At 48.3% G+C, this 70,223-nt stretch overlaps 4 protein-coding genes across 7 annotated transcripts; 1 reads left to right on the top strand and 3 right to left on the bottom strand.

Moving 5' to 3' along the window:
* Positions 1-6,169: 6,169 nt before the first annotated feature.
* TAS2R60 (taste 2 receptor member 60) lies at positions 6,170-7,123 on the bottom strand. Its single transcript, XM_061198284.1, is given in 1 exon segment — positions 6,170-7,123. A coding segment is annotated over 1 exon segment (954 nt).
* Positions 7,124-12,047: 4,924 nt separating this feature from the next.
* LOC133096679 (taste receptor type 2 member 62-like) lies at positions 12,048-12,984 on the bottom strand. Its single transcript, XM_061198283.1, is given in 2 exon segments — positions 12,048-12,332; positions 12,334-12,984. Coding segments are annotated over 2 exon segments (936 nt in total).
* A 27,371-nt stretch (positions 12,985-40,355) lies between these two features.
* On the top strand, positions 40,356-54,915 carry EPHA1 (EPH receptor A1). 2 transcript variants are annotated; one of them, XM_061198848.1, is made up of 18 exons: positions 40,356-40,500; positions 41,530-41,597; positions 45,614-45,895; positions 46,889-47,297; positions 47,534-47,689; positions 48,011-48,355; positions 48,480-48,607; positions 48,853-49,003; positions 49,431-49,527; positions 49,752-49,819; positions 50,627-50,752; positions 51,613-51,798; positions 51,958-52,019; positions 52,139-52,345; positions 52,515-52,664; positions 52,926-53,119; positions 54,450-54,605; positions 54,689-54,915. In XM_061198848.1, exons 1-18 carry the CDS (start codon positions 40,419-40,421, stop codon positions 54,765-54,767), a joined length of 2,946 nt encoding a protein of 981 aa, XP_061054831.1. In that variant the 5' UTR covers positions 40,356-40,418; the 3' UTR covers positions 54,768-54,915. The 2 variants fall into 2 exon arrangements, with proteins under 2 accessions (XP_061054831.1, XP_061054832.1); XM_061198849.1 differs by lacking the exon at positions 41,530-41,597 and having other exon boundaries at positions 40,425-40,500.
* A 193-nt stretch (positions 54,916-55,108) lies between these two features.
* Positions 55,109-64,956, bottom strand: ZYX (zyxin). Of its 3 annotated transcripts, none has more exons than XM_061198846.1 (10): positions 64,870-64,956; positions 63,788-64,001; positions 63,105-63,304; positions 62,864-62,956; positions 62,220-62,750; positions 57,915-58,035; positions 57,598-57,767; positions 57,288-57,466; positions 56,265-56,385; positions 55,109-55,682 (listed from the first exon to the last, which is right to left on the bottom strand). In XM_061198846.1, the coding sequence occupies exons 2-10, from the start codon at positions 63,987-63,989 to the stop codon at positions 55,578-55,580; spliced, it is 1,722 nt and encodes a 573-aa protein (XP_061054829.1). In that variant the 5' UTR covers positions 63,990-64,001; positions 64,870-64,956; the 3' UTR covers positions 55,109-55,577. The 3 variants fall into 3 exon arrangements, with proteins under 3 accessions (XP_061054829.1, XP_061054828.1, XP_061054830.1); XM_061198845.1 differs by lacking the exon at positions 64,870-64,956 and adding an exon at positions 64,132-64,397; XM_061198847.1 differs by lacking the exons at positions 62,864-62,956; positions 64,870-64,956 and adding an exon at positions 64,132-64,402.
* Between the last annotated feature and the right edge of the window lie 5,267 nt (positions 64,957-70,223).

The following is a 70,223-nucleotide window of genomic DNA, read 5'->3' as shown; positions in this document are numbered from 1 at the left end:
TGGGAGGTGATTTTATGAATTTTCATTTAGATTTATTTATAAGATAATTTATATTAATGGATTTGCTAACAATGAATCATCCTTAAATTCCTAGATTAAACTCTATTTGATAATGATTTAACGTACTGCTGGACTTTGCTTTCTAATTTTTTTTGTTTGTTAGGCTCGTTTTCATGACTATTCCATTGGTATTTGCAAAGAAGTTGTGTTTTCTGAGTGTGTACAGTTTGACATCTATCAATAAAAGCTAATTTATTTGATTATATTTATTTTTTTCTCTATTTGACAAAGGTAAAATCTTTTAGTGATTCTATTTATATTTCTTGTAATTTGTACTTTATAAATAAGGCCGCTATGTTATTTATCATATATTCATACCAATTCTATCTTAATTTTGCATTTTACCTCTTAACATTAAAAACTTATCTTGTTATCTCATTGATCATTTAGGTTTAAATTTCTTTTGTTTGCATTTACTTGACACGTTATTTTTCATTCTTTTATTTTCAATTCTCTTTTTTATGGATCTTAGAAATATCATAAAGTTGTTTTTGCTTTTTAGACAATCTGAAGACCATTGTCTTTTAGGTGTAAAGCCCATTTTTATTTAATTATATATCCAATATGCTTAGTCTTAGTTCTAGCACATTATTTTATGTTTTGTGTTTTGTTTTTAAAGGGTTTCTTTAGGATTTTTATATTTGTTGCATGTTTCTTCATTTTTGTTTGTGGTTCTATTAATTCTAAGGAAAGTATGTTTTTTTGTTCTAGTGCTTACCTTTATAAATATAGTTTTATATAATTTTCTTAGTCCTCTGCTTCTTTTGATCAAATCTGTTGGTTACTACCTATGAGCAATAATGAAAAAAATAATTAACTATGTTACAATAGTCTGTGACTTCCATCTTGCTGGCACTCTCTCTTGCTGACACTTTCTGTGTCACCTTCCCATTTATTCACTCTGATCTATGGAACAGGCTATGTGGCCAGGAACTTAAGGAGGCCTCCAGCCAACAGCTCATGAGGAGCTGATGCCTCAGTCCAACAACCCAGGAGCAACTGAATCCTGCCAACAGCTATGTGAGTGATTTGGGAAGTGGCTCCTTCACAGTTGAGCCTGGAGATGACTGCAGCCTGTTAGACCCAGAGCCAGAGAATACAGCTGAAATTCTCAACTGTATTATGATGTGCCTGGATTCCTGACCTACAGGAGCTATGAGTTTGTAGTAAAGGTTGTTTTAAGCCACTAAGTGTCAGGGCAATTTGTTAGATAGATCATCAGTAGGTAACTAACACATGCATACTAAGGGGCTTTTGCATTTCAAGGTGTCTCTTTTCTGCAGAAAGTGTATTTGTGCTGGAATATTATCTCTGCCCCCACTGGGCCCTCTCACTTCTCTTCATACTTATTTTTACCTTCTTTCTTGACTTTAACTGATCTCATCTGTGATTGGTAGTGGTATCACATAATTTGAAATTTCTGGATTATCTGTCTCTTAGCTTTACTGAAAATGCAGTTTTCAAAGTCTTTTTCAACTTTCTGTTGCTTTTATGTGTTTTCCAGGGAAAGAAGAGGGAAAAACACTGACTTATGCAGCTGTGTTTATAGCAGAAGCCTTATTGTTGTTTTAGTTTGCATTTCCTTGATCAACAGTGATGATAAGCTTATTTTCACACATTTACTTGGCAATCTTTATTATATATTTTCATCATTAATCAACATTCTATTAGTTTGTCTGTCTTTTTCTTATTGATTTGTAGAAGTTCTTTGTATATTAGAGATATTAGATTTACCTTTCTGTTACTTGTCCTTTAAAATTGAAAAGGACTTCAGTGATCCCTACATTTATAGAATTTGTTATTAAAATAGTTTAAAATTTTTCTGTAGTCAAATTTACCAATTATTTCCATTATGACAATATTTTGAGTCTGACTTAAGAAGACCTAAGAAAACAGGGGTTTAGAATTGTAGGAGCTGAAGGGTAATACATACTCTATGATGACACCCAAAAGGGTGGGGAGAAAAGAGTCAATATTTCTGTAAAATATAAAGGCAGTATTTTATGGAATAAAATATTAGAAAATTAAATTATCAAGAAAGGGGAGCTTTTAAAAAATTAAATAACATTTACATTAAAGATCATCTATGTAGGATCTAGGATAAAATGTTGGCTCTATATTTGCTGCAACACTATTTAATGACTATCTTTTCCCCCACTGATTTGAAATGCTTTACTTATCAAATATAATTTTCCATGTAACTATTATCTGGATTGTCTGCTGATGTACTTACCTATTCCTACACCAATAACACACTGTTTTACATATTATAGCACTAAAGTATCACAGTTCTATCATACACTGACCATGAGACCTCAGTAAACTCCTCTAAACCTCAGTTTCTACTTTGCAGTGTTTGTTTGAGAATTAAGTATATAAAGGATATAAGTAAATAAATTTTCTGGCCCCACGCCTCACACAAGATAAGCATTCACAAATGATTGTTATTAATACCATCATAAAGCATGATGAAATTAGACTATAGGCAAAAATTAATGATAATAATATTACTAGATATTTTTTTAACATCTTTATTGGAGTATAATTGCTTTACAATGGTGTGTTAGTTTCTGCTTTATAATTACTAGGTATTTTAAAAATACAACAAACCCTACTTCTCTTTTATATTTCCCTGTGTGTTCAAGTTCCAAGGGAATTTCTCCCTGTGGGGAGATCATTCAGATTCTGGTAGATGTTCCATCTCCTAGCCTAATAATATAGAGTGGAAGGAACAAAGAGTAGTTGATAGTTTGCTTAGGAAAGGTCCACTGGGTCAGTAACCAAGGGGAGAAATGGCACTTCCCTTATATTTCCAAAGGAAGGAGCTTCACAGTTGCTTAGCAACATGTAAATGCATAAGAAAGAAGGAAGGTAAAGGTATCACAAAATCAGGCAAATTTTACTCTCTCATCCATTTATTATTCCTACATTGTGCATAACTCAAGAGAAACAGAATATATGTTTGACCTCCAAAAATAAGCTGGCCAGACAGTGAATGGCATACAGCTCAAATATAGCCATAAAAATATAATTGGTAGTAGTGGGTAGCCCAGATTATGTATATACAGACAAAAGTACATGTGCTTACAGCTGGATTCCAGATGCAAGAGAACCATTCTGTTCAATGTAGCAAGTATTTATAAGTGCTTCAGGAGACACATGGAAGACTATGAGGCAGCCCACACTTTCCAGAACTTTAAAATCTACTAAGGAGAATAAAATGAGTATACAGATCACACCACCACAAGGCAGAATTCATGTCACAACTGAGCAACACCCCACTTGTATGTCCTCTGAAGTGAGAGATCAAAGCTTGAGGTGTGGGGGCGTCCAGAAAAGCTTCCCTGAAGAGAAGCCATTTGAATTAACCTTTAAAATTAAACAGGAAAAAAAATTAAATAGGATTTTGACAGGTAGATGTGGGATAAGAGAACACATTTCAGCACGTCATGGAGGAAGTTCCAGGCATGTCCAGAACAATGATAACCCAAATTTTGCTGCAAAATAGGGTTGGTTCTACTAGAATGGAAGCAGTGAAAGATAAAACTATTTCCACATTGTGGAGGTCCATGAATGCCAATTTAGGGACATGTGCTTTAATTGATAGGCACTGAACAGTGATAAGGGTGTGGGTGAAATTGTCAAGAGATCAATCTGGTAATGGTACTTTTGATTGGGGGTCGGGGGAGTGTGGGAGAGAAGGCACTGCAATGAAGCAAGTGGTGAAAAAGAAATATAAGCAGTCTAGGTGGGAGAAGAGGACAGTCTAATCTAAGGTAGGATCTACAGGAACAAGAAGAAAGGAACAGATAATAGAGATACTACAAGGGTACCAATTGAAGACAAGTTGCTGATTAGATAGAAGGGTTCAGTGGAGAGTGAGGAGTGAAAACTAACTCAGAGTTGGTAAGTCTGATTTATTAGATATCAATAATAGAAAAAAATAGATTCAACTGGGCAGTGGAGGGAAAGAAAGAGAAGGAAGAAAAAAAGGACAGCTGTTACAAACTTGCTAAGTTTGAAGTGCTCATGGTACTATCAGATAGAAATGCTCAGCAAGCAGAAAAAAATATAGGCTTAGAGTTTTGAGGAAGGTCAAGGCTTTGGTGATTATTCACATGAAGGTCATAATTGAAACTATGTGAGTAGATGTAAACATGAAGGAAAAAGGAGAAGATTCATGTCAAGGAAGGAAGAGGGCTGGTGAAGGAAAAAACCGAGTCAAGATGATGAACAGATGGTGAGGAAGACACGAAAGGAGCCGCAGAGCAAGGAACAGAACTTAGTGCAGCATCTGAGAGGCCAAGAGAAGGACTTTTAGGAAGACAAGTGGGTAAGCAATTACTGGTGACGTTTATTTTCCTGCTTTAAAATCTTCTACCAAAATCAGGTATTACTTTTTGTAAAATATTTTAATCCGTTTTTTTAAGAAATCATTTTTTATTAAGAGAGGCAAATACTACAGAAACACATGAAAATGGGGGCTGAGGATAATACCACGTTTAGGGATCAGGAACTCATGTTCATCCTTTAGAAACACATTTCAACAGAAAGGGCAGCAGGAGATTGTAAGTGCCCATGGGGAGACTCTCAGCAAGTGACTAATTAGCAGGATGATAACTTGAGGGAGTGAAAGAGTGGAGGGGATTTTTTTGGGGGGGGGGGAAGGTAAGAGGCACATTGAAGAAGGGAAGGACAGTAAAGAGGAAAAGGTTGAAGACTGGTGTAGAAGTGGGAATTCTTGACTCAGCAAGGGATAGAAAAGAGGCAGGAGAGCATGGCGCTAGGATAGCGTGAATGTTAGCCTTGAAAAGCCAAAAGCAGGGACCTGTCTTCTAATACACAGGGAAGGGGGAGGAAAAACAGGAAATGAGGCTGAGAGATTTTAAAGCAAATACAGGGACATTGAGGGATCTCAGTTTGAATGGTTCAAGAGGTCACTGAGCTTAAGGAAAGTTTGAGAAAATCTGTGAAAGGCAGAAAAGCAGTCTACATGCTTCATCAAACCAAGACGGGAGTCTTCTTCTGCATCAGAAAGAGATGAACCTCTCCATGTCAAAAATTTTAGTAGGTTCCAATAGCAACATAAAAGAAGTCACATCTGGGTTCATGGACCTTAACATTTATAGAACAGACTAACTGACTGGGCTATTGTAGAGGATATAAACCATATATAAATCATAAACCCCTAGAATTCAGGGGGATCTCAAAAGGTAATCTGCGAATATACAAATCCCAGGTAACACACACAGCTGCACACATGCACAAATCACACCATGCTCTGTAAAGAGAGTTCAGACACCAGGAACTCTTGCATGAAAGGAAAGAGCGCTTCACTGCACTAGATGGCTAGAAACCAGTTAAGGATGAAAAAGGAAATATGGTTTTACAGGATGAAGCCACAGGAAAACTGAGTTTCCAAAAATCTTCTCCAGTCTGATTCAACAGATAAAAAGTGAATCGTGGGCTTCCCTGTGGTGCAGTGGTTAAGAATCCACCTGCCAGTGCAGGGGACACGGGTTCGAGCCCTGGTCCGGGAAGATCCCACAGGCCGCGGAGTAACTAAGCCCATGTGCCACAACTACTGAGCCTGCGCTCTAGAGCCCGTGCTCCAAAACAAGAGAAACCACCGCAATGAGAAGCCCGTGTGCTGCAATGAAGAGTAGCCCCCGCTCGCCGCAACTAGAGAAAGCCTGTGTGCAGCAACAAAGACCCAACACAGGCAAAAATAAATAAAAATAAAATAAAGTAATTTAAAAAAAAAAGTGAATCATGTGTCAGGATCCTTGCATCCAGTTTCCAGAAGGATAATTTTAAACACCAAGAGTTTAGTCACAGGGAAATAAAAGTTTCCTGCTTCTTTGGCCACATCAAGTCCCACAGGGAACATTTACTGTATCAGCTACACCCTTGCTGAGTGCAAATCAGTGACACTAGACTACTAGTTCAGTACATTCCATCTCCCCTTGAAATCCTATTTCACTGAAATCATGAAATGCATCAAAGAGGGAAAGAGCATTAAATGTGGCAAAGAGATTTAAAGAAGCAACGTCCCGTTCTACCCAGGCCTTCTGCAGTAGAGTCTCTGAGGCTTTTCATCAATTCCAACTCAAGATGCCCCATGCCCTGAGGAGCAGCCCCTCTCTAGCACAGCTCCCAGCCTGCGGTTACTCAAGAAAAGAACGATGGGGTGGACTACTGTGCACAGATAAATCACAGCCTGCCACACCCAGTACCTGAATTCCCGGGATGGAAACACACCTGAGGCACTGAGCACCAGCGACAGAAAATAGGAAACGAAGAGGACAGCAAAGGAGATGAGAGCCAGGAGAGCCTTGATGTGTGCCTGGGTGCTGGGATCATGAGAGCCTGAGATGGACAGGGAGACCTTCTTGGTGTGTCTTCCCAGAGATGTAATGAGCAAAGCCATGCCAGCAATGAAGACAACAGTAGGGACTGTCCAGGTAACAGTTTTCAAAGGGAAGAAGTAGAGTCTCTCATATGTTCTCATAGCATTCCCAGTGACATTCCAAGATTGCAGAGCCCTCTTTAAATAGTTCTGATATACTCTCTGGTTGCCTATGAAAAATAGAATGGTGCTAAAGCTGGAGAACCCCACAGAGCTGAGCAGCATCCATGGAACCAATGCAGACACCATCTGCTTTAGCCAGAGGAAGACGGGGGGGGTGAAGGTTGCGATTTTCACACGGTAGAAGACACTGAGCCAGGTGGAGAACCATAACGTGACAGCATTCAAGAAGTCCCACTGAAAGGCTAGGAACTGGAATACAGGGTTGTATGGGAAGGCTATTGGATTCAGGAAAATATAAATGTTCTTACTCATCACCACCCATCACAAACAGAAGCTAGAGGCTCCCAGGCTGACCAATAACTTATTGCAGGGTGACAAAGTTCTCTGCAGCAACCACTCCATGCCCAGTGCCACGGTGATTAAGCCATTACCCACCACTGCCACCAAGCACAAAAGGAATAAAATGATAGCAAAGATAAAGGCTCTCGTATCAGCCAACTGAGGTCCTGGAACCATGTCCTCTCCACTCATCTCTCCTGCAGACAAGATGGGTCCAAAGACTTCAAAGGCTATTCCTGTAGGGTGGCTCTGGAAGGTCCTGTATGATGCTGGTCTCTCCAGCTTCCCTACGTACAGAGGATAAAGTAAAGGATGTGGGCTATCTGAGGAGGGTGAAGAGGTTTCTTCTCAGAATAGATGCAAATATCATTAAGGCTCAGTTTCAAAAGTCCCCCTGCCTGCCCATGAATTTGCCTGTCCTTCCTCTGCCTACTGTCTGCCCATATCAACACTGGTGTGGATACTATATCAAGCCCTTGCATTTAGCATCCCTTACATGGGAGCTTATACCTCTCTAAGCTGACACCTAAGATATGACCACACACCTACTGGCTGCTCTGTGAGGAAATCCAGTGAGCACATCTGCTACTAACAGTCAGAGCTCACATCCTTGGTTGATTGGTATGTTCTGGGCATTGTTCTAAGTGATCTTCATTGTCTTTAGTTCTCACAATGACCCTATGAAGCAAGTGCCTTTAGAAAACCCCTTTGACAGACAGAAAACTGAACAAAACCTCTACTGAGAGAGGTTAATGCAAATACTATTACTTGTGGTGACTGTTATCATCAAATAGAACATAGCAGACAATTATACATAATCAAGCAAGTGAATTTTTTAACCATATTTTATTAGTGACCTTTAAAGGGCATTTCATATAGGAAACCCTACTATGATAGCTATAGCACTAATGGGCTATGGCAGGAAGAACTCTGGGCTAGGAATCAAGGCAAGTGTTAGTCCTAGTTCCACCATCACTGTGAGTTACTGGGTATGTCAGTAGGCCCCTCTGTGCCTCAGTTTCTCCATCTGTAAGATATGAAAAGTATCATCTGTTCTAATTCACAGGATAAGACTAGATTCTAGGACTAGAATCTCAGTTTTCAGAGTGAAAGAAGACATTAAATGGATTGACATATATACACTAGTATGTATAAAATAGATAACCAATAAGAACCTGCTGTATAGCACATGGAAGTCCACTTCGCTGTACAGTACAAACTAATACAACATTGTAAAACAACTATACCCCAATAAAAAAAATTTTTTTTAAACATTAGAAACATCAAAAAAAGGCATTAAATAATTTTATAGATGAATAAATGAAGCCTCAAGTTATAGATTAAGACTCCCACCTAAAGTCACAGTTATATGGAGAAAAGACCAAGACCCAAACTGATTCCAAGACCAGAAATCTTTGCATAGTTAGCAGCACATCTTGTACTCCTATCTTCTTCATCCCCAGCTGAAGTCAGAAGACCAGGCTTTGAGTTTTGTCACAGTCACTATCTATGGATCTTTGGACTAGTCGTTTAACCTCTCTGAACCCCACTTTCTTCATCTATAAAATATGGATCACAAATATATGTGAATATATACATACACACATATATGGATGTATATGTGGAAACTAGAAATCTCTACACGTGTATAAGAAATAAGTAAGGTGGTGATGACAATTGTTATTATAATGATATCCACCCTGTGGAGGGACAAGTAGTCCAAGGAAAATTCAGGAGAGCATCAGGGATGCAACAGAGGTCCAAGGCACCAAATATTGGATATCTACTTTAATTAGAGGAAGGTGGCGTAAGCAAAGCTCACATTTTCAACAGGAATGAGGCTCAAAGAATCAAAAAAAAAAAAAAAAGCAATCAGGTGAGTGCTTACTTACTCAGGTGCGTGTAAGCAGGTTAATGTGTCACAGAGAGTAGGGCAAGCAGAAATGGTTCTGGGTCAGCTAGGGCAATAGTGAAGGCTCAGGATCAAGTAACATGAGAGTGAGGGAGTATTTTATAGAACACTCATCTTCTGACCAGCACCATAGCCTACTATTTCCATGCATAGAACCCCACAAAGACAGAATAGAATCCAGAACTCTCAGCATCTCTTTCTAGTACCCAGTTCACCTGAGACAAAGGTCCAGGTAGAACTGTCCTTCCAACACAGAAGCCTTGCTGTAGTGAACATGGTGATCTTGGGGAAAGGAGAGGTGAACTAAGGAAACTAATTCACTCTGCCTTTCTCAGAAGATGCAAATCTCCAGGGGATAGCGTTCCCAGCTGCTCTCTACCCTGCCCTTGTTCCTCTGGCTGACATTTGGCTGTTTGCTCCTGGAACATGGAGCAATAAAGCAAACTTTGAGCTCGTAGCTCTGGCGTCTGGCCAGCCACAAAGTTCTCAATATGGAAAATTCATATCTTTTCCCATCTACTTCCTACATATTTGATGGCTCATATAATGGGAAAAATATGCTGTTAACCCTCAATTTGACCAACAACAATTAATAAGCATCTCCTGTATATCATAATGACCCTGTGAAAGGCGCTGGGGCTGTAACAATGAACTAGGTGTCTGCCCTCAAAGTGCTTTCATGCACTAATCATAAACCACAAACATTTACTGGACATACACTATGTGCAGATTAAGTTAATCCAAAAGTGTGAACAATCATTTGTATTTTAATATGAAATATGTTTTATGGTGATTCTTTTGTTGTTTGTGCTTTTTGTTTGTTATGTTTTGCTTTCTCAGAGTTTCTTATTTGGTGGAAGCCAAGTCTGAGAATTTTGAAATTTTCACAGGTAGTCTTTGTATGTATGATCATGAGGGTGGTAGAGGTAGGAATCCTGAGTACATTATCTGTGTGGGAAACACTTAGCTCAGTTCTCTCTCTCAGAGGATAAAACAGGAGCACTCCCAGGCTGTGGTTCTAAATGTATGTGTCATCCTATTTCCATCCCAAGAATTCTGAGAAGCATTCAGTAACATCAGCAGCCCCTTCACTGGGGGACAGCAAAGGTGCTGTCTTGTATGTTGAAAGGACAGAGAGATGACACCAGTAAAGGAGATGGAAGTGTGATTATGTCCAGGAAATAGATAAGTTTGACTACAGCAGAGGATTTCCATAAGGGAACGGTGGCATATCAGGCTGAAAAGGCAGGCTGGGGAGAGATTCCAGAAGGCTTTGAAAGTCAGGATGAGATATTAGGCTGTGTCTTTGGTCAAGATGGAGCCACCAAATGTTTATGGGCTCTTATGAGCTAGAGCCTAGGAAAGGGAGGTTGAGAACATCAACCAATTAAAAACTCCTGAGATAAGCCCACTAGACCTGGCATAAATCAAAAGGCTGTGAAAATGTTGCAGGACATGAGAGTCGCACCACCATTCCCCTCCCACCCAAGACATTCAGTAAAGTTCTGGAGCTCTGTCCAAGGGAAAGCCAGTCTTCCAGGTGACATCCCTGATGCTCCTGCATTTGCTGCCTCCACCCATCCCTCTTGTGGCTTAAGCCCCAAAATTCAGTCCCCACAATTTATTATTGCCCTCCCAGCTCACTCATATTGCTGCCAAAAAAAAAAGAAAGGAAAAAAGAAAAAATTTCTTTATGATAGTCCCAGCTTTCCACAGTTTCCTCTATCCAGCTTCACCCTCTCTCTACTCTTTGGGAAATCCCGTGTGCTCCTCTCCTACAATTTGGGAATCTCCTCTTTTAAAGCCCTAATCTTCTTCTTCCAAGTGAAAACTCCTCACCCTGTTACCTCATCTCTGTTCCTCTTTCTTGCTCTTCTTGCCGTAGCTCAGCCTCCAGCTAGCATTATGACATAATGTTTTAGGGTCTCAGCTCCCAAGACTGTTGGACAACTTATCATAAATGCAGTTATTTATTTGAAAATCCTTTGTAAACTCGATTCTGTTCTGTTGTTTATTTCTCCTATCTTGATTAGCTCAGACATATAAATCTGTTAACCATGTATGGTGTTTTTCCCAATCTCTTCTGGTCTCTTGGTCTCCACACTTTTTTATAGTAAACTCCATCAGTTAAAAAAAAAAAAATTATGAACATGAATTCCCCCATATGCATGTTTATTTATTTTAATTATATGCTTGTAATACTCTACTAACACATTATGTACATCATAAAACACATATCAGAAATAGGGATTAAAAGGATGAGATAAAAATAAATGGCAATGGAAATTGTCACGCTCTCCTTTCTACATCCAATGGATCATTTTGCACACACTCCAGGATGCAAACACCCTAATTTAGAGACTACCATCCTAGACATCAGCATCCAGGGTCCACCTCCTGGATGAGCGGAAAGGAAGAGTAAGATTCTCAAAATTAAAAACTATAGCAAATTTCCTTTGCTTTCCTTTTCTATCCTCTGTTGGCCAAAGCATTTCCACATGAGAAAATTCCTTTTAATTCAACATATACCAAACACACAAAACAATGGGCAGGTCCTATAGTGGCACAAAACTCATACATGCCCTCAGACATCAATTGTTCAAAAGAAAAAGCTCCATGGGTGGAACTGGTCTTAAGCAGGGCACAAAAGAAGGGAATGGCAAAAAACAGCAGAGAAAGGAAAGAAGGAAGTTCCAGATGGGCCAAAAGACCACAGGCTGCAGGGAAGAGCATGCGGGGAGACAGAAAGCAGCTTTCCTGAGCTGAAGTAGAGAGACTGAGCTCTGAGAGCACAGCAAGGTTGAGGAGGGCAATTGATGTGTGTGGGATGGTGTGGGATGGTATGAGACAACCTATGTCACCATTCAAAAAAAACTTTAGGTTGACCACAGAACAACTGACAACCATTACAGGTCTGTGTAAAGGGAATACAGACCAAAATGATGCTTGGAGAATATACTATTAGGGCTGCTTGTGTAGAGTGAAAGAGGCCTGTGAGGAAATGAGGCCACCATTCTAGTCCAAGGTGGTTTGGGACCCAGACGAGGGACGAGGAGCAGTGGAAGGGAGGGTAGAAACAGGGATGGAAAAAGAATTAATGGGGTGCAGAAAGAGTGGGGAAGAAAGGAGGAAATGAAAAGAGAGATGGACAGCACCCAATCCTTGTGCGTCCTTGCCACTCATGGGCTTGTCCGGTGACGGCAGTTACTGACACTGGTGAGAAAAACTGCTCCTTGTCCCTCTTGCCCCTCTCCAAAGCCTCTTCTTCAGGGCCTTTCTCAGATCGGGGCTGCTTTGCACCAAGATACTGGAGTGCAGACAGGTGCCTGCATAAGTCACCACTTCCCAGGCCCAGCGCCAGTGATTCCGGAGGGTTAGGATGTTTATAACAACAATAATCAGGCACAGGTAATACGATGTGTAGAAGATGAGGGAGAAGGCAAGTGACTTCAGGGCCATGGTGTGAGCCCGGGTGCTGGGATCACTCGGGGCCAGGTCTATGGTCCCTCATCTGCCCCAAGTGCCGGCACAGCGAGAACACGAGTGAGAGGGTGGACACCAGGAACGGGAGAAATGGAATTGACCACATAATAATTACATGAGGTAGAAAAAAGTGCAAAGAGACAGTCTGTATTCTACCAGCCAGGGTGTTGTTTCCATGGGAACTCTGGGCAGCAACCATCTGCACAAGAATTGTATTCCCAGTGTCTAATGGGATGACTACCAGACCAGATAAGATCAGGGAGCCCAGCAGCAGCCTGGGCACTGACCGAGAAATCCTCCACTTCAGCCCAAAGAAGATGGGGTGAGAGAAGAATGAGATCTTCACACGGTAGAATGTAGCAAGCCAAGCAGTAAGCCAGAAAGTGAGAGAGTTGATGAAGTCCTAGGGGATGCTGAAATAGTAAATTTTGGAACCCAAACCAAAGAAGGCCACGAGGTTGTTCAGGAGGGCCATCCCATGCAGACAGAACCAGGAGGCGGCCAAGGAGGACGCTGCAATCATGTCGCCTGCAAGCAGTGTCTGGCATTGTACCCACTCCCCGATCAACACAGTAACTATGAAGCCATTCTGCAGCATGGCAGCCAACAACTCCAGGAAAAAGATGACCATGGAGATCAACATGGGTGAGGAGGGCATCTTCTCCAGGGAGGCTCTGCTCAGACTCGGCTTCTCCTCCGGGGCGCTGGGGCACATCCACAGCCTCTCTGGACAAGCCACACTCTGTTGAGACTATAGATTCAGAGGCTCTCCTTGGATTCAGGCAAAAGCGTAGCAACCAGCAAACACCACCACCTCCCCACCCCCACCCCCACCCCTGCCGGTCCTCCAGGATTTGAAAAGAGGATCCCCGTGATTTCCCCGGGCATGCAAATCCCTCCCAGCTCAATGACACCCTGCCTCTGTTTGCCGAACCTGTATCTGCCTGTTCTTCATTAGGGCCAGATGTAGGAAAATGGTAACAGAATAGAGGTTCCAAGGGTGATTGAAAATACTCATATTTTGCACTACATTTCTCACTATACTATTTCTTTTCTAACTTTTCCTTAAAAGTTAGAAAAAGTCCTTATCCCTGTTTGCCTCCCATAACCACAAACCTTCCCTGACCCTTCATGTCCTAAGTTAATATTTTATTCCACATCCTGCATGCATTACATATGGGTGGAATAAGAAGTCATACATATGCACAAGTCTTGGAAGCACTAAGAAAAGGCTCCCTTTCCCTTCCAGTGACTGCTCATGCTGCCTAAAATTTCACTGGCAGGCTCCATATTGGAGCTCAAGGAGTCTCTACTTAAAGAGTGAGTTTCCCTAATGTGTTAACATCAAATCTGTTAGCCATTAACACTTTAGCTTCAATGTGCTTAGAAAACCAAAATTAATCATTTCCAAAGAAGCCTCTGAGGAAATGAGAGAGAGTAGATACGTCATAATGAGAAGAAGGGAAAGACAGAGAATGGAAATAGGGAGATCAGATCCAGAGTGGACATCACAATAAGAGCCAGGGGAAGCAAGAGTTGGTGGGACGATAAGAGGAGCTAAGAATAAAGCTCAGAACAAGCCCCCAGGGAGGGACTATTGTCTGTGGGATGAACTACTTCCTATAATAATGCTTAAGATAATAACAACCCACCTGTTAGAACATCACCTTGCCATTTATAAAGTGATTTCACACGTTACATTTTGCCTCCACTGCCGACCATGCAAAGGGACACTGGTTCAGATCAGCCAACCCAGGCTCAGGTAGCCATTAAGAAAGATCCAACTAAAGTGGGCTGCAAAAGGCAGGAATGCCTGTGAACGTGAAAACAGACCAAAAAGGGGAAAAACGAAAAGAGAGAGGAGGGTATAAGAAAACAGAGGTAAAGGTGGTGAAGCAAGGAAGATCCCGGAGTCAGGGTCCTCCCCCATGACCACTCACAGATAATAGCCTTGCTTCCCACTTCACATGGTCTCACTCAAGATTCCAAAGGTGAGAAGTCTATGTGTAAAAGATTTAAAATAAATAAAACCAAGGTTAACTATTTACAGTGGAGACCTCAGGAGAAAGAGGTTATGTCACTTGCTTGAAGAGCTGCTTTATTTTTCTCAAAAGGTTATCAAAGAGCAGATAATCCAATCTGACCAATGGTTCTGCAACACAGCTTCAGTGACATGATTTAGTTCTTTGCCCGTTTTCTCTGGCTTCTCAAAGACAGCAGCAATGCGTGGTTTCTGCAGGTTTCACAACATTTTGGCTCTTCTCAGAATCCTTTGGTGAAAGGCCAGCTTCATGATGTCATCAAGAAGCAAGCTGAGGCCATGGTACACACGCCCTGTTGTAGTCACATGTAACCAAGTGTTCCCTGTGTGTTCACAGGCAACTTTCATGTGACTTGCACAGTCATCAAAACATACGCTTTGCCAGAAACAGTCCTTCCCAAGACTTTTCCTTTTCTACAGTTAACGGCTCTACAAAGTGAATGTTTTCTCCCATTTTGATACTCTTCTATAAGAAGGTTGAAAGAGTACCGTTCCTCAGGCACCTGTTCATCCATCTCTCAGTGCTCCACTAGACATGTCTTAGAGAGGTCCCATGTCCCTGATAAATGGAATATTGCCTGCCATAACAGTAAACAAAGGATGTCACTGTCAACAGCGATTGCAGCCACAAGCCGACTAAGGAAACTCAGGAAGGAAAAGCATACCTGCCATCCAGCAGCCATCAGACTGCAGCCATTCCCCATGGTGAGCCCTGAGGAAACTCAGGATATGAAAACACAGGATACTGGCCCCAGACAGCTGAAGTGCATCTCAAAGGAATGATTTCAGTGAGCCCAGACTCCTGCATCTTCCCATACATAGAAAAGCGCTAAATTCCTTAACTTGGGATATCTGGTTTTCTTTCATTAACAATAATTTTTGACGTTCAGACTACCTGCCCTTTGTTGCAAAGCTCCTATATATCCTAGCTCCCCCCTTGCCTCCTTGGAGCAGTTTTCTCAGAGTTCCTTGAGATGCTGCCTCCTGGGCTTGAAGACCTAAAAATTCCCTCCAAATAAAACATAACCCTCAACCTTTAGGTTGTGAATAGCTTTTAGTCAACATCCCATTCATCATCTGCCCCCAAAAGAGGCCACAGGCAGAGCAACTCTTTGAGTTGTTGTTAAGAGCCCTTTCAATACACAAAAGCAATCAAAAATACCAGGTGATTCTCACAAGAGTTTGGGTCGTGTTTCTCCTTTCTAAAGGTGTCTCATGCTTGCAAATGAAACATATAAATCCTTTTCTGTAGCACAATTGGCAATATTTTTTTAAGATGATGCCTGAGTCTTCTATGAAATGATGCTAGTGTCAAACACATAACAGCAGAAAGCCAGACTCCAAGTGTATGATTCCAAAAAGATCTATTTGTACTCCCTTCATTTTGGTGCTCGACACTTGTAAAGGAGTTTTTTGGTTTCTGTTCATAAGTTTGCTTCTTCGTTTTGTTTTATTTTTTCTTATTATGTTCAAAAATTCACTGAGTCATCTTAAAGACATGTGAAAATACACATTTTATTTGTCAAGGTTTGTAAATCTTGGTGTCCATTCCCCACTGGACCTTTGAGTGACCTGTAGTGTGCAAATACTTCCATATTCTTCCATGGTTTCATCAGGTAACTGATGGTCTGTGCCATAGAAAGGTGGAGAAGGAAGGAAATAACAATGTTTTTAATGGAGAGACTGCACATAAATATGAAGCTAAATCATGCACAGTTTCAATGATGCTCATACAGAATGAGTTCTAAATAATATTTTGGCCCTACAGACTTCCTCTCTCTTCTATTTAAGTAAATAATTTTGGATAAAACATTGGATCTGACAGCAATCCAATATAAAACAGCATTTTAGCTCTCTAAAATTAAATTGGGAATTTCCAACATCCTCAATTATCAAAATGTATAAGCAAGTTAAACATTTTTTAATATTCAGGTAAATTTATACAGTTTCCTTTCAAATAAAAATAGCATTTTTATGATGATAAGGTTAGCCTGCAAGGAGGTCCAGAGTCCAATTTTATTTCAAATCAAAAATTTTTTGAATAGTTCTTTCTCTGTCTTGCACCATTTAAACAAATTGGAAGCAATACAATTAATCTCTTAAAGAAGAAATCAATGTTCCTTCCATACTGCCATAAAGTTCACTCTAATGTCTACTGGAGAGAGAAATCATGTTCAACAACTTCTAAATCTGTGGTTTAGAAGCCATGCCTTCCATGGGCTCCTGCTAGTAGTGAAGGGGCAAAGGAAAACTGAGAAAGTAGAACCACAGCTTCTCATCTTCTCTTCACACAAAGCAGCTCTGTTTATATCTACTTTCTAGACTGAGCTTCTGCATAAGATCTAAGTTAAAGACAGAACTCCACTGAAAAAACAAATTTGAAACTACTGTCCTAGATCAAAAGTTATCAAGAGGGAAAAAGACAGATTGAGTCAATGCATCTTCTTTCACTCCCTTCCAAACCTCTTCTAAATTGACTGTAAAGGAATTTTTTAAAAATTATTTTCAAGGCACCAATTCACAATGACAGCACAAACATTTGGGAGGCTGGAAAGTATGCAGATGGAAGAGTGGTAAAAACAGAGCAGAGGTGAGGAAACTGAACTCTGTGCAGGCAGAAGGAAAAATCAAAAAATAACCTGACTTTTACTCAGGATTTGTGGTACCAGGTACTATCAAAGAAAAAATGGTAAAAATTAGCAAAAAGTCAGTTTAAGGTTCAGATTCCCAGATCACTTCTCCCCTTTTGCATAACTGAGCAACCACTCCTGCCTACCCCAGGAAAAGACTGGAGGTGTATCCTCTGGAGAGGGTTAAACAGGATCTTTGAGCTGGGTGCATATTAAATACATTTGAGGCAAAGGTATATTGAAAACTGTGAAATTAGGTGGACAAATGCTTTCCCCTCACTTCGAGTCCAGAACATTGGCACCCAGGCCTTCACCCTCCAGGCAGGAGGTAAGAATAGCCTTTTCCCAAGAATTTGAACTTTCCCAGAGGAATATATCAGAGAGTCCTCTAAAGACACTGATATCAGAGTCCTCAAATAATTGGACCAGTCAATCACTCTACAGTGAAGCCTATGGTCAACAAGTCCCATTCATGAGCTTGGTTTCCAACCAGCCTTTCCATCCCTCACTCAGCAGACAACAAGGAGTTTGGGACATCTGAGAAAAGATGGAAGATAAGACCAAAACAAAGAAATAAAATAGCTACTTGGAGGAAAAAACAAAGCAAGATAAAGAAATCTTCCCCCCACCCCCAACATCAATATTCCCAGAGAATTAAGAGAAAATGACAAAACTATATAAAATAAGAGAATGTTGTTTAAAAGCAACACTCAAAATTTTCAAAAGGGGAGCTCTTTGTAAATAAAAGCACATCTGAAATTTAAAACTCAGTAGAAAAGTTGGAAGATAAAATTTATGAAGTATCTCAGAAAATACAGCCAAAAAAAAAAAAATGTAGTGAAAAAACAGAGAACACCAGTCCACAATATCCAATACCCAAGTAATAGAAATTCTAAAAAGAGAAATATAATAAATAGAGGGCAGAAAAGCATCAACAAAATAAATGAAGAAAAATTCCCAGAACTAAAGGATATGGATTTTCATATTAAAAGGATCCACCAAGTATCTGGCACATCATCATAAAATTTCACAATACTGAGCATAAAGAGAAGATCCTACAAGCTTCTGCAGAGGGAAAAGAGGGAGGATACCAAAGGCAAAATATTAGAAATTGAGTGGTTTTAGTCTTCTTGAAAGTAATTTTGGAAGCTAAAAGGCAATGTTAACAATTATCTCTAACCTAGGTCCTCTATCTGGATACTCAAGTGCAAGGTGGAAATAAAGAATATTCAGACAAGCCAAGCCAAGTCTCAATAAAAGACTTTCTATATACTTTACTTTCTATATACTTCTATAAACTTTACTTTCTATATACTTTCTCTGGGAACTACTCCTCCAAAGCTAGAGAGTACACCATGATAAAGGAAGACATGGGGTACAGACAATACAAGATCCAAGATAAGAGAGATGCAAACAAATCACTAGGATGATTGAAAAGGCAGATCTCTAAATGAAGGGAGTTGCACCAAGCATGGGGACACGTCCATTTAGAAGCAGGACAAGAGGCTCCAGGAGAGACTTTTTCAGACAAACAAAATCTTTGAATACCTGATGAGACCAAAATTGTTGAGAAAGATTTAAACCACTGATAAAGAGCTTGAGGGACCTCCCTGGTGGTCCAATGGTTAAGAATCTGCCTTCCAATGCAGGGGATGCAGGTTGCGGGTTCGATCCCTGGTCAATGCGGATCCCACATGTGGCACTGAGCCTGCACACCCTAGAGCCCGCACGTCACAACTAGAGATAAGCCTGCACACCACAATGAAAGATCCTGCATGCCGCAACAAAGATCCTGTGTGCCACAAGTAACACCCGACAGAGCCAAATAAAGAAATAAAATAAATATTTTTTAAAAGTTATAAAAAAAAAGAAATGAAGTGTTTTATTTAAAAAAAAAAAAAAGTTTGAAAGCAAAAGCAAACAAAACAAGACAATTACTAACTGAACAGAAAGCAAAAATCCGTACAGGAAAGGAAAAAATATTGTTTAATAAATGGTTCCATCATGAATAACATTTACATTTTCAATAAAAGAAAACTTGTTTGTCCACTCACAACACTTCTGACACCAAATGGGGAGAGGGTCTCACACCAACAAATTCTCCAATCTCCAGTCATCAACCGGATGGCCTACAGTTGAATTCTGGCACTGACTACTTGAAGCTAGTGCAGACTCACAGGTTAAGGGCTCAGTCCCACAACACTGCTTTCCACTTGTCACCTGTACTTCTGACCAATCAGCTATAAATTGGGGGTTCCCACACCACAACCTTAGGTTTAATAATTTGCTATAACAACTCACAGAACTCAGGGGAGCAATTAACTTACGTTTTTGGGTTTATTATAAAGGATTCAGATGAACAGCTAGATGGAAAACTACATAGGGCTGTTAAAAAACAAAATTCATCGTAGTAAAATTTAACATCTAATTGGCTTTATTGAACAATAAAGGAATCAGGCAGCATGCCATCTATCCCAGCAATAGAAAGGAGCTCCACTCAGCTATAGAAATGGAAAGGTTTTTAAAGGTGGAGAGGAGGAAGAAAAAGGAAATTACTGTATTAGCAAAAAAAATGCATTCTTTTAGGCAAAGTTGCCGTCCTAAGGGGAACAGAAGGGGCCCATCCAGTGGACTATCTCATTATTGCTGATCAGGTAATTCCAGGTTGACTGGTAAAAGTTTACATTTCTGGGAGAGGTTATAACTGCAATTAGGTTAGGTATTTAAGTCTTGGTTTGCTGATATGGGGCCTTAACACAAGTGACTCCACTTGGGGCCTGTTTCTTCTTAACAAGACGAGGTGCAGAAGGCTTCTGAGTGCAGTTCCCCACCCTTACAGCATGTGGATGTGTTCACCAATGGCCTCTGAATCCCCTTGTCTAGGGTTTTTATGGAGGCTCTATTATGTAGGTATGATTGATTAAATCATCGACCACTGGTGATTAACTCAATCTTCAGACCCCTCATCTCCCCAAGGTTGGTGGTGGAGGTGAAAGTTCCAGCCTTCTAATCAAGCCTGGGTCTTTCTGGTGACCTGCCCCCATCCTGAAGCTGGGGCCCCCCCAATCATCTCATTAGCATACAAAAAGGCACTCTTACCACTCCAGAGAAGCCAAGAGTCTTAGGAGCTCTTTTGTCAGGAATTGGGATCAAAGACCATATAGTAGAACAAAAGATGCTCCTGTTACCCCTAACACTCAGGAAATTACAAGGGTTTAGGAGTTCCGTGTCAGGAACTGAAGGCAGGGACCAAATGTATATTTCTTATCATGTCACAGTCCTAATATTTCAAATACTGAATATTGATCTAGCCAACATCACAATTAAACTATATTGAAAAGTGGGATGAAAGTGTCTGCCATGGAAATGAAGTGAGAAAGAACTAAGTTTTCACATTCCATAGTGGAATGAATGCCTGAGACTGAAAAATCAAAAGTAGCAATACAAGCATATAATTTAGAGACAAAGACAGAAACACACACACACACACACACACGTGCACACATCAAAGGAAGTGAAAGTAGTTGCCTTAGGAAAGGGGGAATGGAAGAAGATGGGAACAAGAACCACTGTTTTTCAAAACAAACTGGTAGAAATATCTGGCTCTTTAAACTAGATGCATATATAACTTTGATTAAATTTTAAGGAAAAATGAGAAAAGGCAACAAGTAGAGGGCTATAAACTAAGATAGCCAAGCTATTCTTCCTTGGTTTTTGTAAGTGGCAGTGTCTCCTAGAAGCACGGATTCATTTTCCTCTTGCAATTAAGTATTGGACTGCTGTCCTCCATAAACAGGAATTATAATGATTTAATATTATTCATAATTTTATTAAAATCTTCCAAGTATGTGTTTTTCATAATCATTTGGAGGAAGAAAGGGCAGAACTCAATATGAGTCATGTTTCTAAAATGGCTTAATCATTTTGCTTCAAAAAATCATAATCTAAGATTTCCATTTTTCAAATGGTGATTTTTCTCCTGATTTTCTCCTTCCAACCCCTCCATCTTGTGCCTCCTCAGACCCTTGAACACCGTCACCCCCGCCACTCAGCATCATACAGCTTCCTGGAGGCATAAGGGGTGAAGGGAGTGTTGGTGGTAGCCGATTATGAAGCACTTCTTGGGATGAGGCCAAAATGTGCTGACCTATATACCACTATTAGTGGGAACTGGGGGATAAAATAAAGAGGCAAACGAAGAACATAGCATCCAATGTGCTCCCACAATGATGTGGAAGTTCACAGATTTCCTCTTAAACTCAGTGGAGAAGAGAAGGAGTTAAAAAAGAACATAGCCAAGATATGGGAGCAACCAAGGTGCCCATCAAAGGATGAATAGATAAAGAAGACGTGATATATATAATGGGATATTACTCCGCCATTAAAAAGAATGTTGCCGTTTGCAACAACATGGATGGGCCTAAAGGGCATTATGCTAAGTGAAATAACTCAGTCAGAGAAAGATAAATATTGTATGATTTCATTTGTATATAAAATCTAAAAAATAAAACAAATGAACAAACATAACAAAACAGAAACAAAGTCACAGATACAGAGAACAAACAGGTGGTTGCCAGGGGAAGCGGGGCAGGGTGGGGAGGACAGGTGAGGGAGATTAAGAGGTACAAACTTCCGATTACAAAATAAATGAGTCACAGGTATGAAATGTACAGTGTGGGGAATATAGTCAATAATTATATAGTATCTTTGTGTGGTGACACATGGTAACTAGACTTATCATGGTGATCATTGCGAAATGTATAGAAATACTGAATCACTATGTTGTGTACCAGGAACTAACACAGTGTTATAAGTCAATTATACTTCAAAAACAAACTCATAGAAAAAGAGATAGGATTTGTAGTTACCAGAAGCAGTCAAAAGGTACAAAGTTCTGCTTATAAGATAAACAAGTGCTAGGGATATAAAGTACAACATAATAAATACAATTAACACTGTGGTATGTTACATAGGAAAGTTGAGAGCAAATCCTAAGAGTTCTCATCACAAGGAAAAAAATTTTTTCTATTTCTTTAATTTTGTATCTATATGAAATGATGGATGTTTACTAAACTTACTGTGATAACCATTTCATGACATAAGTATGTCTAATCATTATGCTATATACCCTAAACTTATATAGTGCTGTGCATCAATTGTATCTCAATAAACCTGGAAGAAAAAAAAAAAAGCATTCCCAACTTTCCAGCTCCTCCTGACAATCCCCATAGAAAATTCCCATCATTTTGTCTCCATCTCCAGAAATGAAGGAAATAGAGGGATTTCAGTGGGCTGCAGTGGTAGTTTCCAACTGGGTAAACATAGGGAAGGATGGCAGAATGGTGGCAGGAACACTGGGTGAGTGTGGAACCAGTAGGGAATGAGCACTGGCCTCCCAGGCAGGTAGGCTGGCGGAGTAGTTAGTTTTTGCCCATCAGACCATGGCAATATAAGTAAGAGGAAAAGGAATCCCCTGGCAGTCCAGTGGTTAGGACTCTGCGCTTTCATTGCCGAGGGCATGGGTTCAATCCCTGGTCTGGGAACTAAGATCCTGCAAGCCACGCGGGCAAAAAATAAAAATAAAAAATAAGAGGCGAGAAATAATTTTTAAAATCACAAGTTATTAAGTAGAAAGTTCTAGGAAATAAATATAATCTCAAATTGAACCATCATTCATTGAAAACCTAATTTGTGGCTGGCATTAGGCTAAGCACGTCTGCAGATAGCATTTTCTCATTTAATCTTATTTAAGGATGCCATATGTGCTCCAGATTTTGCTCTTTATTATTAGATACACTGTCTATGCCTTTGTTTTTTTTCTGCAGGAAAATATCAAGAAGCTCCTGCAACTCTGCCTTTACCCTTGATGGAAAATCAGGAAGCCACGTGGCTTGACAGGGTTTTCCATTGCCCGGTGGGGCCAGAAGAAACCAGCTCTACCTACCTGCATTTTTTCAGTGTCTGAATCTCAAATTTCTGAACCAAGATTGCTGTTTGGAAAAACTAACAAGTGTTTTGCCATCTCTCTGTTTCTCCTCTTCCCCATAATATTTCTTATTTACCACCAGGTGGCAATGAATAAATATGCCCAAGCAGGCAAACATTAGGGAGAATCTAAGAAAATATGACATTCCAAAGAAATTTACAAAAATAAATGCTCATCTTAACATTCTACAAGTTTAAATTAACTTAGAGCCAGTTTGTTGTAAAGGGTACGTAATTAAGTTTCAGAAGACTTGGACTTGGTTTTATTTCTGTCATTTTCTCAACATGTAACCTAGGATTAAATCTCCTCTTTTTCAACCTCGGTGTGTACAACTTAACAATAAAAACTTGGCAAGTTTGTGAACTGTCAGCAAGCAATATATGTATATAAATATTTTGTCCATTGCTGAGGCCTGTATATTAGTTATTTAGTAATACAGGCACAACCCACAAAAGATGGTACCGACAAAGCAAAAGAAACAAAATGCAAACTCAAGTTTTCTGTCTATTGTTTTCCTTTTCTGAAGGGAAACTTATTCCCACAACATTCCTGCTCCAATACCTTTCCTCATTTAAAAAACAAAATGCCTTTTATGTTTCTTACTAATGAATAAATCTCAAATCTTGTAACAGCGTCTTTGTAAAGTGCTGAAATTCTGCTTCTTTCTCTCAGAACATGCAGCAGCACCTGCTTCATCCCATGCTTTCTAAAGGGGTCTCTCTTGTGGAATGGGCATCAAAGACTCAGACTAAATGTCCTCAAAGTTCTCTGCCAGCCTGAGAGTGCCTGTTTCTGACTCTTCTCTCTTTCCCAGTCGCTGTGGGAAAACTTTTTACCTCCTTCTTTTTCATCAGTCTCTCTGGCAAAAAGTCCAACTTCATCATCTCTCCAATGCCTTAAAGCTACTCATAATTTTCACTATGCACAATTAAGATACCTCATTAATCCAAAAATCAGTTTAATAATAACAATTCTAATTATTTTGCCCTATTCTGAACCTGATATGTAGGAAGAGTGGGGTGAGCTCTTGGAAATCATGAATGTGCCAGCTCCATTAGAAGGACAGGTTAAGAGCAGCTGACCCAGAGGACAGCTGCCTGCCTGGAGATGGAGGGGAGACCATGGCTCTGAATTTTCCCAGTGAACCAGAACCAGCTCTGATCCAGGTCTGGGAGCTAACTGGGAAGGAGAAAAAAGTGGAACAGAAAGAGCCATCCTCTACAGAAGTCATACTTCACACCCCAGCCAACCTGTGAGGACAACTCAGTTGAAATCGCTTGGAGATCTATCTTGCCCCCAAGACCTGTTCTGACATGTACGTAAAAAGGCAAATATAAAGATACTCTTTGCTACTTTGTTTATAATAGTAAAAAATCTAGAGAAAAAAATAAAAGCATAAATGTCCTCATTAAATCATTAGTTCTCAGTGCCACCCCCCCAAGAGATATCTAGGAAATTTATGCAGGTGTTGATTTTCATAATCTTTGGGGTTACCACTGGTATTTATTGGTTGGGGGCCATGATGTATCTCACGCAAGGAAGAATTTTCCCCATCCAGCAAGCACTCTGGGTGTCCTGCCACAGTACTGTCGGTGAAAAACATCTAAATCAAGAACTTAACTCCACTATATATAAACACAAAGCAAATTTTGCACAGTTTTAATATATGTTGATTTCTAAGAATGGAACCACCAAATAAACTGAGGCACATTGGAACTTTGTTTAGTTTGAATCTTTACCACAAGTTGTTCATCATCTCAGAAAAATCATGAAGTCCATGGCAATGTCATCCAGGGTATTTAATTCAGCAACAAATCACACCCAGATCTGTCTGCATTTGGGAATGTAGCACTCACTTGAGTCTATATTGGTACAAGCATCTGTCTACTTGATGATGTCATCTGCTGCAGTGTACCTAAGTCATTTATATATCAAAGTACATGTTAATTTATTATAAATGTTTTTTCTTTATATCCTTATATTACAATTAGAACATTATATTGATTGTTAATCATATTTTAAGTAACTTGTATTATTTATGAATTTCATTTCAGGACAGTATGGGGGTATTCTCCGATGTTTTTATAAAAAGGAGTCATTGGTCCAGACAGAGTATCTATAATAAAATATGATACATTATATTATGGAAAACTCTGCAACACTTAGAAGAATTAGCTAAATCTGCATATACTCATATGGAAAAATCGTTAAGACAGTTGAGTGAAGAAAGCTGTTTCAGAGAAATTTATATGGTATGTACAGCTAATACCAATTAAATAAAAATACATGCACACAAAACCACACTATGTATGATGATACATGTACATGTAGAGGAAAAATTGCATGGAGGAAACATCTGAAAGTCTGTAAAACTTATAGCAAGGGGATGGAATCAGGAATGGTAGCCAAAGTGGATTTCCACTTTATTTGTAATGCTTAAATGTGTACAGAGAATATATGCAGGTATTCATTACATAATTAAAAACTGCTAAAATTAAAATTTTGAAAAGAACTGCTGGGAAAAAAAGCTATGCTTGGGTTCTCACAGTTGTCACTCCCTTGTTCTTGGCTTGAACTTCAGGGAGGCCGTCTGCAAGAGCAGCCCGAGCATAGCTAGGCCACTGCCCCTGGAGCCAGCTCTCCTGCTGGAGGAACTTCACCCGTGCCAGGCAACCTGAAGGCTCTCTGAGCCCTACGTGCAGTCCCTCCGCAACAGTCAGCCACGTCTGGATTCCTGCATCCTGCACAGGAGACTGGAATAGAAAACACTTTGACCCGGGTCCCCACCTAGCCCACGTGGAGCCCTCCACTGAGCGCGACACCAGTGGGAAATGGGCTTTCCAATTCAAAGGTCTGCCACTCCAGGGAACAGCATTACATTTTCACCATCAGCCATAAAGGCGGCCCTTACATAAGCCTCCTTGCTTTTGGGCTTTACACACAGGAGAGTAGGGCCAATTTCATGCAGCCGTCAAGACGGGACTGAGCCAAACTGGGCTTCCTCCCTCTGTTCCAGACCAAGACTCAGTGAAGCATTAGGAGACCCCAGCCCCATGACAGGAAGGAGATAGGAGCATCACAGAAGGGTTACAGTGAACCCCTGGGCCTTCTGCCATCACCATAGGATCAAGGGCTCAATGTACTCTGAGAAAGAAAGTGGGTACCTGATCCCACACTGCCATGTGACTAAGTCATAATGATTTGTGGTTATGGTCAGCACAAAGGGCCCCCTCTCTGAAGTTCGCTGGGCTTACTGTCCATATTAAATACAATAGAAAACTTGGAATCACCTTCTGGAAAGGCAGCTATAGCAGTAGAAGAGTACATTTAGACAGCCCAGTTTGGAGGAAGATGTTCTAAACATAACACATCCATCTGCATGCATGGAACGGTCATTTCCCCAAGTCCCAGCAGCCTGGAGGACAGGTTACGCATCACAATGGCACTAGGCTGTGTGTGCCCCAGCCTGCTCTGTGGATCTCCACACCCAGCCCCCCGGGCCTCCACATCCCCACACAGCTGTGCAGGGCTCTGCTCCCACAGCTGTCAGGCTCCCCACTGTGGCTGCCCATCCGGCCGCTGCTCCGCCTGCCCATGTCCTCACGTCACCACCACGCCCTGCGGTTCCCAGAGGAATGTTCCTGCCTCAGAGGAGCATGCTCTTTCCTTCAACCTTCAACCTTAGACACACCTTAGACAGATAGGTCAGGACCAGAACACCTGAGAAAACTTCCCTGATGGCAAGACCAGAGTGCTATGAGAGGTCACACACCTTCACTCTCTCCAAACCCCGATGGGAGTTCCCTGCCTTCCAGGCGTCCAGTTAGGTGACATTCTTTACTGCTTCTTTATTTTTTACCCCCGAGTCCCCAGAACCTAGCCGTCACTAACAAACTCTTCACAGACATAAGATTCCTGGTGTCTACACAGACAAGCATTAAATGTGATTTAGAGTGTGAGTTCTGGTGTCAGGCCCACTGGGTTTGAAGGTCACCTTTACCATCACTTAGTTTGAGCTAGTTAAGTTTCTGGCTTTCAGCTTCCTCATCTATAAACGAGCACACCACACGTTTCTTCCAAACGTTAAATGGCAACATACGTGCAGTGCTCAGCACGGTCCTGGTTCACACAAGACTCCAAAAGAGCATCAGTGTTCTGTCCCGGGGCCACCTGGAAAGAGTGCAGAGGAAACCCCCACTACAACTTCCCGATGCAGAGATGCACATTTTAGAGACCTGTATTCTGATGTATACACTATCTCCTTTCTTTAGCACTGTTTTCTTATCTCATAACGCTTCCGTGGAGAGTGGGAATTCTAAAATTATGCTGGATTGTGACTTTGGGGGACTTCTGAGTAAAGAGTATTCATAGGATTGTAGCTCTTAGTACCCAGGGGCCTTCAGACATGGTGTGGTCCTGCCCCTGACTTCAGGTAAGATCTTATTAGCCCCAGTGGAAGCCAAGAGAGCTCAAGAGACCTGGCTAGGGTCTCATAGTAAAGGATGAGGGATCAAAGGCAGAAAGAAGTTAGGATTAATCCAATAAAATTAGGACATTTGGTCACTTCCATTGTACGTGAGTGGCCATGGTTCTTGGTGTCAAACCCTCAACTTCCTAAGAACCAAGGGCGTTTCTATACAAAAACTATGCTTGTTCACTGCTGTCCCCAAATACGAGTTACAATTAGATGCTTCCTCAAGACTTAGCTATAAAGGAACAATAATTACGATAATAACAGGTTAAGGCCATTTTTCTATTTTCCTACTGGTTTTCTTTCTAGTTTTGAGAATTGCAAAATGACAGCGAGGGATGTATTTCAAGCTGGAAAAGTGACAAAGGAAGAGGAAACAGAAACAAATCCTCACCAGGAAATAAAAGACAAGTAAAGGGGCTTCCCTGATGGCACCGTGGTTAAGAATCCACCTGCCAATGCAGGGGACACGGGTTCGAGCCCTGGTCCGGGAAGATCCCACATGTCGCGGAGCAACTAAGCCCGTGCGCCACAACTACTGAGCCTGCGCTCTCGAGCCCGCAAGCCACAACTACTGAGCCTGCGCTCTCGAGCCCGCAAGCCACAACTACTGAAGCCTGCGTGCCTAGAGCCTGTGCTCTGCAACAAGATGAGCCACGACAATGAGGAGCCCACGCACTGCAACGAAGAGTAGCCCCCGCTCACAACTAGAGAAAGCCCGTGCACAGCAAGGAAGACCCAACGCAGCCAAAAATAAAAACAAACAAATAAATTTTTTTTAAAAAGACAAGTAAAGGACAAAGTAAGCTTCGGTGCCTCTCGGGACAAATCCCCGCTTTGGGCAGAAGGCCAGGCCCACCGGGAGGATGCCGAAGACCCGGCCCGAGGGACCGAGCTGGAGGGCAAAGGGGCGGGAAAGAGTGACCTTCATTTTCAATCCAGCTGGACTGCGGGGAGACAGAAGCAAAACCTCCGTCGCAGAGCAGAAGCAGGAACAGGACACATTAGACAGAGAAAATATCATTGTGTGGCTGCAATTTCCATTCGCTTCATTCTCCTACCAGGCGCCCAGCAACACGGCAAACAAAAGACTGGCCTGCTCACGGGTAACTGTCCCCGGCACCGGCACCCGCTCCTGCCAAGAAAACCGAGGTCTGAATGCAGAGCCCCACACCATGACTTCGTTTGGACAGAGCCTCTCTGGGGAGACAGAGGCGGCGGCTACATCCCCCATCACACCTCACTGCACAGCTTCACAAATGTCCCCTTGAAGTATCTGGGCCGTTTTCAACCAATGTTCTGCCCCAGAAGTGTCACCAGGGAAGCCTATTAACTATTTCCTGACAATAAAAATAAAATCTGGGTAATAAAATAAAGCCTAACCTTTTTTTTTTCCTTTGTGCTTAGTCCGGTTTCACGTGCTCACAGGGGGCTACGCGCAGAGGCCTCGCACCCGGCTCTTCCGACCGGAGTTCCTAGTGCGGAACGGCTGCCGCCAGCACCTCGCCTCAGGCGGGCGTGTGCAGAAGTGAGGCGAACGACAGTGCATCCAAGATGGCAGCCGGGGGCCGTGTGCAGAGAGGCTGCACGTGACGGTGCCTTCCAAGATGGCGACCTGGGGCCGTGTGCAGAGAGGCTGCACGTGACGGTGCCTTCCAAGATGGCGACCTGGGGCCGTGTGCAGAGGCTGCACGTGACGGTGCCTTCCAAGATGGCGGTCGGGGGCCGTGTGCAGAGAGTCTGCACGTGACGGTGCAATCCAAGATGGCGACCGGGGGCCGTGTGCAGAGAGGCTGCGCCTGGAGCTGACATCTGGAGCAGCGAGCAGCACTGCTGCGCTGGAAGGGGGAGAAGTCTGTCCCGTCCCCTCCCCTCCCCGCTGAGGAGATCCCTATAAAGCAGCCCCACCCACGGCCTAGAGGGGAGCACTGTGCTCTAAAGCAGAGCTTGCATCTCTCCATTTTTGACCAGATAATAAAGCTTTCCTTTGCTTCTGAACCAAACTTGGTCTCATTCTATGGGCTCGAGCGACACCAGGCAGGAGGACCCTTGTTGGGGCCTGACTCGAAAGGGTCAGTAACAGAAGGCACCTGCCGCATGTCCGCCTACTCTCTTGTTCTCTCTCGAGCCACCTTCTTCCAAGGCCTCTCTGGTTCTCTGCCTCTCCCTCGCCACCGCCAATCCCGTTCTCAGTTTCCCCAGCCTGCACGCCCCACTCAGCCAAACAAAATCCCCATTAACGATTCTGATTCCAACTACGGTCCTGTTCCCAATTCCTATGCGTTTTTTCCCACAGCACCAAACAATTCCTCGACACTGCCTGAGTGTCCTACAACTCAACAGAATTCTGACGTTATCTACCCCAGGTTAAGGGCTCATTCCCACCAGACTGCCCCCACTTCCAACACCAATAGCAAGTCTATAGATCAGAGGCTCCCATGACCCCCTCCTCGGGTTGGATTAATTTGCTAGAGCGGCTCACAGAACTCAGGAGAACAGTTTACTTATTAGATTACTGTTTTATTATAAAACGATATAATTCAGGAACTGCCAGATGGAAGAGATGCACGAGGTAAGGCAGGGGGATGGAGGATGAAGCTTCCTCTCCAGGCACCAGTCTCCCAGAATCTTCATGTGTTCACCAACCCAGAAGCGCTCCAGATGCTGTCCTTTTGGGTTTTTACGGAGACTTCATTATGTAGTCATGATTGGTTAAATTGCGGGCCATTAGTGATTGATGGAGCCCCTCTCTTCTCCCAAGAGATTGGGGTGGGACTGAAAGTTCCAACCCTCTAATCACATGATAGGTTCTCCTGGCAACCAGGCCCCCTATCCTTAGGTTACCGAGGGGCTTTCCACAAGTTGCCTCATTAACATAACAAAAGACACTTTTTATCACTCTCGTCAGAAGAAATTCCAAGAGTTTTAGGTGCTGGTCAGAAACAGGGACAAAGACCAAATGTATATTTATTAAATTACAATATCATATTGATCCATCACAATTATCTCTAAAGCAATTAACCCGGGGGAGGGGGAGGAGAAGAGCAGACATTCATTCCAGAATACCTACTTCCACAATGAGATATGTCTTTTAAAAATCAAAAATATGGGACTTCCCTGGTGGCGCAGTGGTTAAGAATCTGCCTGCCAATGCAGGGGACATGGGTTTGAGCCCTGGTCCGGGAAGATCCCACATGCTGCAGAGCAGCTAGGCCCGTGCGCCACAACTACTGAGCCTGTGTGCTGCAACTACTGAAGCCCGCACACCTACAGCCCGTGCTCGGCGACAAGACAAGCCACCGCAATGAGAAGCCCGCGCACCACAACGAAGAGTAGCCCCCGCTCGCCGCAACTAGAGAAAGCCCGTGCACAGCAACGAAGACCCAAGGCAGCCAAAAATAAATAAATAAATAAATAATTTTTTTTAAATCAAAAATATGCCTCTATCAATGATTATACAGTTGACCCATGAATAACCCGAGTTTGAACTGCCTGGATCAACTTCCATGTTGATTTCTTTTCAATAAATATGTACTACAGTACTACACGATCTGAGGTTGGTTGAATCCTTCGGGTGCAGAATCGGAGATATGGAGGGCCAACTATAAAGTTATATTTGGATTTTTGAGTGTGCAGTGGGCCAGCGCCCCTAACCCCCAGGTGGTTCAAGGGTCAAATGTATATCAGTTGGTTAACTTCCCTCAGTTCCCTGTTGTTCTACTGGTGAAACATCACTCATACATGCTTTCCACTCACTGCCTAAGTTTGAGCCTTATTATTCTTACCAAGGCCATTGTCTCTGATTCTCTCCTTCCTCTGTAGTCTTACCTCCATTGGCCACCAGAGCACAAAACCCTCTCTGATCACGTGGCTCTTATGTTCAAAACTGTTGCTGCCCCCAGATTATATAGAGAAGAAAGTTCAAACTCTGGAAGCTGTTCCCCAAAGCCAATGCCAACCTGCCTTCCTGAGCTTATCTCCCATTTCTCCCTCCTCACCCCAGCCCATCACACTGCATTGCAGGCTGTTTCCTGGACAGACCGCCATTTCCCACACAGTATACGTATCCAGCTGCTGCCTGCCTGGACCTAAAACAACCTTTGCTACACACCTGACTCTCACCAGCCCCTGCACAGCCCATCAACACTCTGCCTCAAGCCCTCTCCTCTCTCCCTGGGACTAAGACTCAGCCTCATGACTTGACCCTGCTTCTGCCCTTGGCCCTCCTCCCCAACCCCACTCCCATCTATTCTCTGCACACAGGCCAGAGTGACCCCTTGAAAAGGTAAGTCAGAATGTGCATCTCCTTTAAAGGGAACCCTCCTACACTGTTGGTGGGAATGTAAATTGGTACAATCATTATGGAGAACAGTATGGAGGTTTCTTAAAAAACTAAAAATAGAGCTACCATATGATCCAGGAATCCCACTCCTGGGCATATATCCAGACAAAACTATAATTCAAAAAGATACGTGCACCCCTATGTTCGTAGTAGCACCATTCACAATAGCCAGGACCTGGGAATAACCTAAATGTCCATTGACAGAGGAATGGATAAAGAAGATGTGGTACATATATACAATGGAATACTCCTCAGCCATAAAAAAGAATGAAACAATGCCATTTGCAGCAACATGGATGGACCTAGAGATTATCATACTAAGTGAAGTAAGTCAGACAGAGAAAAACAAACATCATATGATATCACTCATATGTGGAATCTAAAAAAATGGTACAAATGAACTCATTTACAAAACAGAAACAGACTCACAGACTTAGAGAACAAACTTATGGTTACCAAAGGGGAAAGGTGGGGGGGAGGGATAAATTAGGTGTTTGGGATTAATATGTATATACTACTATATATAAAATAGATAATCAACAATGACCTACTGTATAGCACAGGGAACTCTACTCAATATTCTGTAATAAGCTATATGGGAAAAGAATCTGAAAAAGAATGGATATATGTATATGTATAACTGAATCACTTTGCTGTACACCTGAAACTAACACAACATTGTAAATCAACTATAGAAAAAATAAATAAATAAATGTGCATCTCCCTTGATGGATCCCTTCCCTCAAAGGAAAGAAGGGTTGCCATCTCACTCAAAGGAAAAGCCAAAATGTCTTGGAAGGCCCTATATGTGCTGTTCCCTCCCAATACCTCTCTATTACTCCTCTCCCTCTTGCTCTCTGACCTAAAACACCAGCCTCCTTGCCCTTCCATGAACTTCTGCACAAGCTTGCCCACAGCTCTGGGGCTGTGTCCTCCATCTGGGTTGCTTTTCCCTCCCATCTGGATCTACCTCGTGCATTCCCTCCCCTTCTTCAATTCTCTGCCCCAAACTCACCTTATCGGTATAAAATCGAGACTTCCTGGTATAACGCCTATCCCTTTACACTGCTTTAATTTTTCTCCCAGGATTTCTCACTATCTGAAAAACATATTTCGTTATTTATTTGTGTATGGTCTGGTTCCTCCCCCTAGAATGCAAGCTCAGTGAGGGCAGTTTGTTTGTTTCTGTTTCCTTGTTTACAGGTGTATCCACAGCACCTAGAATGGTGCCTCGCTCATAATAGGAACTCAATAAATAGCTGTTGAGTGAATGAAACAAAATGCCCTATTGAAGTCACACTGCCAGGTCCAACCCAAAGTCCACCCTTTTTCCCATATTATTCCTGTCAAAATCAGCATCCTGTATTCCATGGCTGTTTGCTTCTGCCTCCGCCTTAGGGCTTACAGGAGCTGCCTTCCACTTGGGGGCATCCCCCCAAAATAAAAAACACAGAGAGAAGTGCTCCAAGAAGGTAAAGGAATCATTTCCATGTGAGGAAGCTGAGTCTCAGAGAGGTTAAAAAAATGCCCATGGCCTTACACCCAGGAGGCAGAAAGCCAGAATTCTACTCCAGGTCAGTACGGATCCAATGGTTACTAAACATCTCTTCCACTAACCCTCAGTGCCTCTCAAAAACAAACAGAAATTTCTGAAGTAAACTAAACACCCAGTACAATGAGTACAGGTCTTAATTTTAGTCTAATAAATAGCACTTTCCAAGAATTATTTAAAAAGAAAGAAAGAAGGGAAGGAAGGAGGAGTGGAAGAAAGAAAGAAAAAGAAAAGAAACAGTGCTGCCACTTTTGCTTAGTCGGTGCTCTGTCCAGATGATGGGGAGCTTGTCAACAAGAAGGCTTAAGCAGAGTGAAGCCTCTCTCTCTAGCTCGTATCAAGACACTTTCAAATAATGGTCGTTCTTTCTTCCCAGCCAGCACCTCCTAGACGATTTGGTTTCTGCTTTTCTGTCTGTGTCTAGAACTGAAGCCAGAAGGTAAGGCAAACCCTTCATCATACCACTATGAGCACCACCCCCCCTCTTCCTTTCCCCCCTGGGTCTTACCTTCCCTCCTCTCAGAGGCTGTCATTACTGGGATGACACCGACAAGCTAAGAAAGCTACTTTCTAGCCTAAAGCCTACCCATTATCATTATCATAATAATTAGAATTTTTAAAAAATCACTGTCACCTTCATATCATGCTGATGAATATCCCCAGGACATTCTAAAATTTTATAAACAGTAATTATCTGCTCATAGCATACCTGGAATTTGAGGATACAGATGCAGTTACCCACTTTCCTCACCAGGTGGCGCTCACACTTTATGACCTGTGGCCTGGGTACCTTCTAAACTCAGGGATGTATTTGGAGAAGCGTACATTAACGCTTTAACAGAGGTGGTTGGTATCTGTACCATTCAAACATGTATGTTTCTGTGTGTATACATTTATAACAGTAATTTCCTAACTAGAACTTGTTGGAAGAAGTTATAGATTGTCCTATTAGAATCTCTTTATTAAAAACTTCTTCAAAGCAAAATTTAAAAGCAATCAAATTTATGCTCAATTAATAGGCCCCATACTTATCTAATACTTCTTTTATAAGACAGCAATAACTATTGCCTCCAGACCATAGGACCAGTAAATGAAAACCGTAAGTGTGGGTTATAACCATCTACATCTCAGCCCTCTCTAGAGGTTAGTTCCCCAGAACTCCCAGCCTAGACTAGCAATAAACTTGGCAGCTTTACAAATAATCTTGGTTAACCAAAGCTGACAGTTTATTTCGACCTTCTCCTCTCTCATACTAGCTAAACTAAAAATGACTTGGAAACATAGCTAGTTTACCTCTTTCTCTTCTCTTCCAGCGGTCTAACCTGCAAACGTTTTTTGATGAGGACAAAGCTATCTCTCTTCACCCAGGGGATTCTGGTTTAACACTTGTCTCGACTTGTTCTTATTAAATTTCTGACATGCCCCAGTTCACTGAGACTCATTTGTTCTCTTCCTTCTTTTCCTCCCTCCTACCTGCCCAAGCATTCACGCAGCGTATTAATTTCTCAGGTCAGCAATGTTATCTTCTCAGGCAGTCAAGCAAACAGGTTAAGGTAGAAACACAACAATTTCTCATGAGACACACACAAATATCAGTATAAGGAATTTTGAGTCTTCATGTGACTGACCCTTCCACGATTTCATGTCACTGCTCCAGAAACCAAAGGAAATAATAGGATGGTTGTGAATTGGTTTTATTTTTACTTTGGAGTGAGATCAGTTAAGAATGGGAATGAGGAAGGTGTGGTCAAGCTTGTACCTAGACACGTGCTTGGATGTAATGCATAACCCCAAGAGAATTCCCATTTCACCCCCTTTGTCTCTCCCATCAGCACCAGAAACGATCTGACTTCCTTCTCTGTGTCTGCTACTATCCATTCTTCAACTCAAGTTTCCTCTTCTCTGTGGCCCATGCTGCAATGCAATGAAGGCTTACAGCTTCTCTGCCACCTTCTTGCCTCTAAGACAAACAGAATGCTTTGGAGGATGTTAACATTGCAAAGAGAGACAGGATTTTTTTAAGTGCAGGGAGAATTGCAATACGACCTGACAGTGTTAGAGTGGTTTTATTCCCATAATGCCTCACAGTCTAAATGGCTCCAGAGTGATTTCTCCCAGCTCTTTCATTACTCTTCTCTTGCCTCTTCTTGAGATCTGAACTTCAACATAACATCCCTTTTAATTCAGAGGCTGATGCTACTCAGATTCCACCATCCTTCAGCAGACTTTTCCTTTGATTCTCCCAAATCTGTCTTGCAAATAACACTGTGTAGGAGGACACGAAAATGAAAAGGAAGTGGCCTTAAGTTATGTGGGGTACCAGGAATATCTGTTTGCATACTTGATCATATTTATACTCTCATTTACCATGAGGTAGGTGTTTAGAACCAACATCATTATCACCATTTCCCCCATTTTGTAGATGAGGAAGCTGAGGCTCAAGAAAACTAGATGATTTGCCCAAGATCACACGGCTATGAAGTGACAATATTAGAACTTTCTAATAGCCAGCTTTGCTCCTGACATCTCAGAGAAAACTTCAAACTGCCTTTATCTCAAAACAGTCCTACTTCTGGTATGAAGAGTTGCAGCTACTTAAACATCAGGTGTTTTCCTCTTGGCAAAGTGACAAGGAAGAGGGGAGGGACATACGGGGGTGGGTGGGGAGGGAGGTAACCAGGCCAGCGGCATTGCTTACAGACCACCTCTGCATGTATTTAATCAATTAAGGAGCCGTGGGGCTAGCAAAAAGTCTCCTTTAAAAATGGACATACCTTCTGGGCAGGTTAAGCAGCTTTCAGAGATACCCAGACAAGCCGGATCAACTTCGGGAGTTGCCCAGTAGAGCAATTCAAGTGTAGTACTTTAACCACCAGTCAAGAGGTCTTTAAAAATAAGGTGTTCTTTATACAATGGAATACCACACAGCGATAGGAATGAATCAGTACACACTACATGAATAAAGCTCACAAACAGCAGAGGAAATGAAAGAACTCAGACACCAAAGAATACATATCAGGTGATTCCATTTTATGAAGTTGGAAAAAGGCAAACTTAATCCATGGTGTTTTAAGGGGGTGGAGTGGGGAGTAGAGGGGGTAATAAAATAAAATTTAGGTGTCCCTTACCTTCTTTGCTTCTGGAAACCCTGAGTAGAGGCCACGGGCCCCCGAGTCAGACAGACCTGGGATCAAATCCTAGTTCTGCAACTGAGTGATTTTAAACAAGTAACTTAAATCCCTGTGCCTCAGGTTTTTGCATCTATAAAATGGGACTGATAATACCTTCCTCAAAGGGCTGGTGTGAGAAGTAAATGAAATAATGTATGTGAAATGCCATGGCAGCGTGCGTAGGTGCCGTAATAAATGGTAACAATGATGGTCCTGCCCCTGTCGCCTGATGGTAAAGCAGGATCAGAGAACAGATGGGTAAGAGCACAGACAGAAGGAAAGGGATCAAAGGTGTGCAGAATCCACTCGAATGCCACACGGACAGTGCTGTTTCTTCTCTTCCCACTGCCCACACAGTCTCCTGGATAAGGCTGCCTGCAAGTGCAGGCCAGCCAGATGCAGCCAAAACAAAGCTGCTTTGGTCCCATCCATGTTGGCCCTTGCTAGGGACCTGATACTAATCTGATAAACCAATTTGTATTGATGCTCTCATAGTGGTCGCTGGCAGCTTACTGGGTTACCCTCCTGGTTAAGCTGCATGTTATCCAGAGACTTATGGATGTACAAGGCCCTGACCTAGGCTGGGTGGATCTCACCTTATGCCAGGTCAGCAAGGAACCAGGTGGGATGGGGTGCAGCGGACAACTTCAACAGTATAGTACTAAGGTTGGTGCTGTAGGAGAGAAGCCAGAGCCCAGAAGCTCCAGGCTGTAGGGATGTGCAGCCTTCCCTTCCTGACTACAGAATGAGAACAGAGCCAGAGAACTTGGGTTCCCTCCACCTGAGAGAGGGGACAGCTGTCCCTCTGGGAAGGCCTATCAGCTAAAAGATCTATGGCTCCTGGGAGAATAGAGCTGGGGAGGACTCTTTGATTTGCATTTTGTATTGTTAACTGACATCCAAGGGCATCCCTACAGGAGAAGCAAACCGCTGTCGCCCACAACATAGATGGACTTGGGGGCATCACGCTGAAAGGGGAAAGCCAGACTCAGGAGACTACATGAAGTTCTGAACCAGGCAAAACAGAAAGCCTGGGGCCAGAGGTGGGCTTGACAGCAAAGGGCACGAACGTTTTTGGGTGATGACAGTGTTCTGTAACTTCACTGAGCCAGTGGCTACCAGGGTGTATGCACTTGTCAGAACCCATTGAACTGTACACCTGGGATGGGTGCGATTTATGCAAATTATCCCGCAATAAAGTTGCTTTTTTCTTTTTAAATACATTTATTTATTTATTTATGGCTGTGTTGGGTCTTCGTTGCTGCGCGCGGGCTCTAGGCACACGTGCTTCAGTAGTTGTGGCACGTGGGCTCAGTAGTTGTGGCACGCAGGCTTCAGTAGTTATGACGCACGGGCTTTGTTGCTCCGCGGCATGTGGGATCTTCCCGGATCAGGGATCAAACCCATGTCCCCTGCATTGGCAGGCGGATTCTTAACCACTGCGCCACCAGGGAAGTCCCTAAAGTTGCTTTTAAAAGAAAAAAAAACTGATGTCTTAGTCCTCACGGTTGTTCCACTCTGGGAGTAACCGGGGAGGCCTGTAGGAGAAGGTCAGGAAAGTCCTGGCCTCTATCATTCTTCCAGCACATTAATGTTTGCTCAGTACCTTACAGTTAGCAAAGCACTTTCTCCTCTTTTGACCGTCACACCCTCCCTACAAGGTGGGCATGATTAACCCCATTTTGTAGCTAGGGAAACAGAGACACACACACGCTAAAAGAGCTGGCCTATGTCTTCTAACTCCATATCCCAACATCTTTCCTGGAAATGGCCTCAGAGATCACCTAGGTCCAAGAAAACTAAGGTTCAGAGAGTGGAAATAACTCTACAAAGCTGCACTGTTCGTTAAGGAGAGAGGCCAAAATTGAAGGCGTGTCCCCTCCTACAACAAAGGGAATGAGGAATTGTCCAGTTGGGGTCATCCTGAATACAGGTGGCCCTTTCCTTCCCCTTCTGCGACACTTCCAGACCCGGCACAGAGAGACAGACGGAAAACAAAGAGCCAGGCTCCTCTGGGCTCCACCTCTCCCTGCACGGGGCTGCCCCCACCCTGCTCCCTTGAGTCCCAAGGGTCTTGTTACTGTAACGAAGCACAGCACCGAGCCCATGCATTACCTCACCACAGTCTGGCTTATTTCCTAGCACGATTGTCCAGAGCTTGCTCCATTTCCCCCCTCTGTTGGCTGTGCACCCTTAGCCCATTCCTCCCTGCTGAAATCACAAAGCTCTGCCCCAAGTGAGCCTGCAGGAGCCTCCCCCTCCTTCCCAAAGTCCTTTACTTCAGAAAGAGGCCTGTGGGGCAGAGCCTGTGTATCCTACGGCCCCTCTGTATATACATTCTAAAAGCATGCGTGTGTGTTGGGTGGGGGGAGAGGGGGTTAAAGCGAGACATATATGATGGTGTGTCCATAGGGGAAAACATCCTGGGTGAATCACAAGAGACAATTGACGGTGTGTAACTTTGGGGACAGGAATTGGAGGGTGGGAGGAGGGAGGATTCTACTTTCCATTTTGTTTCTTTGCTGTTCAATATGAATTTTCCAACCAATGTACTTGGATTACATTTATTTATTTATGCCAGTGAGGCTAGTCTGGGCCGGGAAACTATGAGCCATTTTCTTCTTATACTTATCTGTATATAAAAAAAGAAACATGAGAAGGATTAATTTTTGAAAATAAAATAAGCACCTAAAACGCATCACCTCCCTTCCTCCAGGGTGACCAAAACATGCAACAATTTAAATGATAGAAAAACTATGAATAATTCACCCAAATGAGATGGAGCCAGAGAGGGGTGTAGGAAGGAGAGGCCCCAGGAGTGGAGCTGGCCGCCATTCCTCAGTGGATGATCACTCCCCTTAGAGCCACTGTCACCCCTGATTTGTACCTCTGCTGGAGTCCTCTCCTACCTGTCATTTTAGCCATCTGCGTGCTTGCTTTACGCCCTGGCCCCCAATACCCCTCAGACAACAATTTGTTTAGGGCCAAGACTGTGTTACTCTTCTTTGAAGCTTTCAGAGCTTGCTGCACGCAGAGTAGAAACTGAAGAAACATGTATCGAATATACTGGAAGCCAGTCTCCAACAGGTGGGAGGGCCGTGGGTCTACACCACTAGATTCTCTACCACTTGCGCTCAGAAGCCCTCACCAGTTTCTCATGTTGCTTCGTAAAGTGCATGGTAACGTTCAAACTCCTTAACATGTTTATCGAGACCTTCCCTGCCCCGGCCCACACCTGTCTTTCTGCCTGGTTCCCAAGACAATCCTGAGCCCCAGCAGTCAGACTGGTCCCTTCACCACTCCCAGAGGCCCCTTGAGGCTCCCTGCCTTCAGGCCCTTGCTCAAGTCTTGCCCAACCTCTACCACCGAAACCCGGCTCACACAGTCTACTCCCTGGAGACTCTATGTGCTCCCGGCTGGGCTTGCTTCCTCTGCCAACCAACCTCGCCTTGCATTATGGTCATCCAAGTCTCCCGACGGGAACATCAAGATGTGTCTCTTACCCGGCCTTCCCCTGTGTCTATTACAGTGCTGGGCCCTGAAGAAAGGGAGAGGGAGGAATACAAGTTCGAGGTAGAATTAGGCGAAAGGCTGGATCGAGACAGGGTTGGGTTTAGGGTTAGAATTAGCACTGGGTGAGTCAATTCCCAATCCCACCCACTAGGCGGCGCCCGCAGTCTCATTCCGGTCAAGACGCCTCCGCTTTTTGAAGTTTATTACCTGTTTTACAAGTTTCCTTCCTGCCCTACTGTCCCTTTAAGAAGGTGATCCAGGTGAGGCCTGGACTCCGCCCCGGGCTCTGGCCCCGCCCCCCGCCCCTGCCCGGCCGGCCCGGCTCGCCCAGTCCTGGCACCCAGGCCCAGCCGTCCGGGCCTCGGTCCCAGGTCCCGGCCCCGCGCCATGGAGCGGCGCTGGCCCCTGGGGCTCGGGCTGCTGCTGCTTCTCTGCGCCCCGCTGCCCCCGGGGGCGCGCGCCATGGAAGGTACCGACCCCCGCCCCGCCCCTCCCCCTCCTCCTGGAGTCGGCATTCCTGAGGAGGCCCTCTCCAAGAGCCCCTCTCCAGCGCTCTTGTTTTGCCCGGCTGCCAGGCGATCGACTGGCCAGGCCAGTCTTTGGTCTTTAACCCCAAACAGCTGCTTTCCCGGGTCAGTCACCCCCGCCCCTGCTGGCCAGCAGTTTTCTCCTGGGGGTGGGGAGTGAGTTTCTGGCGGAAGCAGCCTCCAGACCTCCTACCCCAGCAATGGTGGGGACCCCTCATTCCCAGGCAGCCCCGGCCTCAGGCGCCCAACCCAGAGATCTGAACCCTCTGAAGTCAGAAGTGGAAGTTGCTTTATGCCAACCTAGGCCGGGGGACAGAGGGACCTGCCGCTGGGGGATGGGTTAGGACTCTGGGGGCAGGGGCTTCTGGAGGCAGGGGTCAAGCCTTCCATGTGGACACTTGCATGCTCTCTGACCCTACTACCCCCGCTTCCTGGACTCTCCGCTGTGTCTCTACCCCCAGTCCAAACCCCCAATCACGGGCAAGGCAGGCCCTTTGCCAGGGGGAGGGAGCCTCTGCACCCAGGACCCCCTTCCAAAGTCCCCTGTCCACACCCAGCCCACTCATGACCCCCAGAGGCTGAGCTCCTCTCTTGACCATCCGCCCTTCCAGTTCTGCGGCTGATGGGTCCCCCAGGCTGCACCAGCCCTGCTGAGTGAGAGGCTGCCCGTCCTCTCTGGGGCTGCTCTTCCTAACGCTTCCTGCGCTGACTTTGGTCAAAGGTCCAGCCCTCCAACCCTTGCCCCACTCTGCTTTCCTCCCTTCACACTCGGGAGGAAGACAGACTAATCATCGTAACCCTTCACTCCTCCTTCCTGGGCCGGTTTGCTCCCCTAAATCTCAGGAACTCACAGCTGTTAACGGGATGCTGAAGCCTTGGGGCTGGGGGGCCCAGGAAGAGGAATGTGGGTTGCATGTGTGCGGGGGCCTTCTCCCCCAGAGATGACAGGCCCCCTTTCTCTCCACCTTCAGTCACTCTGATGGATACTAGCAAGGCACAGGGAGAGCTGGGCTGGCTGCTGGATCCCCCAGAGGATGGGGTAAGTGTCAGGGGAGGGAAGGACCTAGGGTGGCTCAAGGCTGAAGGCCAGTGTGAAATGGGGTGGTGAGGTGGGTGCAGGAACGAAGAAAAGAGCAGGAAAAACTGGAAGTGTCTCCTCTGGGAGGGGGAGAGGAGGGGAGGTGAGTCAGAGCCTCCTGAATGTGTGGAGCCTTGGAGGGGGGGGGTGTCAGGCTTCACCCCATGGGGACCCAGTCAACGCCTGGCTCCTCCTCTCCCTGCCCCAGTGAGGGAGGGCTGAATACTTGTGAGGACCTGGGGGAAGATGAGAGTGACACCTCCTGGGAAGAGAATGGACCATCCCTGGGATGGTTGAGAGCTGAGACCCAAACATAGAAGAGTGTCCTCAATCTGAGGTCCATCCATCCCAATGGAGTTGCATAGACAGGTTTCAGGGGGTCTGGGAACCCCATAAAAGTGTATTCAAAGTTGTGTAGCTGTATGTGGACTTTTTTTTTTTTTTCTGGAGAAGAGAGCCAGAGTTTCATCAAATTCTTCAAAGGGTCTTTGACTCTCCCAGCGTTAAAAGCTGCCCCATTAGAGGTCCCTGAGCCCTTGACACCTCCTCCGCCTTCCCCAGCCCAGGCACACCATGCCAAGCCCCTTCCCTCCTTGGATATTCTGAAGACCCAGTGAGCGGAGGTAGGATCTTGTGAGTCCCATAGAGCACCTTTCTGTCACTCAGCAGAGCTGGCCCTGGAAACACGGGAGCCTCCCCAGGTGCTGCAGCCTCCAGGACTCTGGCCTCAGGCCTCTTCCCTCTGGTCCTAGACCCTGTTCTCTGGGTGTTCCCTTTTCTCTTTCCTACTCCAGGAGGAATCCAGCCTGTATTTCTGGGGTTGGGGTTACTTGCTTTGTTTCCCTCGGAGTCCTAGGGCCCTGGCTCCACTCTCGGCTCTCCCATGGAGTGGCCTGTAATTAGAATGAATAGACTAAACCATAATGTATCCTACAGGAGGGGCTGCTCAGAAAATCCTGGATTAGGCCAGCTCTGATAGGCACCTCATCTCATAAAGCAGCTAATCACTCCACAGTGAGGACTGCAGGTCCATCTGCTGGCTCCCACGGGCCGCCCCTGCCACCCCACCCACCCAAATAACTCTTCCCTAATTGGGCTGGAGTGGAAGCAAGGCCCCTTTGGCAGCTCAGGCTAAACAGCTTTGTACTAGGAAGGCAAGGAGACAGCAGCAGTCACATTCCCACTGTCTGCCTTGTCCCCCCTCTACCCCGCCCCATCTTTTCAAAACATACACACACACACACACACATTCAGATTCACGCTCCCCAGAATGTACCTATGTAGCAGCCAGCAACCAGAGTGATAAGTGAAAGGATCCTTGTTGCTGATCCTGGGCAGCTGCTTCTCCCCCGTCTGTCACTGCTGGAACTGGGGGAGGCGAGTCATAGCTGGGAACATCTGCTGCACCTGGTCCAGCTGCAGCCCTGGTGGTCTAGCTAATGAGCTGCGCATTAACCACTCGCCACCTTTCCACCTGACCTCCACCCCAAGCCTTCCACTCCGCTTCCCCGTCACAGCTTCTTCCTAAGAACAGGCTCTAGGTGCCTTCTATCATTGCAGCCCGGACACCCCTTGTCTGATCTTTGAACTCCCTAACGTAATACAAAAATACGTGCCTCACAGCAACGTATACTTCTGCCCCTGCCCCCATGCCACCCCAGACTTTAGTTAATGGTGCTTTTTCTCGCCTTTTCCCAAAGCTGCGAGTAGCAATGAAAACCTTTGGGAAAGTGAACTTTCTATGGGCCTCAGTCTCTTCTTTATAAAATAAGGGGGTTGCAACCAAAATATCAATGGAATATTTTATAGAATTTGAGAGCTTTTTAAATTCATCTGGCAGAGGATGTACTTAAGAATGTCTGAGAATTCTTTTGAAAAAAGAAGAAGAATGAAGTAGGAAACTTGTCCTACCAGATATCAGAACGTACCATACAGCACATCAATTATAATTAAAACATTTGGCATTGCATGAGAATATTCAGGTCAATGGAACAGAATAGAAAGTCCCCAAACAAACCCGCATATTTGAGATTTTAGTATGTGATAACATTGGAGTTGCAAATCAATGTGGAAAGTATAGACGAATCAATAAACTGACAATTTGGTGTCCATAATTTTTTTTTTTAAAAAGGAAGAAGGTAAAGTTACATCTTCACACTCTACACACAACAAAATTAATTCCAGGAAGATTAAAGTCTAAACCTAAAAACCAAACCTAAAAGAATGTTAGGAGAAATATAGAAGATCTTTATAAGTTTGGGATGGGAGAGCTTCCCAAGCAAAATACACAACACAAAAAGGAAAGAAGATAAATGGTATTATGTAAAAATTTTTAAAGTATGTCAACATCACAGACATCATTAGCAAAATTAAATGGCATGATGGAGAAAATATATGAAATATGCATTTCAAGCAAATGATTAATGTCTATAATGTAAAAAAAAAAAAGGTCATCCAAATGAACACTCAAAAGATAACAGTAGAATATCAGGCAAAGTTATAAATACGTAACTGCATAAAAATACAAATAGACAGTGAACAAAAGAGAAATGCACAACCTCCTCCTCAAAGAAAGGTAAATTAAAATGGCCAGAAGCTGTTTTGTCCATAAGATTGCCAAAAGTAAAAAGCTCATTAATATCCAGTGTTGATGGGGTTTTGAGAAAATGCGCCCTCCTGCATTGTGAATGTGTAAATTGATAAAGCCTTTGTGGAGGACAATTTGGCAATATCTTCTTATAAAATTTGTACTATATTTACCCTTTCATACAGCAGGTCTACAGAAATCTTACAGGAATCTGTACATGTTTACTTAAAAAGTAAAAAATCACTAGAAGTTACTTAAATGTTCAACAGTAGATGAATGATTAAATAAATTATGGTACATCCATACAATGGGATACGATTTTATGGATTGCTAAAAAAAATTAGGTAGATCCATATACTCTTGTGGACATCTTTCAAAGACTTTTTATTCGTTAAAAAAAAAAAAAGTAGGTTATAGAATAACACTTGTATATTTTTAAAAATTATGTTAAAAACACACGCACACGAAAAAAACATTCAAATGTTTCTCTAGAGGCACTGAAAATGATCTGGAAAGTTTTACTCCAAGTTGCTAAGAATGGGTGGATGGATGGGAGGACTTTCACTTCTTGTTATATGTAAGTTTTTATTCTTTGACTTTTTGTAATAAGCACGTAGAGGCGTAATGATTAAGAGCATAAACTCTGGAACTTAGAGTGTCTGGGTGCACCTCCCAGCTCCTCCTAATAGCTGGTGCCTTGGGCAATACGTCCTTTAACCTCACTGTGACTCAGTTTCCTCATCGAAAGTGCTTAGAATAGTGACTGGCCCATGGTAAGCGCTACATTAGTGCTGGCCGTTGTTATTATTATTAAGATTTTTAATGTAAAAGAAGTTAAGGAGGATGGTCTGGATGGTATCTAGGGGTCCAACCAACTCTTTCCGCTGATGATTTTGATAGTGGCTGTGAACTGGAAGGAATATTGGAGAGAGTGAGAGTCCCTCATACAGAAGAGTTTTATGCTTGTTCTCACCCTCCAAAGGTCAGAGGCCTTAATATTAAACGCAGTCTCCTCGTCTCTGAACAAATAGGCAGAAAGTTTTTGTGCATGAGCTTTTGCTACAAAAATCTGCCTTTGGGGTACCTGACAGCTCTGCTGATGGTAAAAATGGTGCTCATACTGTTGCAGTTGGAGTGGGCTCATTGAAGGGTCCAGAGCTGGCCAGGGTTGTCAAGGGGGTGTTGTCTTGCCCATGCTATATCCAAATAAATCCCCGACCCTAAACATTTAACCTACTATCCTGGGGCCGGGGGGTGGGGAGAGGGCAGGACCAGTAGCGTGAACCTGGGCAGCTCTGACACCAGCTTCCTCGCCATCCGCTCTAGAAAGGGAGCATTTGGGGAGAAGGTGATGATGACTTGGAGGCTGACACTCGTTTTCCTCTCGCAGTGGAGTGAGGTGCAGCAGATACTGAACGGGACACCACTGTACATGTACCAGGACTGCCCAGTGCAAGAAAGCAGAGACACTGACCACTGGCTTCGCTCCAATTGGATCTACCGGGGGGAGGAGGCCTCGCGTGTCCACGTGGAGCTGCAGTTCACCGTGCGGGACTGCAAGAGTTTCCCCGGGGAAGCTGGGCCTCTGGGCTGCAAAGAGACCTTCAACCTCCTGTACATGGAGAGTGACCAGGATGTGGGCGTTCAGCTCCGGCGGCCCCTGTTCCAGAAGGTGCTTCTACCCCTCGGGGCCATTTCAGCCCTGACACTGATCCTTGCCCCACTCCCTTCCATGACCCCGTTCCGCTCAGAAAAAGAGAAGGTGGCAGAAACAGGAAGAGAGCGTAGGTGTGGAATAGTGGAAAGAATGTGGGACTAGAAACCAGAAGGTCTGGATTTGAGCACCTTTTCAGCTGTGTCCCGACATGGGGCGTGTCACGTAACCTCTCTGAGCTGTTTTTCCTTGTCTTAAAGTAGTGATAATAATATTTTATTATTAATAGTATGACTGCCAGCCTCATCTATTTGAGAGGCTTTTACAAGCATCCACTGAGATAAGAGCATGGCATGGTGGAGGCAGGGGAGAGGTATTTGGACTTGTTCCGTCCATGCTCAGTACATTCGTGTGTGACACACGCCCATGAGTATCCCTAGAGTTGTGTAGGAAGACAGTTCTCTGCAGACTACTTTTTAATCCCTTCCCTTTCTTTCCTACTCAAGGAAACATACTGGAATGCAAAAGAGAAGGGAACATATTATTATAGGATGTACTCTCATTTTTTTCCAAAGAGCAGCTGTTGTAAAGTTTGTTATTAGTAATAAATTAACGATGACACACTTTATAACTGATCACCTCGTTGGCACTGAGGTTGGGAACACCTTTGAATAGTGGAAATTATCTGGGCTGTAGCATCCCACAGCTGGGTTCCAATCCCAGCCCCACCATGCAGTAGCTGTATCATCTTGTCCGAGGTCTTCAACTTCTCTTAGCCTTAGTTTCTTCATCTGTCAAATGAGGAAGGTGATGCCTCCCACCTTGTAGGATTATTGCACGGACTCGACAGTGTAATGCACATAAAAATGCTTGGCTCGGTAGCTCCCGTGTAATCAGCCCTCTGTTTATGCCTGTGTAAACTGCAAAGTATTAAGCAAACAGTCGTTTCTGTTATGTGGGAATGAAGCACAACTTTACCATTTTTCCCTCTTCCCCACGCCTTCTTCCCAGGTAACCACAGTGGCTGCAGACCAGAGCTTCACCATTCGAGACCTTGCGTCTGGAGCCGTGAAACTGAATGTGGAGCGCTGCTCCTTGGGCCACCTGACCCGCCGAGGCCTCTATCTCGCTTTCCACAACCCGGGTGCCTGTGTGGCCCTGGTATCTGTCCGGGTCTTCTACCAGCGCTGCCCTGAGACTGTGCACGGCTTGGCCCAATTCCCCGACACTCTCCCCGGACCAGGCGGGTTGGCCGAAGTGGCAGGGACCTGCTTGCCCCACGCCCACGTCACCCCTGGCCCCTCGGGTGCACCCCGCATGCACTGCAGCCCTGACGGCCAGTGGTTGGTGCCAGTGGGGCGGTGCCACTGTGAGCCTGGTTACGAGGAAGGCGGCGGCGGCGGTGTCGAGGGATGCCTTGGTAAGGAGACTCGAAGAGGTGGTAAGAACCTGGAGGGACCACTCAGGGGAGGGTCTACTGGGTGCCAAGGGAAGGAAGGAAGCCGACGCTCCATCTCAGTGATTTTTAAACTGAGTGTCCCAAGGCCCTAGGGAGACACACGCAGGGGTATTCCCAGCACAAGCGATTTGCGGGAGGGGTGTGATTCTCCCAGTAAAACACTGGACAACCTTGGCTCTGTGTCATTCTCTCTCCAGCCTGCCCGAAAGGCTTCTACAGAGCTGACGTGAACACACCCAGTTGTCTCAAGTGCCCCCAACACAGCACAGCCGAGTCTGAAGGGGCCACCATGTGCACCTGCGAGAGCGGGCACTACCGCGTTCCTGGGGAGGGCCCCGCCGCAGCATGCACGCGTGAGTCCGGGGCCGGGGCCTGGCCACCCGTGAGGAGGTGCAGGACCTTGGCTAAACCCGTGTTGGGGTCAGAACTTTCCAGAGCCTATCAGATATCGGGGACCATCCAGGGTGCCGGCCACTTAAAGCCCCCAACGCGCACCCCTGCTCTCCCTGGAACAACGCAGAGATGAAGTTAAGCTACCTTTTCCCCACTAGGAATCGCATCTCCGGGCAAAGGCTGCGGAGGACTTGGAGAATCGGTGTTGGGAGGAGGCTAGGGGCCAGCAGCTCCGGTGAGGACCGTGCTGGTTCCTATTGATGGCCTGTCTTCTCCCACAGGTCCCCCCTCCGTCCCCCGAAACCTGAGCTTCTCTGTTTCGGGGACTCAGCTCTCCCTGCGCTGGGAGCCCCCAGTAGACCTGGGAGGACGCGAGGATGTCAGATACGACGTGGGGTGTTCTCAGTGTCGGGGAGCAGCGCTGGACGGGGAGCCCTGCCAGCCCTGCGGGGGAAGCGTGCGCTTCTCCCCGGGGCCCAGCGGGCTCACTTCGGCCGCTGTGTGCGTGGATGGCCTTGATCCCGACGCCAACTACACCTTTAACGTTGGAGCGCAGAACGGAGTGTCGGAGCTGGGCGCCTCCAAGCCCGCCAGCGCCTCCCTCAGCATCAGCATGGGGCGTGCAGGTGAGCGGTCTGGGGGGCAAGCGGGGCCTGGAGGAGACCGGGGGGCATAGGACCACAGGGACAAATTGATGAGTGGGAAGCAAGGAGAGGCTTCTTAAGTGATTTCCTCCCTCCGGACTCACAGAGACCCCGTCAGGCTTGTCCCTGAGGCTGGTGAAGAAGGCGCCGCGGCAGCTGGAGCTGAGCTGGGCGGGGTCCCGGCCTCGCAGCCCCGGGGGGAACCTCAGCTACGAGCTGCACGTGCTGAACCAGGTGAGCGCACGGCGGGGCACCTCCGCTGTCCATGCCTGGGCACACCCCAGCGTTCCTCGCCTGGGGCGTAGGAGGGGAGAAAGCTGCCCGCAGTGAACCGTGAGGCTTTCTCAGGACGGAACCCTCTGAAGAGCCCTACGCTGACCACTCCGCAGCCCACGCCTCCCACGTGTTCCCAGGACTGCCCTTCTCCTCCACCAGGTCTGGTTTGGCACGGCCCAGGTAACACGAGTCCCCATCCACAGGATGAAGAACGGTACCAGCTGGTTCTAGAGCCCCGGGTCCTGCTGACCGAACTGCAGCCAGACACCACGTACACCGTCAGAGTCCGGATGGTGACCCCTCTGGGCCCCGGCCCCTTCTCCCCTGACCATGAGTTTCGGACCAGCCCACCAGGTGGGTGGGTTACTCTGTGTTCTGGCCCAAACACACACGCGACTGTCAACCCCCTGAGGTTTCTCAGACCCTGTTCCAGTCAGTGATCTTCCTTCTTCGTCTACACACACACACACACACACACACACACACACACACACACACACGCAGAAGCTGCCTGGGCGGATAGCCCGTGCAGAGTCACACCACACCTCCTCCTCAGACACACATTCTGATGCTGTGTCCCGCCAGCCAGCATCCTGTCCAGTCTCCTAACCCCTCAGGTTAGCGTCCATTGGCAGACAGAGCAAGCTGGTGGGCCCTTTCCGCAGGCTCTCTCGCCCAAAGCCACCGAGAGACCGCCTCCCCCCACCGTGTGCCCTGCCAGCCTCCATCATCCCTGTGGGCTCTGGGCACCCCCAGACTTCTTCACCCCACGTGCCTATAGTTTCCAGGGTCGTGACTGGAGGAGAGATCGTGGCCATCATCTGTGGGCTGCTGCTGGGTGTGGCTCTGCTTCTCGGAATGCTTGTCTTCCATTCCAGGTGCTGTTCCCGCTCCCTCCCCCGCTTGCACCACCCTGGGTCCCTTTGCCCTGGCGGAAGCTCCTGAATGCAGTCCAACAGCCCTCCCATCCCCTGGTACCCAAGTGTCCCCGCACCACCAGCTCCCCACCCCCCGTTGTTTCTGGGGAGATCTCAGCTGCAGCACGTTTGGGCCCCTGAGGTGGTCCTGGGCCCCTGAAGAACCTGGTCCCCAACCCTCACAGGAAAGCTCAGCGGCGACGGCACCAGAGGCGGCAGAGGCAGCGTGATCGTGTCGCTGATGGGGACAGAGGTGAGCCAGGAGCACCTGTGCATGCACACGTGTGTGTGTTGGGAGGCGCCACTGGGACGGGACCAAGGGACCCACATTTGCTAGGACAACTCTGGGGGCACAGGTGGGCTCTCTTGTCCCCAGGGCTCTTGTGTTTTGCTACTTCATTAACTTTGGTTAATTAACTTCGTACTGACAGTCCCCCAGAGGCTCTGTGCAATTGCCTCTTAGCTGTTGGTGCCACTGTACTGACACCTGGGCTCCAGGCAGCCTTCCTCATCCTCCCTGGCTGGGTCTGTGGGCTGAGGCTGGCTGGGAGGGCGACTGCCTGCAGGCTCCCTGAAGTCCTCCCAGGCATGTGGGCTTCCTGCTGGTCACCTCATTAGGTGCCCCACAAAAGGGGGAGTCTGGGGGCCATCCAAGTAACAGAGCGGGAGCGAGGCTTGTCTGGGAATGTGAACGAGCTGTGAGTGACCGGAGGAGTATGGTGAGCAGCGGGGAGGAGGGAGGCAAGGAATTAGGGTCAATGAGCCATGGGACTGTTGGGTAACTTGAGGCCGTGAACACGCTGTCGGGTCTGGGTTCCGGCCCACTGCTCTGGGCCCTGGATGGTGAGGACACACGAGCTTTGCGTGTAGACAGCAGGAGGAATGGCTGGGCTATGGAGACGTCGTTGCTGAGGACAGAGACTGTCTTTCACTTCAGCCAGGACAGGGCTCCTCGGGGAACAGAAGAATGAGCGCTGGGGTGTGCTGGCCCCTCCCTCCCCCTCCCCCCAGTACGCCTGAGCCCTGGAGGTGGGCTGAGCCCTCCCTGTTCTCCCCGCAGAGGACAAGCTGTGGCTGAAGCCTTACGTGGACCTCCAGGCATATGAGGACCCTGCCCAGGGAGCCCTGGACTTCACCCAGGAGCTCGATCCGGCCTGGCTGGTTGTGGACACCGTCATAGGGGAAGGTGAGCCCTGTGGGCCCCTCTGTGTGGCAGCACAGAGCGGCCAGCAGGCCCCTTCCTTCCGGCCCTTCCCTGTGGAGCCCAGCCGGCCTCTCCTCTGGGCCAAGAGCTCCCAGATGAGTTTCCTCCCTGCTCTACCCCGTGTCCTGCAACCACTGTGTTCATGTTTTAACCCCCTTATCAGGTGTCCTGGAGCAGCTCCCGCCTCCTGCACCATCTGCTTTTGTGGTTATGGAATTTCTGATAAAGAGCGTTAAACACATCATCTTTGTCAGGAGAGGGGTCGCTGTGCCCAGGCTCAGGCTGTTCTCAGGTGGTTCCCAAACATGGGAGGGATTCAGAGCCTCCCCAGCCCCACATTCCACCCCACCAGGGGCCCAGTGTCCTTGGGCTGCCCCGATCCCTTGGGTCACCAGGGAAAATGGATCTGAACAGAGAACAAAGCTCAGCAGTGTCTTTGCTGATTGTGTGGCCAAGTGACTGGAGGAGCTTGCGGAAGAGAGGCGGCAGTGGTCAGCCTCCCCGGTCACTTGTGTACTGGCCCTGACCAGCCTGCCCTTCGTGAACACAACCCAGCCCCACTGCACGACCCCCACTCATCCAGCACCTCCTGCGTATCAGAACTCTGCTAACTGGGGAGACAGTGCCGAACAGTTTGCAAAGCTGCACTCCTGTTCCAGACTCCCAGCCCCTGGCCCTGGGAAGTACAGCCAAGCCCTTGTCTCAGGGAGGAAGGTACACCACGTTTCTGATCCTCTGGTCCAGAGAAGAAAAGGGAACTGGAGGACTGGAGATATCACTGCCTGTCCCCCTGGGCAGCCTGACGATGCCTCTGGCCATGACCCTGTTTTCTTTCCACCCAGGAGAGTTTGGGGAAGTATATCGAGGGTCCCTGAGGATCACCGGCCAGGATGCCAAGACTGTGGCCATAAAGACCTTGAAAGACACATCTCCCGATGGCCAGTGGTGGAACTTCCTTCGAGAGGCAACTATCATGGGCCAGTTCAGCCACCCGCACATTCTGCACCTGGAAGGCGTTGTCACAAAGAGTACGAGGGGTGGTGTCTAAGAGCATGCGGGGAGGGAGTGGTAGAGGAGGGGTGAGACCACCGGAAGTGGAGGGACGATGTGCTGTCAGAGGCAGGAAGTCTGGTTCTGGGTGGAGATGGGGTGGAGGCTGCCGTGGTGATGTGTGCTTTGTGTCTCAGGAAAGCCCATCATGATCATCACGGAGTTTATGGAGAATGGAGCCCTGGATGCCTTCCTGAGGGTAAGGAGGGCGGAGGACCAGCTTGGAAGGGGGATGAGCCACAGAGCCCTGGGCATTGGCTCTGGGTCCAGGAAGAGGAGACCCGGCCCATCCCCTAACTCGCCCACTCCCTGCTGCAGGAGCGGGAGGACCAGCTGGTCCCTGGGCAGCTGGTGGCCATGCTGCAGGGCATAGCATCTGGCATGAACTACCTCAGTGACCACAGTTACGTCCACCGGGACCTGGCTGCCAGGAACATCTTGGTGAGTCAGAACCTGTGCTGCAAGGTGTCTGACTTTGGCCTGACCCGCCTCCTGGACAACTTTGATGGCACCTATGAAACCCAGGTTAGAGCCTTGTACTTATCACATACACATTCACACACACACACTTACATGCCATACGTACAGTCAGTACGTACAGAGTACACGATGCATGCTCATGTGGACACAATAACTTCCCATGCCCTTCTGTGCCCTGAAACACATCAGCCTTCTGCCCCACGTGCCCTATTAGGGAGGAAAGATTCCCATCCGTTGGACAGCCCCCGAAGCCATTGCCCACCGGATCTTCACCACAGCCAGCGACGTGTGGAGCTTTGGGATCGTGATGTGGGAGGTGCTCAGCTTTGGGGACAAGCCCTATGGGGAGATGAGCAATCAGGAGGTGAGCCCAGGTGTTTCTCACACATCTCATCCCCTCCCCAAATCCTCCATGGCCCTTTCCTTCAAATAGCCTCACTTCTTCTTTCTGACCCACAGTTTGTCTGCATTCCTATCCACTCTCGTCCCCTTCACCTCACGCCCTGTTGTCTTGACTATAGCCATCCTGGTCAGGGGGTCTAGAGGCTCCACTGCAACGATCTTGTGTGAACAGAGCTTCCTCGTGGCCTGCCAGGTTAGCTTCTTACCCTCTTCCTCGCTGCAGGTAATGAAGAGCATTGAGGATGGGTACCAGCTGCCCCCGCCCGTGGACTGCCCTGCCCCCCTCTATGAACTCATGAAGAACTGCTGGGCCTATGACTGTGCCCGTCGGCCCCCCTTCCACCGGCTGAAGGCACAGCTGGAGCATCTGCATGCCAACCCCCACTCCCTGCGAACCATTGCCAACTTTGATCCCAGGTAACCACCCTGGGGAGGGCAGATCTAGGAGAATGGAAATGGACATTTGGCCACATCCATCAAGCGCTGGGCCTGTGGAGCTCCCGACAGAGTCAGGCATAGGAGGCAGCCCAAAATCTGCACCTTTGGGAAGAGAGCGCTCTGATGGAGGAGATGCGGTGTCTCGCCCTTGATAGCTCTGGTTTGATGGAAGATAGGAAGCAAACACACTAAGATGCAAAGTACATATAAGCAGCTGCCAACCTGATACCTGCTCCAGGGAGCTTGGTCACTTAGAATGGGGTAGGGAAGACAGAGAAACCAACAAGAGCCAGACGGGGGATGCATGTCGTGACTGAGAGGGGCAACCTTGTGGGATCTGGGAAGGCGCCCAGATCCTGTAGCCAGCAAGGGTTGGGGAGCTGAGGGCATGCCAATTGCAAATAGTGCAGGGTGCAGAGAAGTTTGGACTTTATCCTGAGCCTAGAGAACTACTGACCAATGTTTTAAAACTGTCCATGCGAGGGACATGATCATTGCATTTTACCAAAAACATTGCCAGAATATGGAGAATCAGCTGTTTGCGGGGGGTAAGATGGGAGAGACGGGCAAGGCTTCAAATGCTTTAGCGGGTAAACCAGCCCTGGCGTGCTGGCCTCTGTATCAAACCACCATATATAACCTTGTTTCTGGGAGAAAATGTGCTCCAAGTTCCAACTTTTGAAACTATCTTTTGGAGCACAACTCCCTTATACACTGGAGACCGCATGTGCTAATCTTTCTGGAATGTTGGATATTTTTCCCCCAGCAGATTTACTTTACTAATGGTTTTTGGCTCTGGCTGGCTTTAGGACAGGAACACTCATTGTATTGTGGGTGTCAGAGTGCAAGAATAACAGCCAAGGTTGGAGGTGGCAAGCAGGGGGCTGCTCCCAGAACTCGGGGGGCCACCCTGAAAACAGCTGAGACCACACCGGCCTTCCAGGGCCTCTGCTCACCTCGTCTTCCTGCTTCCTCTCAGCTGGGATAGTTGATACTTCATGTCTTTACTGGCCCCCATCAGTTGCCCAAAGCTGGCCACTGCAGTGCAGTAGGGCTGGTGGTACCTTCCGTTTGGACCTCCAAGGCTGCCACTTGCCCCAGGACTGTCAGCCTGCCCGTTGCTGTTGCCAGGAAACCGGCCAGGAAATGGGTTCACTGACAATGGCCGGGCTAATCCACAAAGTCTAGATAATCTCTGTGCTCAGACACCCAACTTGAATGCTGCCTGCACATGCATAGAGGCAGAGCCGCAGTTTCAGGAAAGCCCTGCATCCCCCTGCGTGTGACTGAGGTAGCTCATGTCCCACAGGGTGACCCTTCGCTTGCCCAGCTTGAGTGGCTCAGATGGGATCCCCTACCGGAGCGTGGCTGAATGGCTGGAGTCCATCCGAATGAAACGCTACATCCTGCACTTCCACTCCGCCGGGCTGGACACCATGGAGTGTGTGCTGGATCTGACGGCCGAGTGAGGACCCTGGGGGCCCGGGCAGGGGAGGGCTGCTGGGGTTGGAGGCCCAAGACTCACCAATTCCCTCTCCTTGCCCACAGGGACCTGGCGCAGATGGGGATCACACTGCCGGGACACCAGAAGCGCATTCTTTGCAGTATTCAGGGGTTCAAGGACTGAGCCTTCCCCTCACCCACCCCGTCCTCAGGGAGCAAGGATGGGACCGTGGTCCCTCGACCTGCCAGACGTAGGGCTTCGGCGCTGCTCCTGCCCACCCTTCCCTGAGGAACTGCCTCTGGAGCCAGGAAGCCCATTGTTTAAAAAGTGGGGGGGGGGGGTAGAAGTAAAAACATAATTGTGGGAGTTGGGGGAGGGTTTAATATATATTATATACATATACATATATATTTTTGTAAATAAACAGAAACTGAATTTTCAACTTTACCCCAGGGTTTTTATCCCTCTGTCTCCTCCATCTCACCCTCGAGGGCTGTAGGCACAAAAGAGTCAACTACTAAGAATTCTGGAAAACGTCTTTTATTTGTAGCTGTAGCCACAACCCGGCAGCACAGGGGTGGGTGGGAACGTCCAGGCTGGTGGGCCCAGCCCAGCCTCCCAGCAGGTCAGGGCGTTTCCTGGCCCTCGGCAAGCAGAAGAAAAGGCTGCTTGAGGGCCAGCTGAGGGCATCGGTGCAGCAGTGAAAGCAGCAGCGCTCAGTCTGGTGCCCCCTCAGGTGGGGTACCTAGACGATGGTGGGTGGTCCCTGCAGGATCGGGGAGGACTGGACCCCAGGGCTGGGACTCTGCAGCCCTAGGCCACATTGGAGCCCTGAATCGGGGCACAAGGGATACTGGGGTGGGGTCTGGTATGGAGGGAGGGGCTCGACATCAAAAACTAACTGTGGGGAGGGTGAAGGGGGGAGGTGATCTCATTGTGGGTGGTCTGCTAATGGGGAATAGATTTGCAGTCAAGAAGGGGGCCAGTCCTCACTCAGGTCTGGGCTCTGGCAGTGTGGCATTTCCGGCAGAGCACGTGGCCATCCAAGGGGAAGCAGCCGTTGTCGTCCGCCTCAATGGACAGTGGCTTCCCACAGTCCTGGGAGAAGGAAAAAGCGCACTGGCGGGGAGGCCTCCTGAGCACCCCACCTCCCCTCTTTAAATGAGGAAGGCCGGATGCTTCGTGGCTCAGCCATGCCTTCGTTGTCTGTGTCCCCCAAGTCACAGCCACCTCCACTCCTATCCCCGCCTCCATCACCACACTTTCACTGTTGTCCCCTAGGACTCTCCCCAGGAGGACGGGGCAGTGGGTAGAGCCGCTTCCGAGGCACCCACCCCAATAAAGGATGTGCGGCCTCTCCCACCTGTCTCACCTCTATTCTGACTCTGCTTTAACCTCACTGAGACCCCCAGCCCTACCAAAACAAAACAACACACTTCCCTCCCATCGGTCGGTCCCCTTTCTTGGTTTATCGGAAACTCGGTGACCGCACAGAGAACCCACCCCCCGCTGTCCTGGAGTGACGGGGAAGCATCTCTGCTGGGCGGGCGTGGATGCCGCCACTGTCCACCCTCAGAATTGCAGCACTGATTTCCTCCAGGGCCCGGCGCCATCCATCGCTCAGTTGGTGAGCAGCGTCCCACCACCTCCCGTCCCCAGGGGGCCGGAGTGATGGCCGACCTCACACTTGTAGCACTTCATATGGAAGTTCTTGTCCAGAGCGACCACACGCACGGTCTCCTCTCGGCCAGGCTCGGGCATGATGGGCTCTGTGCAGACAGAGCACCTGGGGGCATACTGCCTGCGGGGCAGAGAGCCGGGTGCGAGTCAGAATGGGGGCGAGGGGCACCAGCGCTGCCCCCAAGAGCGCAGGGACATGAGATGGCAGACTTCTTTGCCCGCCTTGCCTCACATCTCTAGGTGGAAGAGGCTCAACAGAAAGGCCTAAGACTGGCCACCGTAACTGGCCCTCATCAGGGGAACTGCCCACCTCTCCCGTCACCCTCCCGAAGCACCATCAGCTCCAGGAACCTCTGCCACCAGGTCCTTACCCCCTGCCACACCCACCCTGCAGCTCCTGCAGAAACCACCCCAGAGGACCCCATACCTGGAACCCTGCCCCTCGCCTACCCCGCACCACGTGGCTGCCTCTGCCCAACTGCTGAGGGGCACAGAGGGGTGTGACGTTCTGGCCACCCAAGGTGGAGCCCTGAAACGTACGCCTCCCGCACACTCAGAGGTGGGAATCCGAGTCTGCAGCGTCCCTGCTCCCGCCCTTTAGCTACATCACGGGGTCCTGCCACTGGCCTGAGCGAGTAGCCACCTTGTAAACACTGTTTCTAAGGGGAAACCCGAGTTCCAAACAGCTGATCTCCAAAGGAACTTTTAGAATCCAGCCTGTGTGTGAGATGAAGTCACTCCAGCACACAGTGCTGAATGCAAGACCACACCCAAAATAAAGAGAGCCACGGGCCGGGGGAGGGGGACGAGCCAGCAGCAAGACTTGCTACCCAGGCCAAAGGCCGCTGGTCAGCTAAGTCCAGAGGAACTGGTCTCTGCTGTCTACAGACAGGATGTGGGGACAGAAAGCAAGTCGAGGGATCTGGAGCTGTCTTGGGGTCAGGGGGCAGCCTGGCTCCCAGACAAATGGGAGCTGGCGCCCAGAGAAGAGCCCGGGGGGAGGGGGGGGTGGAGGGTCCTCACTTGTGGTAGTCGGGGACGCAGTGGGGCCGGTTGGCCTGGTCCACGATGAAGGAGGTGCCCTCAAGGGGGCAGGCGCAGACCACACAGGTGAAGCACTGCGGGTGGTAGGCCTTGCCTGTGGCCCTCAGCATGCGGTCAGTGATGGGCTGCCCACAGGTGTTGCACTTCTCCAGGGTGTCCTGAGGAGGCAGCAGCAGGAGGCTGGCAGGGAGCTGGCACCCACGGGCCAGCTGCCAGGGCACGTCTGCCCCACGCTCACCCCCACCCCCGGGGCTGAGCCTCGGGTGTCCCCAGCCCAACCCCGACTCACAGTATAGCAGCCCTCACAGTACGGCGCCCCCTCCAGGCTGTAGAACTGCTGTCCCTGCAGCTGCCGCTCACACTGATGGCAGGTAAAGCAGGTGATGTGGAACAGCTGCCCCAGAGCGCGCACCGCGGGCTGAGCACGTGCCAGGGGCTGGTGACACCGGCCACAGGACTCTGGGAAAGCCGCAGAAGGAGGAAATGAATAGGAAGAAGGGCGCGAAGCTTGCAAGGGTTGAGCTGGCTTGGGCGGGGAGTGGAACCACAGACACCGGAAAGCACAGTAACGGAGGAGATGGCCCTACGGGCGGGCGGTGGGCTCACCGCTGACGGCCACGTTCTGCCTCTGAGGATGCTCCATGTCCTGCATCAGCTGCTGGGTCAGTTGCTCCAGCTCCTCCACCTCCTTCAGAGTCAAGGGTCCTGGAGCCCCAGAGGAGCGCACCTGAAACCCCAACACTTCCTTCATACTCTCTGAAGGGTCACGCCCTCCAAGAACCCACCCCAGCTGGCTTATCCACTTTCTTCCAAAAAGGACTAACTCTCCTCCCGTTTCCCAGATACTCAAGTTGGCTGGACCCACAAAGCTCCTCATCCTCCCTCCCCAAGCCCCAGCACCACACAAGTATGGGGAAGAGGACGGCCCTTCCACCCGCTTTGCCCAAAGCCCCTGGGCAGTCACAGGCAGGCCAGAAGGACTGAGCGGACGGAGGCCACGCACACAGCAGCTCAGGTCACCGAAGCACTGAACACACCAGGCCACGCGTAAACTCCACAGAGCATGCTGGGACATGGCCCCCGTGAAGAGACCGGCACGCGACGGCGTGTGCACCCACACGCGCACACACACCTACCCGTCCCGCCGGCTGCCAAGCAGCCCCTGTCAGCGTGAGGATACAACACAGGCGGGAGTCAGGTTAAACCCCAGGGCTGTCTGCAGGAGCCCAGCCCCCAGCTCCCACGAAGAGGTCCCGGGGTCCCTCCTTAGAGGGGGTTCCTGGACCACCTGACCCCAGTCCCTCCCCAGTAGGCCTCAGAGAAGGGCCACTCTCTAGGCCAGCCCAGCCCTCCTGTTAGGGGATCCTGAGACAGCTGGAGACTGGGGGTGGGGGTGAGGTTAGGGGGGCAGTGCCAGGAACCCTGAGATCTCCCGGGAGGAGGCGCTGCAGGGGCTGTCTGGCCTGTAGCAGCATTTCCATGACACGGTCCCACGGGAATGCTGGGTGGGTCTCCATTACTAAGTCCACCCGGGACCGTGGCCCCCGATACTGAATGCTCTACCTGCCCATGCCTTCACTCCCCTAACACCCAGAACTCAAAGCCTCCCAGGTCCCTCCTCCCGTGGCCACCTTCCCCTCAGCCCTGGCTCCACCACCCTCACACCTGTCTGCATCCAGAGCTGCATCCGCCCGGGGAAGCACAGATCCATTGATGCTCTAGCTCTCAGCCATTTTCCCCACAGACTCCTGCTACCTCCTGCCCGTAACTGACTGTGTAAGTCCCCTGTAAGCCCCCTCTTCTATGTAAGCTTCACCTTTTCCTCTCCCAGTCATCCCTTCCTGGTATCTCGGGGACAAAGAGGACACAGCCAGCCCTTTCTCTCTGGTGCCACTTAAATGCCTCTTCCATTCTTTGGAAGTATGAACTAAGACATCAGCCCTCCTTGGGTACCCACGCTCCTCCATGACACACTCAATCCAGCCACTGTTTTCCCTCTCTGCCTGCGAGCACCGATGTCCCAGCTTCAACATGCATGGCACTCGGACCTCTGCAACTCCAACAGCTCCAAACGTCCCTCCAGCTCAGGCACCTTCCACCATGGGACACCTTGGACCTGAGATTTATTGGTCTCTGCCTCCAAGACCCTGGGCTTGACCTCCCAGCCATCACCTCCTCCCCCTCTTCCCATCCGCACCTATTGAATGAACCTGCTCAGAAAAGCTTTGGTTCCTCGGACTCCCAACCCTCTCCATGAGCCTTCTGCATCCAGCCATTCTGGCTTGCCTCCCCTGAAGCCCAGCCCCTTGACCATCGACTTCTACAAGGCTCTCATGGCCACTCTTGCCACCTTCAGCCACCATCGCTTATCTGATCCAACCTCAACCCTGGGTCACGCCACCACCCGCTTCCTGTTTCTGCCTCCCAACTGCAGAAAGTAGGTGGAGAGATCCCTGAATGCTGCAGAGGGAGTTCACCAAACACGGCAGCGCCCTCCGGCCCTCCAGCCTCAGCTCGGCTGTCTGGTATTTGGCTCCTGTGGATTCCCAGTCGCCTTCCCCACAGCAGCTGTTCCAAACCTTTCCATCTCCTCCAGCCCCCAACCGCGTCGCCCCCTCGCTCTCACAGATGACCTCACCTCCTACGTGACCGAGGAGCTGGGAGCTGGCCAGCTCTCGCTCCCTCTCGCTCCTCCTCTCCACACAAGACTGTGGCCACACCGTCCAGGGTCTCTGGGCTGGGAAAGCCCTGGGGGCGGGGCGGTCACCAGAAGCGCTCTGCTCCCCGCTCTCAGGCAGAAGAACCCCTCTTCCACGGGCTTCTTCCCCCTGGTTCACACACATACCTGAGCCCTCCTCCCCTAATGTCAGCCCTACACACACACACACACACACACACACACACACACACACAGGCCTTCCCTCAGTCCTTCCTCTCCCTGACAGCCTCCGAGAATAGGCCACTCTGGCAACTGCATTTTCTCACCATCCACTCACTGCTCAACTCCGTCCCCACCACAGGACACAGCTTCCGAATCATCCAATCTCTGGCCTTATTTTCGTTCTCATCCTCCTCAGACCCCCACTGAAGAGCTCCTCGGCCATCATTCTCTTCTCTGAGATGCCACCCTGATCTGTGCCTCTCCTCCTCCTTCTGCCATTCTTCCCCCTGGTCCAAGGCTCTTTCCAGGGACCCGGCCCCTTCTGTGTAAGTGTCCCCCGGGCTTCAGTATCACCACATACAACCATTGCACATATGCGCACCTCAAGCCCAGGCCCTCTCCTGCCACCCGTCCCCCATTTCTAACTGAATGACAGTTCCAGCTGAAGGAAGGTCCTCCTGGAACCTGTTGCTCAACATGCTGACAGCTGGACCTGCCTCTTCCGGTTCACACCATTTCCCCTTCTAGACTTCTCTATTTTGTCAGCAACACTGTCATTCCCCAACACACCAGGGCTGTTTTTTTTTTAATTCCTCCCCCTCCTCTTGCAACTGTGTCAGTTACTGAGCCTGGAGGCTCTTCCTCTGTAAAAGCTCTCCTCTCTGGACCTTATTTTTCATTTCCACTAATGTTACTGTCGCCCAGGACGTCGCAGACCTCCTGCGTCTAGTCCACACCTCTGCTGGAAAAACTTTCCCAAAAGCTTCCAAAAGCACGGCTGTCACCAGACCTCCCCACCCAGACACACACCACCTCAAAAATCATTACTGCCTCCCCAGGACCCACAGGCTCCCTGGGTGCGCTATTTCATTTCCTTCCCACTAAGCGCCCACCCACCTCTCTAAGCATGGCTCTATAATTTCCCCACAGGGACCTTCCACTTTCTATCCTCCAGACACCCCTGGTGTATCTGTGCCCTTGAGTTTTGCTCATGCTGTTCCCACCCGAATGCCCGTCCCTCTCCTCTCTGGATTCTTAAGTCCCACCATCCTTCAAGGCACACTAGCACCATGATGCCTTTTCCTAACTTCCCAGCCTCAACATTGGCTCCCTGTTTGGAGTTCCTGTAACACAGGATTCTGCAAAACTCATTGGCACTTGGCATCTCTTCCTACCCTGTGCCTGTGCACACACAGACATCCATGCTGTCAGTTAACTCCGTGGCTGGTTGGACTAGATAGATGACTGGCAGGGTCCCTTCAACCCAGAAGATCAGTCTCCTGAACTGGAAGGCAGGAATGGTCAGGCAGGAATGATAACTGTTCTGCTTTGGGCTTTCATGTGCTAGAAACAGACCCACAGCACTTTCCACACATTAGCTCACTTAATCTTCCCAACCACTGTAAGGATGGATAGTGAACTGAGGCTCAAAGTTCACCTAACTTGCCTGGGGTCTTGTGAGCCGCAATTCTATTCCAGGTCCACTGACGCCCTCGGGCTCAACCTCTTTGCGATCTCTTCCCTCCTGAGTACAGAGCACAGTGCCTGGCACCGAGCAGAAGCTGGCTGGCTCAGCCAGTGTTTACCAATGACTCTTATCACCAGATGGGCCCTCGGGCAGTGAAAGCGCTCAGAGGAGCAGAGATTAACTCAAGACTCCAAGAAGGGGGAAGATCTGAAGTTGGACTGGTGATGATCTCATCCCTCCTCTTTAACTTTCTGGGGCAGGGCGCAAGGGAAGGTCAACCAAAACCTCCTCCTAACCCAGAGCCTGTGCGCTCCCCCCCCCGCCCCCCGCCCCCCCCCCCCCCCCGACTCCCAGTCGGGCCCCACCCAGCCCCAGACCCTGCCAGGCTCTTCTCCAGAAGCGCTTTCTCTTGCCATTGTCCCACCATTCCAACCCCAGAGGCTGAAAACTCCTATCCCACCACCCCACTTTCCAGGACCACCTTCCTCCTCATTCTCGGGCTCCTGACTTAGCCTTACCCCCAGGCCCCTGGTGTCAGCCTGGTCTTCCCACCCTCCCTCACCTGGTTTTGGTTTTGGTTTTGAGCCGGTGGCGGCACTGGGTGCTGCTTCTCCTGCACTTGGGGCTTCTCCTTCTGCTGAGCATAGGTGAAGCTGGGGGGCTGAGGGGAGCCTGTGCCAGTGGAAGAGGGAGCTTCAGGGGGCCCCAACTTCTGAGTGGGCTGTGACCCGGGTCCACCTGGAGCTCCAGGGCTGAACTTGGAAGCCACAGGAGTAAACTTGGGAGTCACTGGAGGAAACTTAGGGGCTGGAGATGGGGCAGGGGGACCTCGGGGCTGGGTGTTAGCCAAAGGCACAGGCTGGGGCTGGGGCTGGACGTGGAGCTGGACCTGAGGCTGGGCCTGGGCCTGGGCCTGGGGCTGAGACTGCACATGGAAATGTGTCTGGCTCTGAGGCTGAGCCTGGGACACAGGCTGGGAGCTAGCAGGGGACTTCCAGGGAGGCAGGGGTGCTGTGCCCCCAGTTGCTGGCTTAGAACTGGACTTGGAAGTGAATGGAGTGGTGACCGGTGGGAGTACATATCCAGATGACACCTGCAAGGGAAGGCAGAGGGGAGAGAAGTGCCTTAGAGAGGCTACTGCCCTCCATAACTCCATCCCCACGCCCTTCCTCCCTGCCCTGCCTTTCCTACTCTCCTGCCCCTTACCCGGGCTTTGAAGGGATCATTCTTGGTCATGTCATCCAGCAACGAAGACAGAGAGTCGATCTCCAGATCAATACTGCTCACCTTCTCCCTGGGCTAGAGGGTCAGGGGTCAGAGCACCCATCCCAGTTCTCCACTGCCACCCCACCCCCATGAGGGCAGAGATGCGGGAGGTCAGCGGAGAGGACCCTTCTCTCCTTTCCTTGGGGTGCCCACTGTAGCTGCCTCTCCCAGATCTCCATACCTGTGGTGGGAGCTGTATGGGGGCCTCAGGCCCTCCCTCCTCCACTAGCGGAGGCGGTGGGGAAGGGAAGATCTCCTCCTCCAAAGGCGCAGGGGGAAACGGTTCCTCGATTGGGGGAGGGGGAGGGGGGAAGGCACCTCCCAGAGCGCCCTCGGCGTCGTCGGCCTCCCCCAGCACGGGAGGAGGCGGTAAGGGAAAGTCTGGTGTTGGAAGGAGAGAGAGGGCAGTCAGCAGGGACCCCTCTACGCTTCCTTCAAGTTCCCTTCCTTGAAGCAGCAGCTCTAACCCCTAACCCAAGAACTCTCTCGAGGGTCCTGGAGCGTACGGGAAGTCAACGGGGTGGGGGGCTGGGCGCAGGACGCCCTGGGAGCACTGGGTCAGGAAAGGCCGGGGCTCAGCCGCGGAGAGGTACATCTCCCATTACACTTCGGAAAACGGCCCCAGAGGGGAAGATTCGTGCCCCACATTCCCGCCTCCCACCCCCAGGCGGGGGACCTGGAACGGTCCCAGGAGCCCTGGCCCCCAGCCATGAGCTCCACGATGAGGTAAGAACATCTGCTCGGGACTCGGTGGCTGCGCCCAGCCCCCTCCGCTGCGACCTCTCCAGACATCCCCAAATTCCCGAAACCACTCCCCCCAGGCCGGCGCCCGCCGAGGTCCAGCCGCCAAGCTCGGCCACATACCTTCCGGGGGCGGCGGGGGAATCTCGCCCACGCGGCCCATCTGTGCGCGTTGGGCCCCAGCGGCCGAGGGAGGCTCGCTGTCCCCGGGCCGGAAAGGATTCACTTTGGGCTTTGGAGCCACCACTGGGCCGAACTTCTTCTGCGGGGCGTAAAACACTGGAGCCGAGACGGAGATCGCGCGAGGCGGGCGGGGGGCCGCCATGGCCAGGCCGTGCTGCGGGGGGTGGGTGGCCGGGTTACGCAGCGCCGAGCCGGGCAGAGGACGCCCTTGCCGGCCCGGCTCCCCTCTGCGCCCCCGCCCTCCGACCCCGTGGGCGGCCGCGGAGCGGCTCCCCGCGCCTCACCGCGGGCCGGAGCGTGCGCGCCGCGTTTCGGGTGGCCGCCTCGCAGCCGGGTCCGCGGACTCTGCGTCCCGGTCCCGAGCCGCCTCCAGCCCGGCGGGGAGGGACGCGGGAAGAGGGAGGGAGGGAGAGGGCGGGGAGAGAGCGGCGCCGAGACCATACAAGGAGCGGCCCGGGGAGGGGGCGGGGAGAGGCGGGGAGGGCGGACGGGGCAGGAAACTCCCCCAGGAAGGGGCCCTGATCCTGCCCCGGGGCCGGAGGCTTCAGCAAGGTCCTCCCGCCCCCGCCCCCCCCGCCCCCGCCCCCGCCGCCCCGGCCGGGCACGGACCGCCCCTCCCCAAACACAGGCCTCTGATGTCATTTCCTGACTTGACCCCCTCCACACTCCCGCGGGTGCCCGAGATCTGACTCACCGTCCCCACTCCGGGCTACGCCGGCGGACGTCGGGCGGGGGCCCCAGAGGTGCCCAAGCAGCCCGGTGGAGCCTCCGCCCCGGCCCAGCCCCCTCGTCTCCGGGCCTGCAGTTACCTGCCTCCGCCACCTCCAGCGGCTCCTCCGCCTTCCCAGCCAGCCGCCAGCCCCCCGCCCCAAATCCCCTCCGGGTCAGCCCAGACAGGCGGGACTGGGATGGAACTGGGCTCCTAGGTGGACGGGGATGGTGAGTGGGGGGCGTCCTCCCCGCCTACGCTCCCCCTAGGCCCTCTGTGACCTGGGGCAGGGGTGGGCGGCGTGAGCACGAACCTCAAGGATCCTTTGGGGGATCCTAACTTCAAATCCTGGGCAGCTACTTAAGGCTTCGAGGAATTCGCATCACCCGCGACCCGCCTGCGGATCGGTTAAACATTGCAGGAGGGAGAGTCGCGGCGGGTGGGGCCGGGCAATGGAGGTGGGAGGGCGGGGCGGAGGCGAGAGCGGCCAGCGCACTTGGGGCCGGGGAGAACGGACGTGGGCGCGGGCTGCACGTCTGCGCCGGTCCTTTTTCGCCCACCGTGACCCACCCCACCGTGACCCAGCCCTCGAGGAGGCGGTGCGCGGCCGGGCGGCCCTCGGGGGATTCGGAGACTGCACTCGGTGGAGCCCCCCATTGGTCCGACCGGATTCCTCAGCCTTCGTGTGCCCTAGGTCACAGGAAAGGGACAAACCTGGGTTCATTCTTTATTTCTCTTGTCTTTTTTTTAATTGAACATGGAAACTTACCGAATTGCCTCCTGAATTCTTCCACACTCACTACCTACAAACTATGGATTCACATGGCCTTTTGGCTTGTAAGTCCAGCTTATCAGCCTCAGACGCTTCCTTTTCTCTCGCTCTGTACTGCCAGACCTCACTGCCATCTAAGGCAGTCCCCTCGTGCACACTCTACTCAGTATTTCCAGTCCCTGGCCTTCCAAATTGGCTACATCCTACGGTCAACCAGCATCTGTGCTACGCTCTAGAGATTGTCCAGACTCACCCCTTACATTTACCATGAGAAAACAGGCTGGGAACTTAAGAGATGGGCCCAGGGTCATGCCCAGTAAGCTGCAGGATCTAGACTAGAACTGGGTCTCTTTGAGGGCTCTGATGTCAGAGCTCATTCCTCTCCACCCTGGTGTCAAGTGAAGCAACCCTGGGTACAGGAGAGCAGTGTGAGGTCGGGGTGGGGGGGGTGGGGGGAGAGGGGGAGACCCAGCCGGAGTGCCCAAACTAAGGGACAAGTCTCTTTGTTCTCTCTGCATCATTTTCTCCATGTATAAAAGAGTGATGATATTTAATCCACGTACCTTATTGAATTATATAAAGAAATAAATGCAATATCATATCTGAAAATGCTGTGTAATACTCAGTATTATTATTCCATTCGCAGTTCTGACAGGTTAACCTAAGGCCGTTTTCCCCATATGTCCCCTTCCAGGTTGCCAGGCAGGTCTCTCATGGGCCTTGGTTTATGCATGCCGTCTCCTTCCTTCAACTTGATCAAATATTTAATTACACCTAAGACTACCTCTTTGTCTCCTTCTCAGACCCCACTGATCTTTCTTTTCTCTGGTGTCTTATTGCCTTTGTCACTGGTATTTCTCACGGCCACAAGCATGTGTAGCCATGTATAACTTAAAGCATGCAGTGCAGACCTTCTCTGACACGTATAAGCTGGTCCTGGGCCTGTCCCTGTGAAGATCTGCTAGAAATTTGATACTAGATTTCCTGTGAGACCAAAAGTCTCATCGCCAATCCTTCAAAACATACCCACTTAGGAAAGTTAGGAAGATGGTTTCCGGAAAGCATCACGACAGTAAAAGCCATCTGCCCTCTAAATGTCTCCTTAAGGAATGTGCATGTGCAAAATATAGTATATTTAATTGTTAGGCAGCTGAACCTATTTATAAATCAAGAATAGAAGAGTGCGTAGGCAAGCGCAGTTTTAGTGACAACTAAGAGCATTGGGGATGCAGAATGCTATTCGGGAAGCTAAGAGTTTTAAGCCAGGCATTCTAAATACAGGTAGAAGCACACAGAGTATCCCAGAAGGACAGATTCACTAGGTCAGGATGTCTCAAGTGGAGTTGCAAGGTCAATGCTTTTAAAATGCACACAACCAAAATAAATAAATTAATTTAATTAAATGCACACAATGAATAGGAGCAGTCCTAATGATTTCTAGTTATTTTTCTTAAGTAAGCAATTCTAATTGATCTCCTCAGGTAGTGTGTGTAAAGTGTAGTGCATAAGTAGATGTTCCGCCTAATCGTTTCCAGCAGCTTGAGGCCAGACAAGAGAGAGGAAGTAAGAAAATGGGCAGTGACCTTTGCTACTTAAAACATCTCTACACACCTCCAAGGATTTATATCCACCAGGTGCCAGAAAGTTTTCTTCAAGGGCGCACAACATAAAGTAAGAAGTCAGAAAGTAGTAAAGAAAAAGAAGGGAAAAAAAAGGAAGGAACAAGGGCAATGGCAAAAAAATAAATTCTGAGATGAGAAGAGGGATGCGATCACGAGGGCCTTTCCATGTGCTGACTGCAGACGGACAGAGGGTCAATTATGTGCCAGGTGCTGGGCTAGGCGCACAAACAACAGCAAGAACAGCGACCACCCGACCACACGTAACAACCACAACAATGACAGCACGCACTTAGATAAAGCTTAGCATGGGGCGCTAAGCACAATACCTGTTACCCCACTTAATCTTCACAATAAACCTGTGAGGAATGTACGCTATTATCCCATTTTTCAGTTAAGAAAACTGAGGCCAACTGGATGTTAGATTTTCCACCTCCTAAACTGCAGAAAGTTTCTTGCAGTGCAAGTATTTTATTATTTGAATACAGCCCTGCCCTCTACTTACATCCTTGCAGTGCATCATTTGCTCCCTCAGGAGCCCCCGCTTGGTGCATCTACAGCCTCTTCAGGTCAGCCTCCAACTCCATCCCCCACTTTAAGTCCCTGGGCCACCATTTTCTTCTTCCATTACATCGTATCATCAAATTGTGTCCGTCTGTCTCTCTATCTATCTGTCCATCTGCATATGTGTATACACACACACGTTTTGTGTATGTGAGATATATATATGTATTATATATTGGTGTAATAGAACATTTCCAGAGCCTTCTCAAAGAACTGTTACCAGTGGTTGGTGTTAGGACATAGAATTGGGGGAAGGCAGAAGTCTTTTATAACTGCCTTTTTCTCCGTGAATACGTATTACTCTTAATCATTTTAAAAAAGGAAAAGAAAGGAGAGAAATCACAGAGACATCATCTCTTTTTCCTTATATCAGAGTGTTTTCTTGCACTGAATACTGGGTGCACGTGGTCTACAGCTTTCCCACTTCCTCCCAAATTTACTCCTCTCTTAGTCCCACTTGCATTTGCTTGTCAGGACAAAAGAATCTCTCATGGGTGGGACTGCAGGCATGATGGAGGGTAGGGTGGGAATGGAGGTGGGGGTGGGTGAAGTGCCCAGCAAGGCCCAGGGATCTTTGTGGCAAAGCCAAGGAAGAGCAGCTCCCTGCTCTGCCCAGGGGCACCCACACCCCGTGCCCCACCCCTCCAGTCTACCCCTCATCCCCCTCCCTACGCCCACCTCCACAATGGAAGGGATGAACTTAAAGCCACAAATACCCCCCTTTTCCTCCTTTCTTCCTGACATCAGGACATCATCGTCTGTGCACTTTTCTCTTCCATTCCCCAACCTCAGTTCAACCAATATTTACCAATAATGTCTATGTTATAGGCACCCGGGATATAAAGATAAATAAGCCCAGTTCTTTCCTTCAAGGTACTCTTCATCTAGAGTAAACACACTTAAGTAGGCATTTTAGTATAATCAAGTAAGTGCTAAGATGAGATTACAAAGTTTTCACCCACCCAATAGTGCTGGCTTGGTGTGGCTACACTAATTACAATAGCTGGGTGGACTTCTCATTATTTAAACCTCATTATTATTATCCCACCAGGTTCGAAGCAGCAGTGAGGATTCCAGGACTAGGGGAGCAAAGCCTGCATAGGGCGTTTAGGGAACAGAGGTCAAAAGAGGCACGGGGGCTTCCCTGGTGGCGCAGTGGTTAAGAATCCGCCTGCCAATGCAGGGGACACGGGTTCGAGCCCTGGTCCGGGAAGATCCCACATGCTGTGGAGCAACTAAGCCCGCGCGCCACAGCTACTGAAGCCCGCGCGCCTAGAGCCCGTGCTCCAAAACAAGAGAAGCCACTGCAGAGAAGCCCGCGCACCGCAAGGAAGAGTAGCCCCCGCTCGCCGCGACTAGAGAAAACCGGCACGCAGCAACAAAGACCCAACGCAGCCAAAAATAAATAAATAAAATAAATTTTAAAAAAAAGAAGAAGAGGCACCAAAGTCTCCATACATCCCAAGGTCTGAGCCAGATGGGCACCCAAAGAGCCTGCAAGCATCAGCCAGGCAGAAATGTGTGGCGGTTATAGGGGCAGAGCAAGGCAGATGGTCAGATGGCAAAGAGTCAGCAGCCAAGGGAGCTGGGAAGGGCAGACAGGAAAAGAGGCCCAGGGTACCAACAGTAGCACAAGCAGGTTGCTGGCACTAAGGCCACCGCTAGCGGAGCATCTGCTGCTTTCCTTCTCCCTGAACCCAGGGGAAGCCAAAAAACCAGAGAGAGCCAGGGCTAGAAGCTAGATTGTTTGTCACTGAAAATAGCCGACTAAGTCAGTACAGGAAGTAGACATGTCAGGGAGTGGGGATGTTAAATACAGATAAATAACCTAGTTGCCACCCCACCCCAGTCCCTTTAATAAGGTGGTCCTAATGTAAAGAAACCCACCAGCCTAGCCTGACGCAGGAAGTGAGTGCCCCTGAGCCAACCCTCAGAGCTTGCTCAAGCTCCCTCAAGCACCTTCCTGCCACCCATTTAGTTGTTGTTGACCTTGCCATCCAGATATATGCTGCTTCAGAACGTGGCAAATGGACGCTCAGTCTCAGAAAAAGGGTCGGGGACCCACCCCGAACAGCAGGTGGCTTCATGCCGAGGCTTCTCAGCATGAGAGAGAGCTGGAGACAGGCCTTCTGTTCCCATGTGTGAGATGCTACCAGAGGACACTTAGGCCACAGAGCGACCTACCCATTTCCAGCACAGCAGAGGAGGCCTAGCACAGTGCCTGCCGCCAAGCCAGGACCTCAGATGCATTTACTGACTGAAATAGAGTTCCAGAACCATTGAAATCTCGTACTAGATCAAGGGAGATCCTGCGTTTGGTAAAGCTTAAAGGCTTTTTATAACATCTTGGATCATTCATTTGTTTACTCAACAAGTATTTATTGAGGATCTACTAGGTGTGGGACACTTTGTTAGGTGCTGGAAATGTAATATTGAGCAAAACCAGACATGATCTCAAGCTCTCATGGAGGGTCCATGCCCTCGGGGAGTTGGCCAGGGGAGATATTAATCAAATAATCACAAACAAAATGTAAAACTGCCACTGTTACCAGAACCTCAGGAGAAAGATTGATGATGCAAGTGATTGAGCACGTAACTAACCGGGAGATGTGTCCTGGCTGGGGAGCTCCGAGGGAGGGATGTCCAAGCTGAGATCTGAAAGATTCGGAGGCCTTAACCAGGCAGAGTGGGAGGGGAAGCATTCCATGCAGA

This window comes from Eubalaena glacialis, chromosome 8 (genome assembly GCF_028564815.1).
Source record: "Eubalaena glacialis isolate mEubGla1 chromosome 8, mEubGla1.1.hap2.+ XY, whole genome shotgun sequence".
Taxonomy (NCBI): Eukaryota; Metazoa; Chordata; class Mammalia; order Artiodactyla; family Balaenidae; genus Eubalaena; species Eubalaena glacialis.
The sequence above is the reverse complement of the archived record's forward strand: the minus strand, read 5'-3'. Positions and strand labels throughout refer to the sequence as shown.

Coding starts and splice junctions, on each gene's coding strand:
- EPHA1 (XM_061198848.1), top strand. CDS start 40,419: ATGGAGCGGCGCTGGCCCCTGGGGCTCGGGCTGCTGCTGCTTCTCTGC. Junction 49,820..50,626: donor TGTCGCTGATGGGGACAGAG/GTGAGCCAGGAG, acceptor TTCTCCCCGCAG/AGGACAAGCTGTGGCTGAAG. Junction 52,665..52,925: donor GGGAGATGAGCAATCAGGAG/GTGAGCCCAGGT, acceptor TCCTCGCTGCAG/GTAATGAAGAGCATTGAGGA.
- ZYX (XM_061198846.1), bottom strand. CDS start 63,989: ATGGCGGCCCCCCGCCCGCCTCGCGCGATCTCCGTCTCGGCTCCAGTG. Junction 62,957..63,104: donor CCATACAGCTCCCACCACAG/GTATGGAGATCT, acceptor CTGACCCTCTAG/CCCAGGGAGAAGGTGAGCAG. Junction 56,386..57,287: donor TGCGTCCCCGACTACCACAA/GTGAGGACCCTC, acceptor TCTGCCCCGCAG/GCAGTATGCCCCCAGGTGCT.